We start from the raw sequence: 72,089 nt of genomic DNA on the forward strand, positions 1-72,089 counted from the left end.
ATCTCCCTCTCCCACAGAGTCCATAAGACTGATCTATACATCAGTGTCTCTTTTGGTGTCTCGTACACAGGGTTATTGTTACCATCTTTCTAAATTCCATATATATGTGTTGGTATACTGTATTGGTGTTTTTCTTTCTGGCTTACTTCACTCTGTATAATAGGTTCCAGTTTCATCCACCTCATTAGAACTGATTCAAATGTATTCTTTGTAATGGCTGAGTAATACTCCATTGTGTATATGTACCACAGCTTTCTTATCCATTCATCTGCTGATGGACATCTAGGTTGCTTCCATGTCCTGGCTATTATAAACAGTGCTGCGATGAACATTGGGGTACACGTGTCTCTTTCCCTTCTGGTTTCCTCAGTGTGTGTGCCCAGCAGTGGGATTGCTGGATCATAAGGCAGTTCTATTTCACACTGTTCTCCATAGTGGCTGTACTAGTTTGCATTCCCAACAACAGTGTAAGAGGGTTCCCTTTTCTCCACACCCTCGCCAGCATTTATTGCTTGTAGACTTTTGGATCGCAGCCATTCTGACTGGCGTGAAATGGTACCTCATAGTGGTTTTGATTTGCATTTCTCTGATAAGGAGTGATATTGAGCATCTTTTCATGTGTTTGTTAGCCATCTGTATGTCTTCTTTGGAGAGATGTCTATTTAGTTCTTTCGCCCATTTTTTGATTGGGTCATTTGTTTTTCTGGAGTTGAGCTGTAGGAGTTGCTTGTATATTTTTGAGATTAGTTGCTTGTCAGTTGCTTCATTTGCTATTATTTTCTCCCATTCTGAAGGCTGCCTTTTCACCTTGCTAATAGTTTCCTTTGTTGTGCAGAAGCTTTTAAGTTTAATTAGGTCCCATTTGTTTATTCTGGGAGGTGGGTCATAGAGGATCCTGCTGTGATGTATGTCAGAGAGTGTTTTGCCTATGTTCTTCTCCTCTAGGAGTTTTATAGTTTCTGGTCTTACGTTGAGATCTTTAATCCATTTTGAGTTTATTTTTGTGTATGGTGTTAGAAAGTGTTCTAGTTTCATTCTTTTACAAGTGGTTGACCAGTTTTCCCAGCACCACTTGTTAAAGAGATTGTCTTTAATCCATTGTATATTCTTGCCTACTTTGTCAAAGATAAGGTGTCTATATGTGGTTGGATTTATCTCTGGGCTTTCTATTTTGTTCCATTGATCAATATTTCTGTCTTTGTGCCAGTACCATACTGTCTTGATAACTGTGGCTTTGTAATAGAGCCTGAAGTCAGGTAGATTGATTCCTCCAGTTCCATTCTTCTTTCTCAAGATTGCTTTGGCAATTCGAGGTTTTTTGTATTTCCATACAAATTGTGAAATTATTTGTTCTAGCTCTGTGAAGAATGCTGTTGTTAGCTTGATAGGGATTGCATTGAATCTATAAATTGCTTTGGGTAGTATACTCATTTTCACTATATTGATTCTTCCAATCCATGAACATGGTATATTTCTCCATCTGTTAGTGTCCTCTTTGATTTCTTTCACCAGTGTTTTATAGTTTTCTATATATAGGTCTTTAGTTTCTTTAGGTAGATATATTCCTAAGTATTTTATTCTTTCTGCTGCAATGGTGAATGGGATTGTTTCCTTAATTTCTCTTTCTGTTTTCTCATTATTAGTGTATAGGAATGCAAGGGATTTCTGTGTGTTGATTTTATATCCTGCAACTTTACTATAATCATTGATTAGTTCTAGTAATTTTCTGGTGGAGTCTTTAGGGTTTTCTATGTAGAGGATCATGTCATATGCAAACAGTGAGAGCTTTACTTCTTTTCCAATTTGGATTCCTTTTATTTCCTTTTCTGCTCTGATTGCTGTGGCCAAAACTTCCAAAACTATGTTGAATAGTAATGGTGAAAGTGGGCACCCTTGTCTTGTTCCTGACTTGAGAGGAAATGCTTTCAATTTTTCACCATTGAGGATAATGTTTGCTGTGGGTTTGTCATATATAGCTTTGATTATGTTGAGGTATTTTCCTTCTATTCCTGCTTTCTGGAGAGTTTTTATCATAAACGGATGTTGAATTTTGTCAAAGGCTTTCTCTGCATCTATTGAGATAATCATATGGTTTTTATTTTTCAATTTGTTAATGTGGTGTATTACATTGCTTGATTTGCGGATATTGAAGAATCCTTGAATCCCTGGGATAAAGCCTACTTGGTCATGGTGTATGATCTTTTTAATGTGTTGTTGGATTCTGATTGCTAGAATTTTGTTAAGGATTTTTGCATCTATGTTCATCAGTGATATTGGCCTGTAGTTTTCTTTTTTTGTGGGATCTTTTTCAGGTTTTGGTATTAGGGTGATGGTGGCCTCATAGAATGAGTTTGGAAGTTTACCTTCCTCTGCAATTTTCTGGAAGAGTTTGAGCAGGATAGGTGTTAGCTCTTCTCTAAATTTTTGGTAGAATTCAGCTGTGAAGCCGTCTGGACCTGGGCTTTTGTTTGCTGGAAGATTTTTGATTACAGTTTCAATTTCCGTGCTTGTGGTGGGTCTGTTAAGATTTTCTATTTCTTCCTGGTCCAGTTTTGGAAAGTTGTACTTTTCTAAGAATTTGTCCATTTCTTCCACATTGTCCATTTTATTGGCATATAATTGCTGATAGCAGTCTCTTATGATCCTTTCTATTTCTGTGTTGTCTGTTGTGATCTCTCCATTTTCATTTCTAATTTTATGGATTTAATATTTCTCCCTTTGTTTCTTGATGAGTCTGGCTAATGATTTGTCAATTTTATTTATCCTTTCAAAGAACCAGCTTTTGGCTTTGTTGATTTTTGCTATGGTCTCTTTTGTTTATTTTGCATTTATTTATGCCCTAATTTTTAAGATTTCTTTCCTACTACTAACCCTGGGGTTCTTCATTTCTTCCTTTTCTAGTTGCTTTAGGTGTAGGGTTAGGTTATTTATTTGGCTTTTTTCTTGTTTCTTGAGGTATGCCTGTATTGCTATGATCTTTCCCTTAGGACTGCTTTTAAAGTGTCCCATAGGTTTGGGTTGTTGTGTTTTCATTTTCATTAGTTTCTATGCAAGTTCTGATTTCTTTTTTGATTTCTTCTGTGATTCGTTGGTTATTCAGCAGCGTGTTGTTCAGCCTCCATATGTTGGAATGTTTAATCGTTTTTCCCCTGTAGTTGAGATCTAATCTTACTGCATTGTGGTCAGAAAAGATGCTTGGAATGATTTCTATTTTTTTTGAATTTACCAAGGCTAGATTTATGGCCCAGGATGTGATCTATCCTGGAGAAGATTCCATGTGCGCTTGAGAAAAAGGTGAAATTGATTGTTTTGGGATGCAATGTCCTATAGATATCAATTAGGTCTAACTGGTCTATTGTATCGTTTAAAGTTTGTGTTTCCTTGTTAATTTTCTGTTTAGTTGATCTATCCATAGGTGTGAGTGGGGTATTAAAGTCTCCCACTATTATTGTGCTATTGTTAATTTCTCCTTTCATACTTGTTAGCATTTGTTTACATATTGCAGTGCTCCTGTGTTGGGTGCATATATATTTATAATTGTTATATCTTCTTCTTGGATTGATCCTTTGATCGTTATGTAGTGACCATCTTTGTCTCTTTTCACAGCCTTTGTTTTAAAGTCTATTTTATCTGATATGAGTATTGCTACTCCTGCTTTCTTTTGGTCCCTGTTTGCATGGAAAATCTTTTTCCAGCCCTTCACTTTCAGTCTGTATGTGTCCCCTGTTTTGAGGTGGGTCTCTTGTAGACAGCATATGTAGGGGTCTTGTTTTTGTATCCATTCAGCCAGTCTTTGTCTTTTAGTTGGGGCATTCAACCCATTTATGTTCAAGGTAATTATTGATAAGTATGATCCCGTTGCCATTTACTTTATTGTTTTGGGTTCGAGTTTATACACCCCTTTTGTGTTTCCTATCCAGAGAAGATCCTTTAGTATTTGTTGGAGAGCTGGTTTGGTGGTGCTGAATTCTCTCAGCTTTTGCTTGTCTGTAAAGCTTTTGATTTCTCCTTCATATTTGAATGAAATCCTTGCTGGGTACAATAATCTGGGCTGTAGGTTATTTTCTTTCATCACTTTAAGTATGTCTTGCCATTCCCTCCTGGCTTGAAGAGTTTCTATTGAAAGATCAGCTGTTATTCTTATGGGAATTCCCTTGTGTGTTATTTGTTGTTTTTCCCTTGCTGCTTTTAATATTTGTTCTTTGTGTTTGATCTTTGTTAATTTGATTAATATATGTCTTGGGGTATTTCGCCTTGGGTTTATCCTGTTTGGGACTCTCTGGGTTTCTTGGACTTGGGTGATTATTTCCTTCCCCATTTTAGGGAAGTTTTCAACTATTATCTCTTCAAGTATTTTCTCATGGTCTTTCTTTTTGTCTTTTTCTTCTGGGACCCCTATGATTCGAATGTTGTAGCATTTAATATTGTCCTGGAGGTCTCTGAGATTGGCCTCATTTCTTTTAATTCGTTTTTCTTTTATCCTCTCTGATTCATTTATTTCTGCCATTCTATCTTCTAATTCACTAATCCTATCTTCTGCCTCTGTTATTCTACTATTTGTTGCCTCCAGAATGTTTTTAATTTCATTTATTGCATTATTCATTATATATTGACTCTCTTATTTCTTCTAGGTCCTTGTTAAACCTTTCTTGCATCTTCTCAATCTTTGTCTCCTGGCTATTTATCTGTGATTCCATTTTGATTTCAACATATTGGATCATTTTCACTATCATTATTCGGAATTCTTTATCAGGTAGATTCCCTATCTCTTCCTCTTTGGTTTGGTTTGGTGGGCATTTATCCTGTTCCTTTATCTGCTGGGTATTCCTCTGTCTCTTCATCTTGTTTAAATTGCTGAGTTTGGGGTGTCCTTTCTGTATTCTGGCAGTTTGTGGAGCTCTCTTTATTGTGGCATTTCCTCGCTCTATGTGGGTTTGTACAGGTGGCTTGTCAAGGTTTCTTGGTTAGGGAAGCCTGTGTCAGTGTTCTGGTGGGTGGAGCTGAATTTCTTCTCTCTGGAGTGCAATGAAATGTCCAGTAATGAGTTATGGGATGTCTATGATTTTGGGGTGACTTTGGGCTGCCTGTGTCTTGGAGCTCAGGGCTGTGTTCCTTGTTGCTGGAGAATTTGCTTGGTATGTCTTGCCCTGAAACTTGTTGACCCTTGTGTGGTGCTTGGTTTTAGTGCAGGTATGGAGGCATTTGATGAGCTCCTGTCAATTAATGTTCCTTGGAGTCAGGAGTTCCCTGGAGTCAGGGTTTGGACTTAAGCCTCCTGCTTCCAGTTATCAGTCTTATTGTTACAGTAGTTTCAAAGCTTCTCCTTCTATACAGCACCATTGATAAAACATCTACGTTAAAGATGAAAAGTTTCTGTACCATGATGGTCACCCAGAGAGGTTCACAGCATTACATGGAGAAAAGAAGAGGGAGGAGGGAGTTAGAGGTGACCCGAATGAGATGAGGTGGAATCAATAGTGGAGAGAGTGGGCTATCCAGTAATCTCTTCCTTATGTGCACTCCACAACTGGACCGCTCAGAGTTGTTCATGGAGTTATACAGAGAAGAGAAGAAGGAGGAAGGTGACAGAGGTGGCCAGGAGGATAAAAGGGGGGGATGAAAAGGAGGGAGACAGATCCAGCCAGTAATTAGTTCCCTAAGTGTTCTCCACCGTCTGGAACACGCAGAAATTCACAGAGTTGGGTACAGTAGAGAGGGGTTAGGGAGGAGACACATGCGACCTGGTGGAGAAAAAGGAGAGTCCAAAGGGAGAGAGAACAGTCAAGCCAGTAATCTCACTCCCTAGTGAAAAATGGGCACTGAAGACTGGGTTCTTAAAGGTACAAAATTGGTAACAAATACATAAAAGCAAAAATTAAAAATCTAGAGTAGAGTTTGGAATTTCAAAAATACGATTAAAGTTAAAGAAAAGAAGGAAAAGAAAGAGAAAAAAAATGAACAAACAAGGTCGTGAAAATTATAAAGAAAATATAGGTACAAAATTGATAACTAATACCAAAAAGCAAAAGTTAAAAATCTAGAGTAGAGTTTGGAATTTCAAAAATACAATGTTAAAAAAAGAAAAAGAAAAAGAAAGAGAGGAGAAAAAAAAAAACAAGAACAAAGTCACATAAATTACAAAAAAAAATACAGGTACAAAATTGATAACAAATACCAAAAAGTGTAAATTAAAAATCTAGAGTAGAGTTTGGAATTTCAGATATACAGTGTTATTTAAACGAAGAAGAGAAAGAAACAGAGAAAAAGAAGAAGAAAAAATAAAAAAAGGGTCACAGAAATTATATATATTAAAAAAAAAATCTATAGGTACAAAATTGATAACAAATACCAAAAAGCTAAAATTAAAAATCTAGAGTAGAGTTTGGAATTTCAAAAATACAATGTTAAAGAAAAGAAGGAAAAAAAAACAAGGTCAAAAAAATTATAAAAAAATACATATATGAAGTTTGCTTTTTTTTTTTTTTTTTGCAAAGTAATCGGATATAAAAGTGAAAATTAAAGGAATAATAGAGGACTTAATTTTTTTAATTAAAAAAAAGAAAGAATGATCGTAAAAATAGTAAAAATATATCTAGGACTTCCTCCGGTTTTGTTGTGAGTATTGTGGGTTCAGTTCATTTTTGGCTAGTTCCTTGGTCCGACTTACATTTCTCAAGATCTATAGGCCCCTTCCTATGTAGTTGGTACTAACCACAGGGTTTTAATCTATTGCCTGTAGCTTCCAAGGCGGATCCCTCTGTTATAGCTTCTTATGTTTGCTGGTCTCCAGTGTCTGGTTTCCACCCTGACACAAAGGGGACGGTGGAGGACACTTTTTTTTTTTTTTTTTTTAGGCTCACTTGTTCAGTTGCGCTGTGGGGAGGGAGGGAGGGAGGGATGGATGCTCCAAACAAATAACACTGGCGTGTGCTCGCAGTGCCTCAGCCACACTGGGTCTGCCCCCCGTTCACGGCACGTGTAGCCTCCCTGCTCAGGCTGCAGGTTGCTCCGCCGGGAACCATCTGTGGCCGGGCCTGGGCTGCCTGCACTTCCCAGGTCCAAGCCGCTCAGGTTCAGGCACTCGGGTAGTCCTAAGAGGCGCAGACTTTCGGTTGGGCCTGCATTTTGTCCCCTTCCCAGATCCGAGCAGCTCAGGTGATGAGGTGTTTGGCGAGCGCAATTGCTGCGACTTATCGCCTCCCCGCCACTCATTTATTTAGGTGTGTAACCGGCACACCTTCTCAGGCAGATGTTGACTGTCCAGACCCCCAAGAAGTTTTAGTTAGCAAATAAGCCTGCTTACAGTTTTATAGATAATGTCTCTCTGGGGCTGCTATTGTCCCCTTCCAGCTCTGGCTGCCTATCACCAGAGGGGGATGGTCTGCCGCCGGCTATCTCTGTTCAGTCCTTTGTTCTGTGCGTGGGCCTGGCAGTGTCTTAGGTTAGGGCTGGCTTTTCGAGTGGTAGATATCCCACAGTCTGGTTTGCTAGCCCAAATTATTTCGCTCCGATAGCGCTCGGGGTATTTAGGCCAAATCCTTGTGATGCAGCCCGCGCCGTGCCTCCCTGCCCAGCCCTCGCTTGCTAATGGCGGATGCAGGTGTCTGTGCTGCTTCTCCACTGGGGGAGTTACCGTAGGGCTCACAGTGTGCGGGTTTTAATTGTTTATTTATTTTTCCTCCCTGTTATGTTGCCCTCTGTGCTTCCAAGGCTTGGCACAGATTCGGCAGTGAGAAAGTTTCCTGGTGTTTGGAAACTTCTCTCTTTTTAAGACTCCCTTCCTGGGACGGAACTCCGTCCCTCCCTTTTTTGTCTCTTTTTTTTGTTTTTTATATTTTTTCCTACCTCCTTTCGAATACTTGGGTTGCTTTTCCGGGTGCCTGATGTCCTCTGCCGGCATTCAGAAGTTGTTTTGTGGAATTTACTCAGCTTTTAAATGTTCTTTTGATGAATTTGTGGGGGAGAAAGTGTTCTCCCAGTCCTACTCCTCTGCCATCTTAGCTCCTCCTATCTCCCCTTTCCCACTTTTTTATAGGGTAGTTTGTTTTTTTTAGGTATTGAGTTGTGTGAGCTACTTGTATATTTTGGAAATTAATTATTTATCAGTTGTTTCCCTTGCTATTATTTTCTCCCATTCTGAGGGTTGTCTTTTCACCTTGTTTGTGGTTTCCCTTGTTGTGCAAAAGCTTTTAAGTTTAATTAGGTCCCAATTGTTTATTCTTGTTTTTATTTCCATTACTCTAGGAGGTGGGTCATAGAAGATCTTGCTTTGATTTATGTCATTGAATGTTCTGCCTATGTTCTCCTCTAAGAGTTTAATAGTTTCTGGTCTTACATTTAGGTCTTTAATCCATTTTGAGTTTATCTCTGTGTATGGCATTAGGTAATGATCTAATTTCATTCTTTTGTACATCGCTGTCAAATTTTCCCACCACCACTTATTGAAGAGGCTGTCTTTGCCCCATTGTATAGTCTAAGGTACCCATAGGTGTGTGGGTTTATCTCTGGGTTCTCTATCTTTTTCCATCGGTCTGTTTTTCTGCCAGTACCATACTGTTTTGATTACTGAGCTTTGTATTATAGTCTGAAGTCAGGCAGGTTAACTGCTCCAGCTCCATTCTTCTTTCTCAAAGCTGCTTTGGCTATTTAGGGTCTTTTGTGTTTCCATATGAATTATGAAATTTTTTGTTCTAGTTCTGTGAAAAAAGCCATTGGTAATTTCATAGGGCATTGAGTCTCTAGATTGCATTTGGTAGTATAGTCATTTCACAATATTGATTACTCCCACCCAGGAACATGGAATATCTCTCCATCTGTTTGTGTCATCTTTGATTTCTTTCATCAGTATCTTATAGTTTTCCATATACAGGTATTCTGTTTCCTTAGATAGGTTTATTCCTAGATATTTTATTCTTTTTGTTGCAATGGTGAATGATATTGATTCCTTAATTTGTCTTTCTGATTTGGCATTGTTAGTATATAGGAGTGGGAGTGATTTCTGTGTTTTGACCTTGTATCCTGCAACTTTGCTGAATTTGTTGATTAGCTCTAGTAATTTTCTGATAGTTTCTTTTGAGTTTTCTATGTATTGTATCATGTCATCCGCACCAGTGAGAGTTTTACTTCTTTTCCTATCTGGATTTCTTTTATTTATTTTTCTTCTCTAATTGCTATAACTAGGACTTCCAAAACTATGTTGAATAATAGTGATGAGAGTGGACACCCTTGTCTTGTTCCTTATCTTAGAGGAAAAGCTTTTAGTTTTTCACCATTGAGAATAATGTTTGCTGTGGGCTTTCCATATATGGCCTTTACTATGTTGAGGTAGGTTCCTTCTATGCCCATTTTTTGAAACATTTTTATCATAAATGTATGCTGTGTTTTGTCAAAGGCTTTTTCTGCATCTATTGAGATGACCATATGGTTTTTAATCTTTCAATTTGTTGATATGCTGTATCATGATGATTGATTTGCATATATTTAAGAATCCTCGCATCCCTGGAATATACCTGACTTAATCATGGTGTATGAGTTTTTTAATGTGTTGTTGGATTCTGTTTGCTAGACTTTTGTTTGACGATTTTTGCATCTATGTTCATCAGTAATATTGGCCTGTAATTTTCTTCTTTCCTGTTGTCTTTTCCTGGTTTTGGTATCAGGGTGATTGTGGCCTTGTAGAATGAGTTTGGAAGTGTTCCTTCCTCTGCAATTTTTTTGAAGAGTTTCAGAAAAATAGACATTCGTGCTTCTCTGAATGTTTGATAGAATTCCCCTGTGAAGCCATCTGGCCCTGGGCTTTTGTTTTGGGGGAGTTTTTTTTTTTTTTTATCACTGTTTCAATTTCAGTGTTTGTAATTGGGTTGTTCATAATTTCTATTTCTTCCTGGTTCACTCTTGGGAGGCTGATCTTTTCTAACTATCTGTCCATTTCCTCTAGGTTGTCCATTTTATTAGCATATAGTTGCTCATAATACTCTCTTATGATCCTTTGTATTTCTGCATTGTCTGTTGTAACCTTTCCTTTTTCATTTCTAATTTTATTAATTTGATTTTTCTCCTTTTCTTTTCTTGATGAATCTGGCTAGTGTTTGTCAGTTTTGTTAATCTCAAAGAACTTAGTTTTATCTTTGCTATTGTTTCCTTCATTTCTTTTTCATTTATTTCTTCTCTGTTTTTTATGATCACCTTCCTTCTGCTGACTTTAGAGGTTTTTTGTTCTTCTTTTTCCAGTTTCTTTAGATGTAGAGTTAGGCTGTCTATTTGATGCTTTTCTGCTTCTGAGGTATGATTGTATCACTATAAACCTCCCTCTTAGAAATGCTTTTGCTGAGTCCCATATCTTTTCAATATTTGTGTTTTCATTGTCATTTGTTTCTAGGAATCTTTAGATTTCATTTTTTTTTTAATTTCTTCAATAACCTCTTTGTTATTTAGCAGTGTATTGTTTAATCTCTATGAGTTTGTGTATTTTTGCTGTTTTGTTTTGTTTTTTTTTTTCCTGTAGTTGATATCTAGTCTCATAGCATTGTGGTCAGAGAAGATACTTGATACAATTTCAAATTTCTTAAATTTACTAAGGCTTGATTTGTGTCCCAGGGTGTGGTCTATCCTGGAGAATATTCCATGTGCACTTGAGAAGAAAGTGTATTCTTCTGCATTTGGATGGAGTGTCCTGAAGCTATCAATTAGGTCCATTTAGTCTAATGTTTCATTTAAGGTTTGTGTTTCCTTATTGATTCTGTTTTGATAATTTGTCCATTGATGACAGTGGGGTGTTAAAGTCCCCTACTATTATTGTGTTGCTGTTGATTTCTCCTCTTATGCCTGTTCAGTTCAGTTCAGTCACTCAGTCATGTCCGACTCTTTGCGACCCCGTGAATTGCAGCATGCCAGGCCTCCCTGTCCATCACCAACTCCCGGAGTTCACCCAAACTCATGTCCATCGAGTCAGTGATGCCATCCAGCCATCTCATCCACTGTTGTCCCCTTCTTCTCCTGCCCCCAATCCCTCCCAGCATCAGAGGCTTTTCCAATGAGTCAACTCTTCACATGAGGTGGCCAAAGTACTGGAGTTTCAGCTTTAGCATCATTCCTTCCAAAGAACACCCAGAGCTGATCTCCTTTAGGATGGACTGGTTGGATCTCCTTGCAGTCCAAGGGACTCTCAAGAGTCTTCTCCAACATCACAGTTCAAAAGCATCAATTCTTCAGCTCTCAGCTTTCTTCACAGTCCAACTCTCACATCCATACATGACCACAGGAAAAACCATAGCCTTGACTAGACGAACCTTTGTTGGCAAAGTAATGTCTCTGCTTTTCAATATGCTATCTAGGTTGGTCATAACTTTTCTTCCAAGGAGTAAGCATCTTTTTATTTCATGACTGCAATCACCATCTGCAGTGATTTTGGAGCCCCCCAAAATAAAGTCTGACACTGTTTCCACTGTTTCCCCATCTATTTCCCATGAAGTGATGGGACCAGATGCCATGATCTTAGTTTTCTGAATGTTAAGCTTTAAGCCAACTTTTTCACTCTCCTCTTTCATTTTCATCAAGAAGCTTTTTAGTTCCTCTTCACTTTCTGCCATAAGTGTTTGCCTTATGTATTGAGGTGCTCCTATGTTGGGTGCATAGACATTTACAATTGTTATGTCTTTTTCTTGGATTGATCCCTTGATCATTATGTAGTGTCCTTTGTTTCTTATGATATTCTTTATTTTAAAGTCTATTTTGTCTGAAACAAGGATTGCCACTCCAGCTTTCTTTTGGTTTCCATTCACATGGAATATCTTTTTCCATCCCTTTACTTTCAGTCTTCATGTGTCTCTAGGTCTGAAGTGGGTCTCCTGTAGGCATCATATATATGGGTCTTAGTTTTGTATCCATTCAGTCAGTCTGTATCTTTGGTTGATGCATTTAATCCATTTACATTTAGGTAATTATTGATACATATGTTCCTATTGGTATTTTCTTGGTTGTTTTGGGGTTGTTTTTGTAGGTCTTTCCTTTCTTTTGTGTTTATTGGCTATGTAAGGCCCTTTTGGTATTTGTTGCAAGGCTGGTTTGGTGGTGCTGAATTCTCTTAATTTCTGCTTGTTCATAAAGCTTTTTATTTCTCTGTCAATTTTGAATGAGATCTTTGCTGGGTATAGTAATCATGGTTGTAGATTTTTCTCTTTTAGTACTTTAAATATATCCTGCCATTCCCTTCTGGTCTATGGAGTTTCTGCTGAAAGATCTTCTGTTAATCATATGGGTTTTTCCTTGTATGTTACTTGTTGCTTTTCCCTTGCTGCTTTTAATGCTTCTTCTTTGTGCTTAATCTCTGTTAGCTTTATTAATATGTATCTCAATGTGTTTCTCCTTGGGTTTAACCTGTAGAGGACTTTCTCTGCCTCTTGGACTTGATTGAGTATTTCCTTTCATATGTTGAGAAAGTTTTAAACTATGATTAATTCAAAAATTTTCTCACTGCCTTTCTTTTTTTCTTCTTCCTCTGGGACCCTTATAACTCGAATATTGGTGCATTTAATATTGTCCCAAAGGTCTCTGAGGCTTTCCTCACGTCTTTTCATTCCTTTCCCTTTATTTGGCTCTTCAGCATTTATTTCCACCATTCTGTCCTCCAGCTCACTTATCCATTTTTCTGCCTCAGTTATTCTGCTATTGGTTCTTTTTAGAGTGTTTTTAATTTCAGTAATTGTGTTATTCATCTCTGTTTGCTTATTCTTTATTTCTTCTATGTTCTTGGTGATTGTATTAGATATCGTTCTTGTTATTGTTTTATTATATGGCAAAGGGAAGGAGATTTGCAGATGCAATTAAAGTGCCTAATCAGTTTGAACTTGAGTGAATCAATAAGGAGATTGTCTTTGGTGGGCTTAATTTAATCAGGTAAGCTCTTTCAAAGAAGGCTTAAGCTTTTTCTCAGATTAGAGAGATTCACCCAGGCTTGAGGGAGCAAGCTGTCATGAGGGCTATGGCTATGAGGAAATGAATTCTGCCACAATCACATGAGTTTGGAAGAGGACCCTCAAGCCTCAGACAGGACCACAGTGTTAGTTGACTCCATGTTTGCAGATTTGTGAGATCCAGCTTAGCTGTGCCCTGACTTCTGATATACAAAAACTATGAGATAAATGGATGTTGCTTTAAATCACAAAGTTCATGATAATTTATTACACAACAAAAGGAAAATAAAAGACTTAATAAATGTGTTAAGTGTTAGTTCATAGTGCTTAGAATTGGTTGTAGAATAAGAAAACTTGAACTATAATGAAATCTTGTAGCACATAGTAACTTGATAGAAAATCCCCAAATTGGACTCTAATCCTAAAAATGTTCATGCATTACTAAAACTGTGAATAGTAAAAAAAAAAATATCAGGTATGCTAGGAGTAAAGACCAAATAATCTTTATTTTCTCTAGATAGGAAGTATTAACAAATTTACTGTCATATGAAGAAACAAATTATGGAGCCAAAGAACATAGAAAGAAAAGGTATTATAGAAAATGTCAGGGAAATAACTACTGAAATATTGTATCATTTTCTAGATACATACTGCTTGTGGTATTTGTTTTTGAGATTGTAATTTCCTATAGTTTTACTTCTCATTCTAAAAATTATTTTATATTCAATTTTATTAATAATTTTGTGTTTTTTTAAAAAGCCCAATCTTATAACTTTCAGGGCCTACAAACCATAAATTCTCTTCTCTGCATAATTTTAATGCTTTAAATTCAATCATACAAGGGCAGGAAGGGAGTGAAGAAGGTTCACAAAAATGTGAACTTCTCTTTATTTCTCCATCTGGCTGATAGAGGAGGCTGTTGAATAAATCGGAAATGGCTTTCTGTATAAGATCAGAATAAACTCACAAAAACTTTCTTTCTTTACACTTTAAAGAGATATTCTGACTTTTTTTACACAATGATATGTAAAGCATCTCAGACACTAGAGGCAAGCAGTTCTATTAAGACAGCCTCTCTTCCTAACACTCCATACAATCTCCTTCAGGAGGAGAAATCTAAATTTTCTGTCAAACTTCAACCTCAGAGCAACCTGGGTTCAAGTCAGCCAGTCTTCAGACTTTTGTTTGTGCAGGATCCCCAAGAAAGATTCTCACCACTTCTTCACTGCTCTGCCATGACTGTGGGGTCCACTTTGAGGTGCTTCCATTCCTGACTGACTGGCATTCCATTTTACTCCCTTGTGTGCACATGGAACATGGTTCCAATTTGACTGAATAGAGACTTTTTGCTTTAGCTGAGTTCATTGATTCAGCACTGATGTTTCAGGAGGAGCTAGATCCCAGTCAGTGACCCAGCCCGATGGCCACATCACTGTCTCTGAGGGACCCCGTCTGGAGCTGAGGTGCAACTACTCATCTTCTGTTCAAACAAATCTCTTCTGGTACATGCAGTACCCTAACCAAGGACTCCAGTTTCTCCTGAAGTATACATCTAAAGACAGCCTTGTTTCAGACATCAACTGTTTTGAAGTTGAATTTAACAGGAGTGAGAACTCCTTCCACTGGAGGAAAACATCAGTCCATTGGAAAGACTCAGCCTAGCACTTCTGTGCTCTGAGTGACTTCAAGGGAAGGTGAACACAAACCTCCTGAGATCTGGTAGCTTAAAATATGCAGGGTCTCAGACAGTGTTATTTTTAGGAAGTTGGCATGTTCTTTGAAGATAAACAGAATCCTGGAAGAGTTTGATTCTCAAAGACATCTTAGATTATTTTTCTTTTCTTTTCTTTTTCTTTGTTGTTGTTTGTTTTACAAAAGAAAAAAATATTGTTTTCTTAAGTTCAGTGTTCTCCATGGAACTGATGATGGTAAGTGGTGCTTCCTGTCAGTGTCACCTGAGCAGGGTTTGTGGGCTGAGCTGATTGGTTGCAGGAGCAGGAACATTTCCAGTCAAGTCATGACCCTCACCACACAGGGTTTACTATGTATCTTAAGGTGAAAATTTCCCAGCAACAAAGCAAAGTGTCATGAAGAGGCAAGTGGACACTGTGCTGGGGCTTCTGGTTGCCCAGGTTTGCTGGGAGTTGGGGCTGCCCCACAGGGGAATCTGAAGGATTGAGTAGTGGTAGTGCTGTGGGAGGGAGAAGCAGGAGCTCACAAGTTCTACAGACTTTCTATCCTCATCATTCCTGAGGGCACTTTCAGGGTTTTGCAGGAGCTCTGTGGCTCAGCTGGTAAAAAATTGCCTGCAATGCGGGAGACGTGGGTTAGATCCCTGGTTTGGGAAGATCCCCTGGAGAAGGGAAAGGCTACCCACTCCAGTAGTCTGGCCTGGAGAATTCCATGGACTGTATATAGTCCATGGGGTCGCAAAGAGTGGGACACGACTGAGCGACTTACACTACATTACTGTGACCCTCACCTGTGACTCTTTCGCTCTTTCTCATCAGGTGTGAGAGGGGTGGATGTGGAGCAGAGTCCCCCAGCCCTGAGTCTACAGGAGGGAGCCAACTCTACCCTGTGGTGTAATTTCTCCACCCTCACAGACAATGTGTAGTGGTTCCATCAGAACCCTGGGGGCCTCCTCATCCGTCTGTTTTTATATTCCTTCAGGGACAAAGCAGGATGGAAGATTAAACACCATGACAGTACCTACAGAACGCCACAGCTCACTGCATGTTTCCTCTTCGCAGAACACAGACTCAGGCACTTACTTCTGTGCTGTGCAGCATAGTGCTCCCCAAGCACCTGCAGCCTGTACTCAAACCCTCCGCGGGGCTCAGCCCCTCCTCCAGCCACAGTCACACCATGACGCCGTCACCAGGTATTTGCCCTGTTTAGTATTTCTTACCTACACTAGTACAGCTTTAACCACAAACACTTTTGGGCCCAACGAATTTGGGATTTGGTCTTTTCCCTTCTGAATATCTCCTATATTTCCCTCTGCACTAGAACCTCTGACTTGTAGCTAGGAGAGTATCTAGATAAGACTACAGATTTAAAGTAAATATTTAAACAGAATATGCTGGACACCAAAATGATAAAAAGTGAAAGCATCTAAAAGGAGAGAAAATGACTCCAATAAAGATGTTATCCGGTTTAGTTGGGTGTCTCAAGAATATTCAAATCTGCCTTACCATAATTGCAAATACAAATAACTTGCAGTTACTCACGTTTGCAAATTGCAAATACTCACATCTCATCCTATGACTGGGGCAAAGCAAACAGAAAATATTTGTTCAGTATTCATATATGAATTGATCACTTGAAACAAATTTATCCTCTTTCAGTTCTGGATGCAAGAAGTCTAAAATCAGTTTCACTGGCTACAGTCAAGTTCTTGGCAGGGTTGATTCTTTCCCTTCACTGCACATTACCTAGTTTTAATTTATTTATTTTGTAAGTGGAAGTTTCTACCTCTTAATCCCCTTCACCTATTTCACCCCTACACCCACCCCTTTCCCCTTAGTAACCAATAGTTTGTGCCCTATATGTCAGAGTCTGTTTCTGTTTTGTTATATTTGTTAATTTGTTTTGCTTTTAGACTTCATATAAAAGTGAAAGCACACAGCATTTGTCTCTCTCTATCTGACACTTCACTAAGTGCGATATCCTCCAGGTCTATCATGCTGTCCCAGCTGGCAAAATTTTATTCTTTTTTATGGCTAGTAATATTCTATTGTACACACACACACACACACACACACACACACACACACACACTCACACATATATATCTTCTAGATCCATTCATATGAGTGAAAACTGAGGTTATTTCTATATATCTTCACTATTGGAAATAATGTTGCAGTGAACATTTGGGTGCATACATATTTTTGAATTAGTGTTTTTGTTTTCTTCTGATAGATACCCAGGAATGGAATTGCTGAATCATATAATGCATGTGCATGCTAAGTCATTGCAGTCATGTTCGACTCTTTGCAACCTTATGGAAACAGATCGCTAGGCTCCTCTGTCTCTGGAAATTTTCCCAGCAAGAATACTGGAGTGGGCTGCCATTTCCTACTCCAGGGGATCTTCCTGACCCAGGGATCAAAATTGTGTCTGCTGCATTGAAGGTGGATTCTTTATTGCTGAGCCACCTGGGAAGGCCCGAATCATAGAGTAGTTATATTTATTATATATAAACTACTACTATTATATATATATATATATAACTACTAGTTATATTTTTATTGGTTTGGGGAATCTTTTGAATAGAGGCTACACCAGCTTACTTTCCCTGCAAGAATACACAAGTTTTCTCTTTTCTCCACATCCTTGACAATACTCAATTATTTTTCATTTTTGTCATGATAGTATTCTGGTAGGGGTGAGGTGATATCTCACTGTGGTTTTGATTTGCATTTACCTGATGATTAGAGATGTTGAACATCTTTTCATGTGTCTGTTTGCCATTTGTATATTTCTTTGGAAAAATGCCTGTTTCATGTCCTCTGCCTGTGGTTTTGATATTGTGTGCATAAGTTTTTTTATATAGTCTAGACATTAACCCCTTATTGACCAATCACTTCCAAATATCTTCTCCCATTTGATAGGTTGCCTTTTTTGTGTGTTAATGGTTTCTTTCACTGTGCAAAGTATTTTAATTTAATTAGATCATATTTACTGTGTTGTTTCTTTTTTGTCCTTGCCTGAGGAAATAGAGACAAAAATATGGCAAAGATGAATCTCATAAAGCATATTGCCTATACTTTCTTTAAAAATTTATGAGTTCAGGTCTTATATTTAAGTCTCTAATCCATTTTGAGTTTATTTTAGTATATGCTGTGAGAAAATATTCTAATTTCATTCTTTAACATGTAGCTGTCTAGTTGTCTAACACCACTTATAGAAGAAGCAGTCTTTCCCCCAGTTGCTTATTCTTGCCTCCTTTGTTATAGATTGATTGACCATGTATACAAGGGGTAAAATCTGGACTCCCTATTCTGTTCCATTGACTGAATCTCTGTTTTTGGGCCAGCAATGTATATTTTAGATTATAACACCTTTGAAGCATATTTTGATGTCAGGGACTGTGATACCTTCAACTCTGTTCTTTTTTTTTTTCAAAATTGCTTTGACGATTTGTGGTCTTTTGTGGTTCTATAGAAATTTTAGGATTATTTGCTCTAGTTGCGTGAAAAATATGATTATTTTGAGAGGGGTTGCATTAAATCTATAGATTGCTCTGGTTCAGAGGACATTTTCACATTGTTTATTCTTAAAACCCATGAACGAAATATTTTTATATTTACTTGCTTTACTTATCTTCAATTTTCTTCATCAATATCTTATAGCTTTCAGAGTGACATCAATACAATTCTAGGGGACATGATCTAATAAGTACAATTCTCCTCATAAAGGCAACAAGACTGAATATCCTGATCCTCCTAAAAGTCTAATAAATAAGATTCAATGTCGGATTTCAAAAGAATAATATCTTATTCCTGTTTTGGTTTCGTAAAAACACATACAAATGAACAGATTTTGAAAGTCAGAAGAACTGATGTTTCTTCATTTCATGTTAAAGTAATTTTATTTACTAAAAAATCTAAACATAGCCCTAAAACCCAGTTAATGAAAAAAAAGATAAGTTAATTATTTTGGATAAGATAGCTTTTCACCAAGGAAGCTGAAAAGCTGTCGGTTTTAAAAAAGTCATTGTTTCCGAATGGAGGAAAGGTAAGTATAGGTTAAATGAATGACCATTAAGTTACAAAAAGAGTTCATATCCTATGCTAAATTCTATCTTAAATGAGCTGGTAAAATTATTTTACAAATGATTATCAATTTTTGTCAACTTATTTAAAATTCAGTTCCCCTCAGCTCATACCTTTAATACTAATTTTTTGTCCATACTCCTTTTCAGGATCTGCCTAACTCAATTACCAGGAAAAGACAAGTAGACAAAATAAAGTTTGTGGTGAGCCAGACTTTTTTCCCATATGTGCACAGACCACGTGGTTTATGAACATGACACCCCCACTTCCTGTTGGGGGGAGTCACACAGGTACCAGGTAGTATGTATATGTGCTGCCAGGCACTCAAAGACACTGAACTCTCAGCTTGAGGCAGAAACTAAGCACATTTGTGCAGGGGAATCCACGCCTCATGCTGCTCTCCAGTCTGCTCTGTGTGTTCCTGGCCCTCACCTTCTCTGGTAGGGATGCTTCCAAACATGGGTGCGAGTGTTCAGGGTGAAAGGACTGCACACAGGCGCGTGGTGTGCACATAGGGACTTGGGAGGAAAGGAGGGTTGCAGAAAAGCATACTTATTATGATTTCAATTTGGGTTTTCTTTGGGTTCCAAATTAGTCTAATTCTTACATTATTTTGTTCATTACTTCAGCTGTGTTTCCTGATTTTTTCCCCACAGGATGTGGTGTGGCACAGAAAGTTATTCAAGACCAGCCAGACACATCCAGTCAACTGGGACAATCAGTCACCATGACCTGTCGGTATGAAACAACCTGGAGCTATTACTACATGTTTTGGTACAAGCTGCTTCCCAGTGGAGAGATGATTTACCTTATTGGTCAGGTTTCTTCCGGCCAGAATGCAAGGAATGGCCGCTACTCTGTAACTTTTCAGAAAATTCGTAAGTCTATCAGCCTCACCATATCAGACTTACAGCTAGAAGATTCTGCCAAGTATTTCTGTGCTCTCTGGGAGCTCACAGTGCTTAAAGTAATGGGAAAAGCTAAACAAAAACCCTAGAGTTTAATAAAAGAGAGCTTCCCTGCTGCAGAACTCCAGCTGAAATATGCACCTGCAGATCCCAGACCAGAAATGGTAGTTGTGTGGTTGCTTAATCTGTGGTCTGGAAGTTCCTTTTAAGTCACTTAGGAACAGATGTCCAAACTAACTTTCTAGTAATATGTTCTCAGTCTTGATTTTTTTAATTTTATATCAATCATACAGAACATGTGCAAAGTTGTCTAAATTTGAAAACTTGCCCTGTAATAATTTAATGTGGCGACTGCACTTAAAAAACCTCAAATCATAAATCTGGGTTTAATTTTCAGAAATTGTCATGAATATAATTTCCTTAATCTTTTCTTCTTAGGTTTTGTGTCCATTAGGGTACAATCAGAAAAGTAGAACCACAGTGATACAGAATAAGAGACTCATTTTAAGGAATAGAACTCTCAGGCAATTGCTAGAGTTGGTGGAGGAGTTTATACAAAGTTGTTATCTTTGCATCTTGACTGAGCCTGAATTTACTTTAAATCAACTAGAGTGTCATTTGGAAAGGGAAATTGGATATGAACAAAAACATGGGGAAAACTGACATTTAAGGACATACTAGAACCCATGAGGATGATTGGAACCCACAAAGACACACTAAAAACTTGTCTGTCTCTCACCTCCTTCAGTCTCACGGTAGTGGGTGACCTTCAGGAGAAGTGGATATTTATCACCATGCTACATGCACATTGGCCCAAGACAGAGAGATGATGAGGAGGAGATCTGGTTGGAGGTTAAGGAGCTGTAAGTCAATAAGATGAGCTAGCAGCTCAGCAGCAACACGTGTGAGTTGTACAGTGACTGGAGCCCTGCACCAACCAGCAGGGCATAAAAAAATGGCTACTTGATGACAACTACCTTCTAAACCTTGCACAATCTTTTTTATGGCCAACCCTAACCCAGAACAATACAGAGAAACAAATTCTGAGTCATAGATTTCCAGCTAGTAGAGACACTACAAAGCTATTCCTGACCTTCTATGTCAACTGGTCATCCATCTATACTTCTTTTAACAACACACTTTCAAATAAAGAAAATGGCAACACTATGCCTCTTGTTAATATGATGCAATTATTCCCCATTCTACCATAATCAACGTGACCTTCTCCTTAAGAGTATACCAGGTTTGTGCATGCTTACTAAGTTGCTTCAGCCACATCTGACTCTTCATGACCCTATGTACTGTAGCCCACCAGGCTCCTCTGTCCATGGGATTCTCCAGGCAAGAATACTGGAGTGGGTTGCCACACCCTCTTCAAGGAATATCAAGTTCACTTATCCATATTTGAGTGTTGTCCCACTCAATGGGACACCCACATTGTCCCATTGGTTCCTGCATCTTAACTACGGAGATACAATCAGATACAAGATTAACTTGTATTTTGCACATCATATGTTTCCATAGGCAGGCAAGTAGGGGAGAGATTTAAAAATGGTTACTCTATGCATAAATATATTCATATCAAACAGAAAAAGAGATTGTCATAACTACTGTCAACTTTAAAAATATTCACAACCAGAAGTTGAGAGTTATGTTTATCTGGTGGGAATTTTTAGGACTTCAAGCCTGGGAGATAGCATCTCAAGTAAACCTGAAAGAACTGCTCCAATGAAGTGGGCAGAGGAGCCAGGTTGTATAGAAGTTTTGCAACAAAGTGCGGGTAGTCGGAACATCAAAAGATTATTGTTAATTAAAGAAAAAAGGATATCTCAAGTTAAGGATGGACTTCCCTGGTGGCTCAGACAGTCAAGAATCCGCTTGCAATGCAGGAGACCTGGGCTTGATCCCTGGGTTGGGAAGATCCCCTGGAGGAGGGCATGGCAATCCATTCCAGTGTTCTTGCCTGGAGAATCCCCATGGACAGAGGAGCCTGGCAGTCTACAGTCCACGGGGTTGCAAAGAGTTGGACACGACTGAGGGACTAAGCACAAGTTAAGGAGTCTAGCACACTTCTATGCATGGGGAGATGTAAGAGTCCGGGCTCACTGAAGCCATTCTTTTACTATTCACCTCAGCTATCTTGGGGCCAGTATCTGTATTTCTTATATCCTGAGCTCCTTTAGTCTCATGGTAGGGAGTGACTGCAGTTCTGATGGTTGTTAGATCACAGATATTCTTCTCCTTCCTGAGTGCCCTTAGGCTCAGGAGCTCACATTGGGCTGCAGGTGCTGATGACTGTGACGTCCTTGTTTACTGATATGGCAGGAAATACTCCATTTCTGACTGTTACAGTTTTTGTTACTGCAAATGACCACATGATTGTTGGTAGTATTTATAACTACCTTTTCCATTACCCATTCCATAACATTTTTGCTCATAACAAGCACCTTCACTCACTGCCATACTTGACTTCCTATAAAACAAGCTCCTTACACAGGAGCAATGCTATGTGGAAAGTCATCAAGGTGAATAAGACATTCTGCAAGCCCACCACTCTGGTTTTGACAGAAGTTCAAAGGATATTGAAGGCAAATCCTAGGGTCTATTTAAGTGGAAATAATCTTGCCAATAAATAGGGAAAATTGATATACTGTATTCTGGGAAATATCATTAAGAATGATGCTTGATTTCATATCAGATGCAATAGAAGTCACCAAGGGAAAGCATTTTTTAAGTGTTAAAAGGAAGCAAACAAGTAATACTTTCAAACTAGCTTCTTATGAACATGAAAATGAATCCTTTATCTAAATCTTTCTATTTTTTTCCACTGAGAATCAGGCTGTAACACACGGCATGAATCAAGAGTGAAAGCTGAAGCTCTGCCAGCTGGTGTCCTGCTCAAATATCTTATGATGATTACACTGGCCTCTCTGCTCCCCTCCAGTGATCATGGGTTAAACTGCGAGGAAGCCTGTTGCAGTGAAAAGGTAAAAAGAGAAATGAGGTTTTTTTCTTTCCCTTTCCTGGGACCAAAGAAGATAAAAAGAACAGTGAGCAGGCCTGAACATTCCTGAAGTGAAGTGAAAGTTGCTCAGTCATGTCCAACTCTTTGCAATCCTATGGACTATAGTCCATAGAATTTTCCAGGGCAGAATACTGGAGTGGGTAGCCTATCCTGTCTCCAGTGGATCTTCCCAACCCAGGAGGTGAACCGGGGTCTCCTGCATTGCAGGTGGATTCTTTACCAACTGAGCTACCAGGGAAGCCCTGATAGAGATTCCCTGAAGTCTCAATAGGGAAAGGTGTGAACATTCCTAGTTGTTTTTGTTTTGTTTTTCCTTAACTGCTCCTAACTCTGCATATCTGTAAGTTTGCTTTACTGCTCCCTAACTCTGCAGGAGCTGCAATTCACACTGTCTCCTTTGTCTCTATGCTAAATACATCTCCTATCTAGTGTTTTCCCTTACAACACCCTTCCCTTTGTAGTTACACATCAGAAAGAAGGCCACAGAGCCACCTCACTGCCAGAGTCAATTGCTGGGTTACAGATGCCAGGCTATGACTATCTATGAAACAATGCAAGAGGAAGAAATCAAGATCCTATCATCACCTTGACTCCTGACTGTGAGCCCTTGCCTATGGCTCAGATGGTAAAGAATCCACAGGTTTGATCCTTGCATCAGGAAGATCCCCTGGAAAAGGGAATGGCAACCTACTTCAGTATTCTTAAAGCCACCTTTCTATTTCCTCCAAATTCTGTCTCTGTCCTTTTTATTTGGCTTTGGTGGTCAGAGAAAACCAACAATTTGGCCAGCAAAAGCGTAATCACAATGGGAGCTCTCACTGCTGAACCAGTCAGTAAACTTCCCTATACAGAAATGGGGAGAAAGAGGTTTCAAAAAAACTGGCTGTTTTCTTTCCTTTTTTTTTTTTTTTTTCTTCTTCTTTTGCCTGCCAGATGTGAAAGTGATTGACTTCAAATGATAAATACAGCACATGGCCTGATTATGGCTGCACAGTAAGAGGCTACCTTGAAAAGAAAGCTTGGAATTGTTGCACAAGATGGGAGTTTCTTCTCTGGCAAGTAAAATTGTATTTACTGCTCTGTCTTTTCTTGTAGTATAGACATATCTAGCAAAGTGGGAGCAAGAGTCAATAATGGGAAAACATAATTGCAGAAAACACTGCTTGGTATACTCATTTCAGTTTATATTATGGTACCCAATATCATAAAATAACACCCTAATGAATTAATTTCTCATTAATAGTAATAAGAACATGATAGACCATGGATATTTATGATAAGACATGAAATCTGCCAAGTAACCTACTACATATATGTCAGAAAGGGCTCCCATGGTGGCTGAGCTGGTAAAGAACCAATCTGGGAGTGCAGGAGTCTCAAAAGATGCCAGTTTGATCCTTGGGTATGGAAGATCCCTTGGAGTTCAGTTCAGTTCAGTTCAGTCACTCAGTCATGTCCGACTCTTTGTGACCACATGAACTGCAGCACGCCAGGCCTCCCTGTCCATCACCAACTCCCGGAGTTCACCCAAACCCATGTCCACCGAGTCGGTGATGCCATCCAACAATCTCATCATCTGTCGGACACTTCTCCTTCTGCCCTCGATCTTTCCCAGCATTAGGGTCTTTTCAAATGAGTCAGCTCTTCGCGTCAGGTGGCCAAAGTATTGGAGTTTCAGCTTCAACATCAGTCCTTCCAATGAACACCCAGGACTGATCTCCTTTCAGATGGACTGGTTGGATCTCTTTGCAGTCCAAGGGACTCTCAAGAGTCTTCTCAAACACCACAGTTCAAAAGCATCAATTCTTCAGCACTCAGCTTTCTTTATAGTCCAACTCTCACATCCATACATGACCACTGGAAAAACCATAGCCTTGACTAGACAGACCTTTATTGGCAAAGTAATGTCTCTGTTTTTAATATGCTATCTAGGTTGGTCATAACTTTCCTTCCAAGGAGTAAGCGTCTTTTAATTTCATGGCTGCAATCACCATCTGCAGTAATTTTGGAGCCCAGAAAAATAAAGTCAGCCACTGTTTCCACAGTTTCCCCATCTATTTGCCATGAAATGATGGGATTGGATGCCATGATCTTCATTTTCTGAATGTTGAGCTTTAAGCCAACTTTTTCACTCTCCTCTTTCACTTTCATCAAGAGGCTTTTTGGTTCCTCTTCACTTTCTGCCATAAGGGTGGTGTCATCTGCATATCTGAGGTTATTGGTATTTCTCCCAGCAATCTTGATTCCAACTTGTGCTTCCTCCAGCCCAGCATTTCTCATGATGTACTCTGCATATAAATTAAATAAGCAGGGTGACAATGTACCCTGGAGTAAGAAATAGCAACCTGCTGCAGTATCCTTGCTGGAAAATCCCATGAACAGAAGAGCCTGGCAGGCCATATTTCATAGGTTGCAAAGAGTCGGTCATGAATGAGCACACATGCACTCATACATATCTCAGAAAAATATTGAACTTTATCTCATGGATAGATTATTCTGCAATTTCAGATTCTGTCTCCCAACCCCACCCCCAAGATTTTGCACATTGCTACAGCTGATTGAATATTTAAGTTAGGGAAGATGTTATGTTGGGTGATTTGAATGTTTGTTCCTACTTAATTCTTATTGGAACACTTCAAGGTTGGATCAATTCACCTTTAGGGAGACAATGTTACAAGGTGCTTGAGACCAAAGACTTGGTTTGTATTTGTAGATCTACCACTCATTAGTTGAGTATCTTGGGAAAATGACTTAATGATTTTTTGCTTTAGTTTTCTTGCATCTACAATGTTAGATATTGATAGAATATCAATATTGATAGGATATTGATAGAATCTACCATGCAGAGTTCTCATGAGAAGTGAATGAGATAATAAGTGCCAGTGCTGAGTCCAGTGCCCAGCAGAAAGATATTGACTACTTACAAGAAAGGAAATTGAACTTGAAGGGGGTTCAATATTTTGCCTGGTGTTGCATGGTAAGTATCAGAGTGGAGCCTCCCCTCCATATCCTACTTAGAGCAGATGCCCTTCCTCACCCCAAGAGTAACTCTGTCTTAATACAGTATTGTATTGTGTTTATAGTACTTATTACTCTTTAAAATAATTTTTTCTAAAAAAAAAATTCATTTAATTTTTCTCTCTTCCTACTGAACTGTAGGCACTTAATATCTCTTTACTACTGCATCCTCCAGACCTGAACCATGCTTGGCACACAAGAGACCAAACACACACACACACACACACACACACACACACACATAATATGATACCCAGCAGGATTCTATAGGGTCTTTCTGAAACAGACTCCCAATACCCACCCTCTGTTGCTTCTTGTGCATAGAAAACCAATAGCCTCTTGGGGCTTTCCCTGAATTTCAAAGAATAAACTTAATCAGAAAAATTGCAGAAGGAGAGGAAAACAGTCAAGCAAGACAAAATAATAATAGTTTCGCCATTAAGCAAAGCTAAGAAGGACTTTTTGTTTCTTTCCATTTGAAAGTTTTAAACTTTTTAATTGAAATTTTATATAAAAAATTTCTAACCTAAGTGCTTTTCCTCCCATGGGTGCCATCCCAATCTCTCTCAAGTTGAATAGCAGCAGTCCACAACAAGGGAACTGATTTCTGAAAGTTCTCAGAAATTTTCAGTTTCTCTTTGCTGAAAGAGTGGGGTCAGTTCTCTTTGCATGTGACTTTATAGGGGGATGCCTGATCAAGCTTCTTCTTTGGCTAAAGTTTTTCCACAGACAGGGGCAGGCTGAGGACACGGGAGGCAAAGACCATAGAGCCCAGCTCCATTTCAGTATATTTAAATGAATCTTCAACTTTCTGGATCTCATAAAACACTCTGCTTTTACACTTGTAATTCACCTTCCCTCCCATAATAATAAAACAGGTATCTCTTTTATTTTTAAATAGTACCTCTTTGCCTAAACACTTCACCGACACCATTCTTTCTGGTTTCTATGGCACCTTAGGCCACTGATCATCCAAATTCTATGGTCTGATTTTTTAGGACTCATTGAAAATATTCAAGCTTTCTCATCTTAGAAAAAATATTTCATATTCCTCCAAACCCCATACATGCCTCTCCTGCAGCCAACCTATCTTTTACTCCCTGGCTATTGTTTAAAAGCCCTGATCATATAACTGCTTACACTCTGTCACCTCTTTTTCACTCTGTACACTTCTGTTTTTTCTCCCAATATTTTCTAAAATCTGTTTTCTTAAAAATCACCAGTGATCTCTTTATTGTTAAATCTAAAAGACATTTTTAACCTCCTTCATCTAGACAAGTATTTTTCAAATTTTAATGTGCACAGGAATATTATTAAAATGCAGATTCTGACTTAGGAATTTTGGGTTAGGCCTGAGATTCTGAAGTCAGAGTAGCTCCCTGGTGACGCGAATGCTACCTACCTACGGACCACATTCGAGCACCAACTCTCTGCAGTGCTTGCCACTCTTTCTGGGGACCTTTGTGTTCCTGGCACACAGTACCCCAAACTTAAACTTTAACTTCTGGGACATCCTTTGCAAGATCTCCTATTCTTCTTTACCCATCCCACATCAAGAGCATTCCTACTGCTTAGGCCCTCTTTTCCTCTCAATCTGTATACTATTCTTTGAAAATTTAATCTGTTCATATTGCTTCAATTATCATTCAAACAGTCTTAGTAGAGTGCACATAAGACTGGTCTCTGGAGTTAGATCTAGATTTTAATGATTACCCTGTCACTTAAAAATACTGCAATCCTGTGTAATTTAAATTCTTTGAAGCTAGGTTTACCATCTGTAAAAAGGAGGGTAAAAATGAGTAACCCAAGATGTTGTTGTACTAAATAAGATATTTCTTATAAAGCTCAGACAGTAAAGAATCTGCTACAGTGTGGGAGACCTGGGTTCAATCCCTGCGTCAGGAACATACCTTGGAGAAGGGAATGGTAACCCACTCCAGTATTCTTGCTTGAAGAATCCCATGGACAGAGAAGCCTGGCAGGCTACAGGTCATGGGGTCACAAAGAGTCAAACACCACTGAGCAACTAACACTTTCAGTATTTCATTTTAAAATAAAGCTTAAACTTCGGTGCCCCTTACTTAAACATGTCATTTCCAAGAATCATAGGGCCCTAGCCATATTTTATAAATGTTCCAAAAAATAAGGTATCTTAACGAGTTAAGATCCTTGCCAGTTAAACCCCAACTTCCCCTCTACTATAATTCTAGTCTGTCAGGAGGTGATGGAGTGAGCCGCAGGCTTATTTAGCATCTGCAAGAGTGAATTTGAATTAAGAATGCATATAATTTGGCCTAGTGGAATTTATTTATGCAGCTCACAGTCACTTCAGTATATAAGTGCTTGTCATCAAGATCTCACAGGCTAAGCATCAGAGACAGATTTCAAACAAAAATCTGTTTGACCCTAATACTAATTACCTTACATTACACTGTACTGCTGTTCCTTTGGTAATGATTCATTAACAAGTCTTTGTTTCCAAAAGGCATGAGAGTCTATTGCCAGAACTTTTAGTGTTTTAAAAGGATGTAACACCTCCCTAACTGGTTCCAATATGTTTTTATAGTTTCCTTGCACACTGTTGCATTCCACTCTATCCATTGGAAGACGAGTTTGCTTATGTTCTTCCTTTGGTATGAAAATGGCCTCGTCTGATCATATTTATTATTGTTCATATTAACTTCTTACTGACTGGTCACAATGTTTTACATTTATGAGAATAAAGTGAAACTCATAGTATGCCAGTCCAATGAGGGCATTAACAACTATGGTAGGTAGATGATACCATGGTTCCCCAGGTAGTGTGGTGGTGAAGAATCTGTCTGCTGATGCAAGAGATGTGGGTTTGATCCCAGGATTGGGAAGATCCTTTGGAGGAGGAAATGGCAACCCACTCCAGTATTCTTGCCTGGAAAATTCCATGGACAGAGAAACTTGGTGGGCTATAGTCCATGGGGTTGCCAAGAGTCTGAGGGGCTGAGCACACACACACACACACACACACACACACACAATAAATTTGCAGGTGTAATTAAAGTCTCTAATCAGTATGACCTTGAATGAATCAAAAGGAGATTGTCCTAGGTGGGCCTAATCTAATCAAGTGAGCTCTTTAAAAAAGAGCTTAAACTTTTCCTGCGATCAAAGACATCCTCCTTGTCTTGAGGAAACAAGTTGCCATGAGTGCTACAGCTACAAGGAAATGAATTCTACCAGCAACCACTGAATCTGGAAGAGGACCTCATGCCCTAGACAGTCTTAGTTGCCTCCTTGACTGCAACCTTGTGAGTTCAGCTTAACTTTGTGCTGATTTCTGACTTACAGAACCTGTGATATAAACAGATGTTGTTCCATCACAAAAGTTCTTGATAATTTGTCACTCATCAATAGGAAACTAACATAGGAAATAAACTCGTTAATTGGTGTGATCAGTTGATAGTATTTAGGATTTGTTATGACATAAGAAAATTTGGAATGTAATGAAATCTTGTAGCACATAGTACTGTGATAGACAGTTTCCAAATTTTGACCATAATCCTGTAAATTTTCATCCATTTTCAAAATGCACTTTGAATTTTTTAAGAAAGTAAATTTCAATCAATGATTATCTTTCTTTTCTCTGTATTAAAGTTTTTACAAATTTATTGTCATAAGAAGAAAAGCGTAAAAAGTATGAAGACAAAAAGTATAGAAACAAAAAGTATTATAGCAGTGTGTCATGGAAATAAGTACTAAAATATGACTCAATTTTCTATATTTATGCTGTCTGTGGAATTTGCTTTCTAAAATTTATAATTCACTATGATTTTATTTCTCATTCTAAACATTATTTTGTATTTAATTTTTATCCATAATTTTGTGCTGCTATAGAAAGTGCAATTTTGTAAGTTTCAGAGCCTACAAAACATAAATTCTGCTCTGTACATAATTATAATGCTTTAGAATTCAACCCTACAAAGCCAGCAAGGGGGTGAACAAAAATTGTGAATCTCTCTTTATTTCTCTATTTGACCCCTGGAGGGCACTGTTGTGAAAATTGGGAAAGATCAGAATAAGCTCAAAAAAATGTTTCTTTCTTACAATTTGAAGAGATATCCTCACACCATTTTTTACACAATGACATGTAAAGCATCTCAGACACTAGAGACAGCCTCTCTTCCTAGCTCCCTCTACAGTCTCCATCAGAAGAAGAAATCGATATCACCTGTCATTCCTCCTCAACCGCAGAGCAACTTGGATTCAAGTCCCCCAGTCATGAGACTTCTGTCTGGGGGGAATCACCCAGAAAGCAGCTCACTGCCTCTTCACTGCTCCACCATGACCTTGGTGTTCACCTTGATGCTTGAGGCACTCCTGCTGCTGAGTGAGTACTGTTCGATTTTACTCTCTTGTCCACACACGGAACATTGTTCTGATTTGACTTTGAATAGAGACTTTGGTTTAGCTGAGTTCACTGATTCAGTATTAATGTTTCAGGAGCCCAGTCAGTGACCAGCCCAATGGCCACATCACTGTCTCTGAACGAGTCTCTCTGGAGCTGAGGTGCAACTACTCATTTTCTCTTCAACCTAATCTCTACTGGTATGTGCAGTACCCCAACCAAGGACTCCAGCTTCTCCTGAAGTACATGTCTGGAAACAATCTTGTTTCAGGCATCAAAGGTTTTGCATCTGAATTTAGGAAGATGGAAACTTCCTTTCACCTGTGGAAAAAGCCCACTGAAGTAACTTGAGCAAGTACTTCTATGCTCTGAGTGACATGGTGACTAGGACTGTAGGGGGAGCTATCTGCAAACCCCTGAGATCTGGTAGCTTAAACAGTTTCAGCCTGTGTTATTTTCAGGAAGTTGGCATGTTCTGTGAAGGCAAATAGTACAGAGAATATAGAGTATTGCAAATGTTTCATTCTTATGGGCATCTTAGATTTTTTCTTTTCTTTTTAAATTTGCAAAGACAGGATTTGTTTTCTCAAGTTCAGTGTTCTCAGTGGAGTTGACTGTTAGGTGGGGCTTCCTGTCACAGAGTGTCACCTGAGCAGGGTTTGTTGGGGGAGCTGATTGGTTGCAGGAGCAGGAACATTTCCAGACAAGAAGTGACACACCACTTATGGGTTTAGCTGTGTATTTTAAGGTGAAAATTTCTTAGCAGCAAGTCAAGGCATCATGAAGAGGCTAGTGGGCACTGTGCTGGGGCTTTTGTTTGCCCGGGTTTGCTGTGAGTTGGGGCTGCCCTGCAGGGGAATCCGAAGAAATGAGCAGCTGCTGTACTGTTGAGGGAGGGAGTAGAAAGAGTTGACAAGTCCTGCACACTTCCTATCCTTCTCAACATCGATGGGAGCTGGAGGGACACGTTCAGGGTTTTTTCAGAGTTACAGTGGGCCTCACCTGTGACTGTCTGTCTCTTTCTCATCAGGTGTGAGAGGGGTGGATGTGGAGCAGAGTCCCCCAGCCCTGACTCCTCAGGAGGAAGCCAGCTCTACACTGTGGTGTAATTTCTCCACCTCGGCAAACAGTGTGCGGTGGTATCTTCAGAAGCCCGGGGGCCGCCTCATCCACCTCATTTACGTTCCTTCAGGAACAAGGCAGGAAGGAAGATTAAATGCCACGACAGTCCCTAAAGAACGCCGCAGCTCACTGCACATTTCCTCTTTGCGGACCACAGACTCAGGCACTTACTTCTGTGCTGTGCAGCACTGTGCTCCCCGGGCACCTGCAGCCTGTACTCAAACCCTCCGCGGGGCTCAGCCCCTCCTCCAGCCACAGTCACACTGTGAGGCCACCACAGGGCATTTGCAGTGCTTCTTATTGGCCTTACAGATTTGAGACTTTGGTCTTTATCTTCCCCTCAATCTGTATCTTCTTCTGCGCTAGAGTCTCAAACTTGTAGCTAGGAAAGGTCTATTAATAGATAAGAAAGTGAACGTGGAAGGTGTTCAGTCAGGTCCGACTCTGCGACCCCATGGACTATACAGCCCATGGAGTTCTCCAGGCCAGAATACTGAGGTGGGTAGCCTTTCCCTTCTCCAGGGGATCTTTTTAACCAGCTGAACCACAAGGGAAGCCCAAGAATACTGGAGTGGGTAGCCTATCCCTTCTCCAGCGGATCTTCCCGACCCACGAATGGAACCGGGGTCTCCTGCATTACAGGCGGATTGTTTACCAACTGTCCTATGAGGGAAGCCCTATCACAATAAATATTTAGCTACAATATGCTCTACTTCAAAATGGGAAGAAATGAAAGGAACTAAAAGAAGAGAAAAGTGACTCCAAGAAGATGTTATTCAGCTAAGTTGGCTGTCCCGAGAATGTCCATCCAAACCTGCCTCACCATGATGCGTCCCAGCAGACAATTGCAGATACATCTCATCCTACTCCTGCAGCAGCGCAAACAAAAAACACACATATGCTCAATGGTTAATATGAACTTGGTCGTTTAATTAAAACAAATTTATCCTCTTTCAATTCTGGATGCAAGAAGTCTGAAATCAGTTTCACTGGGTACAGTTAAGGCATTGGCAGGGTCGATTCCTTTCCTTACTGCGCATTACATAATTTTTTTTCTTTTTTTTTTATGCTCGAAATGGGAGCACTTTTGCATTACATAATTTTATTTATTTTATAAGTATGGAAAAATACACACAATTTTTGTACCTCTTAATCCACTTCACCTATTTCACTCCTACACCCACCCCTTTCCCCTCTAGTAACCGGTAGTTTATTCCCTATATCTATGAGTCTGTTTCTGTTCTGTTAGTTTTGCATTTTAGAATCCATATATAAGTGAAAACATACAGTATTTGTCTTTCTCTGTCTGACTTATTTTGCTAAGTATAATACCCTCCAGGTTCTCCACGTTGTCTCATATGACTAGATTTTATCCTTTTTATGATTAAGTAATATTTCATTGTGTGTATATATATATGTGTGTACACATATTCTCTATCTATTCATATGAATGAACACTGATTGCTTCCATATCTTGATGATTAGAAATAATGCTTCTGTGAATATTAGGGTGCATATATATTTTCAAATTAGTGTTTTTGTTTTCTTCTGATAGATATCCAGGAATGGAATTGCTGGATGATGTAGTATTTATATTTTTAATTTTTGAAGAACTTTTATGCTGTTTTAAATAGTGGCTGCACCAGTTTATTTTCCCAGCAAGGGTGCCCAAAGGGTCCCTTTTCTTCACATCCTCAGCAACACTCATTACTTCTTGGCTTTTTGATGATAGTCTTCTGATTGGGGTGAGGTGAGATCTCACTGGGTTTTGACTTGCATTTACCTAATGATTACAGATGTTGAATGTCTTTTCATGTGTCTGTTGCCCATCTGTATGTTTCTTTGGAAAAATGTCTATTTAGGTCCTCTGCCTTTTAAAAAATCAGAGTATTTATAGTTTTCATATTGCATATAAATTTATTTATATATTTTGGACACTAACCCCTTATTGACTAATTATTTGCAAGTATCTTCTTCTGTTTGATAGGCTGTCTTTTTGCATTTTAATAGTTTTATTCCAATTTGGATGCCTTCTATTTCTTTTTCCTATGTGACTGCTGTGACAAGGACTTCAAGTACTATGTTAAATGGAAATGGTGAGAGTAGGCATCCTTGTCTTGTTCCTCATCTTGGAGAAAAGCTTTCAGTTTTTACCATCAAATATGATATTAATTGTGTGTTTGTTGTAAATGGCCTGTATTATTTTGAGATGTGTTCCCATTATACCAAGTTTATTAAGAGTTTTAAACATGAATGGATGCTGAATTTTGTCAAATACTTTTTATTTGTCTGTTGAGATAATTATATAAGTTTTTATCCTTCATGCTATTAATGTATATCATGTTGATTGATTTGCAAATACTGAACCATCCTTGTTCACCTAGACGATATCCCACTTGGCCATGATATATGATTCTTTCGTAAATTGTTGAATTAAGTTTCCTAACTTAATTCAGTTCTAAAGGAAGTTAGTCTTGAATATTCATTGGAAGGACTAATGCTGAAGCTGAAACTTGGGCCACCTGATGCAAAGAACTGATTCATTGATAAAGACCCTGATGCTGGGAAAGATTGAGGGCAGGAAAAGAAGGGGACAACAGAGGATGAGATTGTTGGATGGTATCACTGACTTTATGGACATGAGTTTGAGCAAGTTCTAGAAGCTGGTGATGGACAGGGAAGCCTGGTGTGCTTCAGTCCATGGGGTCACAAAGAGTTGGGCATGACTGAGCAGCTGAACTGACTGAATTGAAGTTTGCTAATATTTTGTTTGAGGATTTTTTTTATCGATGTTCTTTCAAGAAACTGACTTTTTTTTGGTAGTTTTATTGTCTGGTTTTGGCATCAGGGTAATGAAGGCTTCATTGAATGAGTTTGGTAATATTTCACCACCTTCAATTTTAAGGAAAATTTGAGAAGGATGGGACCTAACTAGTCTTTAAATGTTTGGAGAATTACACTGTGAAGCCATGGAGTCCTTTATATCAGGAATCAACAAAATATGGCCCATGGACCGGTCCATTCAGCCATTTACTTTGTAAATAAATTTTGTTGGAACATAAGAAAGCTTATTTATTTATGTATTATCAATAACTTATTTCATGAAACAATGGCAGAGTTCAGTAGTTGCAACAGAATGAATGGCCTACAAAGACAAAAATATTTACTATTCTACCCTTTATTGAAGAAGTTTGTAATCCCCTCTTCTACATCATTAGTCATCATGGAAATGCAAGTTAATGCCACAATGAGATCTCTATACACCCATTAATGGCAACCCACTCCAGTATTTTTGCCTAGAGAATCCCATGGACAGAGAAGCCTAGTAGGCTGCTGTCCATGGGGTTGCACAGAGTCAAACACAACTGAAGTGACTAGCATGTATGGCATTGGAGAAGGAAATGGCAACCCACTCCAGTATTCTTGCCTGGAGAATCCCAGGGACAGGGGAGCCTGGTGGGCTGCCGTCTATGGGGTCACACAGAGTTGGACAGGACTGAAGCAACTTAGCAGCAGCAGCAGCATACACCCATTATTTTGGCTAAAAATAAAAAGACAACTATATCAAGTATTGTTAATGATACAGAATAATTGTCAGATTTAGAATCTATTTAGAGACATATTCTCTTCAGTGTGCAGCAATCTCCTTGATCTAATGTTGATCTTATGGGAGGAGAGACAGCCCCATGCAGTGACTCGGCTTGAGGGCCAGTTTCTGCCTTTGAAGGGATCCCAGGACAGGTGAGGCCCTATCATGAGTATTTCAAGAGCCCTGCTTCCTCCTGGTGTGTCCAGCACCCAGACCAAAGCTTCCTCCTCATGAGACATGCCTCCATATGGAACAGAGAAGGTTTCACAGGGGACCTCAACAAGGGCAGAGATTTACTATCTGAAGAAATCCTTGACACAAGAAAAAGACTTGGCCGCATATTTCAATGTTCTGATAGATGCTCTAAAATATATATATTATCAAAAATAGTTAAAGAAGAAATAGAAAAGCTAAATAAGTATATAATCATTAAAGTAATTTGACAATTATAAATATAAATTTATAGAGAATTCCTAATAGATGGGAAGTTTTTAACCTGCAAGCATGCCCCACTACATAATTAAAAATCGAATGCATAGTAAGATGTATAGGAAACCATGTAATCAAGAAAATACTAGAAATTTAGTTTACATAGGGGGCTTCTACAAATAAATAAGAAAAACATTCAAAATGAAAAGAGATAATAAAATAATTTACATAAAGGCAATTTAAAGAAGAGGAAATAGACATGTGAACATATAAAACATCAACTTCTGCAGTAATCAGAGGAAATTAAATTAAAGCAAATTACTATCTCATTTCTGTCAGATAACCAGAAATGTGAAAATCTGATAGCATTAAGTTTTGACCCAAATACAGGGAGAAGACTATCAAATTTCTCCAGATGGAGAAAAGCAACCACATAGAGAATATTTATTTAACAACTTCAGAGAAAAGTTGCCTGAACTATTTAATAAAGAAGAAAATGTATATATTTAAAAGTCAAGCAATTCCAATTCCTGTTATCTATATTCAAGTACTTCCAACATTTGAACAAGGAGACATTTACAAGGATAGTCACACCAACCCTGTAAGCAGAAGTATAACCATTCAAGTACAGAATGAATGAATAATGAATTACATATGAAGTCAAAATACATGAACTATTACAAGCAAAGAAACAGTTCTTTATATTATTTTCTTAGATAAATCTTACAAAAATAAAATGCTGAGTATAAAAAGCATCAGAATGATATATGCTGCGTGACACTACTTATGAGAAATTTCAGAATATAATCACAATATAATATATTGTTTTGTGATACATAGCTATAACATTAAAATTGAAAAGACATACATGGACTCTTCCCAACAGTAGTTATTACTTTAAAAATAGGAATAGTACTAGAAGTTACTCTTTAGTTTTGTCTGTAACGTTTGGAGAGAGCTATTGAAAATATAGCAAAATTAAATATCTGTTTACCATCATTGCCAGGGGAAAATGTGTCTGCACATAATTTTGTGTACTGTTCCATGTAAGAATTATTTAGTATTTTTTTTTTTAATTTAAAAATTGGATGGTAGCAACCACAGCTTTTACTAGTCCAATCAATTCATAGAAGGAATAAGATAACTCCTGATACCTATAACTTTGACAGATATACTTTTAATAGGCCATAAAATGCCAATAAAATGCCAGAGAAAAAACTTTTAACTTGTTTAAGCACTAGAAATTATTCATCCAAAAATAAACAGCACAGAGACTTCCTACCACAGTTAAAATATACACTTTTTGAGTACACAAAAAGAGAAAGTGAAAAGAAAATCAGATCATCTGGCTTAGCAGTGGGAGACATGCCCCCAAGATGTTAGTCTATGTTGTTACTAATACACAAATTCAGCAAAGTTGCAGGATACAAAATTAATCTGCATTCCAATAATGAACTATCTGGAAGAGATATTAAGAAAACAATTCTTTTTCCATCACATCAGAAAGAAAATACCTAAGAATAACTTTAAGCAAATAAGTATAGACTTGTATATTGAAATCTGTAAGACATTGATTATAGAAATTGAAGACAAAAATTAATGGGAAGATATTTTGTTCTTACAGACTGAAAGGAGATCAAACCAGTCCATTCTGAAGGAGATCAGCTCTGGGATTTCTTTGGAAGGAATGATGCTAAAGCTGAAACTCCAGTACTTTGGCCACCTCATGTGAAGAGTTGACTCATTGGAAAAGACTCTGATGCTGGGAGGGATTGAGGGCAGGAGGAGAAGGGGACGACAGAGGATGAGATGGCTGGATGGCATCACTGAATCGATGGATGTGAGTCTGGGTGAAATCCAGGAGTTGGTGATGGACAGGGAGGCCTGGCGTGCTGCGATTCATGGGGTCGCAAAGAGTCCGACATGACTGAGCAACTGAACTGAATTGAACTGAACTGAACATATTACAGATTAAAATAATACCTTATCTGTAACAATTACAATTTTCTTTTATGTACTGCCTACCATGATCTCTTGCATCAATCAAACTTTATGAAATACTGATTCAGTCCATGCCCTTCATTTAATACGTTAAAGAATTAAGATTTACGGGATTTGAATGACCACTTAAAGCATGACTTATAGCAAAATGGAAGCTGTGAACAGAGCTCAGACACTCTGACCTTTTGTCAATTGTTTCTTCCACTAAAGATAAAAAATGGATCCAGAGTTTGAAGGAAGGAGTGTAGTATTTTAAATTTAAATTAAGCTAAAATTTTATTACTTAATTATATATATTAATTTTAAACAAATTAGAAGATATAAACACATTTAAAAAGAGGACACTCCCATAATTTCATGACATAAAGTTTATGACTTTCACCAGTTTTCAGAAATTTTGATGCATGTATTATACAGCTATATTTTTCTTTGAGAGGGGACTATAATATACCTGGAATTTATTAACATATTTGTTTTTCTCAACATTGTAGATATTTCCATGTCAGAAAACATATGTTAAAGGCATAATTTTATTTATTTATTTATTTTTAATGTTATTTTATATTTAAACTTTACAATATTGTATTGGTTTTGCCAAATATCAAAATGAATCTGCCACAGGTATACATGTGTTCCCCATCCTGAACCTTCCTCCCTCCTCCCTCCCCATACCATCCCTCCGGGTTGTTCCAGTGCACCAGCCCCGAGCATCCAGTATTGTGCAACGGACCTGGACTGGTGACTCGTTTCATATATGATATTATATGCATTTCAATGCCATTCTCCCAAATCATCCCACCCTCTCCCTCTCCCACAGAGTCCAAAGGACTGTTCTATACATCAGTGTCTCTTTTGCTGTCTCGTATACAGGGTTATTGTTACCATCTTTCTAAATTCCATATATATTCATTAGTATACTGTATTGGTGTTTTTCTTTCTGGCTTACTTCACTCTGTATAATAGGCTCCAGTTTCATCCACCTCATTAGAACTGATTCAAATGTATTCTTTTTAATGGCTGAGTAATACTCCATTGTGTATATGTGCCTCAGCTTTCTTATCCATGCGTCTGCTGATGGACATCTAGGTTGCTTCCATGTCCTGGCTATTAAAAACAGTGCTGCAATGGACATTGGGGTACATGTGTCTCTTTCAATTCTGGATTCCTCAGTATGTATGCCCAGCAGTGGGATTGCTGGATCATAAGGCAGTTCTATTTCCAGGTTTTTAAGGAATCTCCACACTGTTCTCCATAATGGCTGTACTAGTTTGCCTTCCCACCAACAGTGTAAGAGGGTTCCCTTTTCTCTACAACCTCTCCAGCATTTATTGCTTGTAGACTTTTGGATCGCAGCCATTCTGACTGGCGTGAAATGGTACCTCATAGTGGTTTTGATTTGCATTTCTCTGACAATGAGTGATGTTGAGCATCTTTTCATGTGTTTGTTAGCCATCTGTATGTCTTCTTTGGAGAAATGTCTAGCTCTTTGGCCCATTTTTTGATTGGGTCATTTGTTTTTCTGGAATTGAGCTGTAGGAGTTACTTGTATATTTTTGACACTGGGTTGCTTGTCAGTTGCTTCATTTGCTATTATTTTCTCCCATTCTGAAGGCTGTCTTTTCACCTTGCTTATAGTTTCCTTTGTTGTACAGAAGCTTTTAAGGTTAATTAGGTCCCATTTGTTTATTTTTGCTTTTATTTCCAATATTCTGGGAGGTGGGTCATAGAGGATCCTGCTGTGATGTATGTCAGAGAGTGCTTTGCCTGTTCGCCTCTAAGAGTTTTATAGTTTCTGGTCTTACATTTAGATCTTTAATCCATTTTGAGTTTATTTTTGTGTATGGTGTTAGAAAGTGCTCTAGTTTCATTCTTTTTCAAGTGGTTGACCAGTTTTCCCAGCACCACTTGTTGAAGAGATTGTCTTTAATCCATTGTATATTCTTGCCTCCTTTGTCAAAGATAAGGTGTCCTTATGTGCATGGATTTATCTCTGGGCTTTCTATTTTGTTCCATTGATCTCTATTTCTGTCTTTATGCCAGTACCATATTGTCTTGATGACTGTCACTTTGTAGTAGAACCTGAAGTCAGTTAGGTTGATTCCTCCAGTTCCATTCTTCTTTCTCAAGATAGCTTTGGCTATTCGAGGTTTTTTGTATTTCCATACAAATTGTGAAATTATTTGTTCTAGCTCTGTGAAAAATACCGTTGGTAGCTTGATAGGGATTGCATTGAATCTATAAATTGCTTTGGGTAGTATACTCATTTTCACTATATTGATTCTTCCAATCCATGAACATGGTATATTTCTCCATCTATTAGTGTCCTCTTTGATTTCTTTCACCAGTGTTTTATAGTTTTCTATATATAGGTCTTTAGTTTCTTTAGGTAGATATATTCCTAAGTATTTTATTCTTTCCGTTGCAATGGTGAATGGAATTGTTTCCTTAATTTCTCTTTCTGTTTTCTCATTATTAGTGTATAGGAATGCAAGGGATTTCTGTGTGTTGATTTTATATCCTGCAACTTCACTATAATCATTGATTAGTTCTAGTAATTTTCTGGTGGAGTCTTTAGGGTTTTCTACGTAGAGGATCATGTCATCTGCAGAGAGTGAGAGTTTTACTCCACTTTTCCAATTTGGATTCCTTTTATTTCTTTTTCTGTTCTGATTGCTGTGGCCAAAACTTCCAAAACTATGTTGAATAGTAATGGTGAAAGTGGGCACCCTTGTTTTGTTCCTGACTTTAGAGCAAATGCTTTCAATTTTTCACCATTGAGGATAATGTTTGCTGTGGGTTTGTCATATATAGCTTTTATTATGTTGAGGTATGTTCCTTCTATTCCTGCTTTCTGGAGTGTTTTGATCATAAATGGATGTTGAATTTTGTCAAAGGCTTTCTCTGCATCTATTGAGATAATCATATGGTTTTTATTTTTCAATTTGTTAATGTGGTGTATTACATTGATTGATTTGCGGATATTGAAGAATCCTTGCATCCCTGGGATAAAGCCCACTTGGTCATGGTGTATGATCTTTTTGATGTGTTGTTGGATTCTGAATGCTAGAATTTTGTTAGGGATTTTTGCATCTATGTTCATCAGTGATATTGGCCTGTAGTTTTCTTTTTTGTGGGATCTTTGTCAGGTTTTGGTATTAGGGTGATGGTGGCCTCAAAAAATGAGTTTGGAAGTTTACCTTCCTCTGCAATTTTCTGGAAGAGTTTGAGCAGGAAAGGTGTTAGCTCTTCTCTAAATTTTTGGTAGAATTCAGCTGTGAAGCCGTCTGGACCTGGGCTTTTGTTTGCTGGAAGATTTTTGATTATAGTTTCAATTTCCAAGCTTGTGGTGGGTCTGTTAAGATTTTCTATTTCTTCCTGGCCCAGTTTTGGAAAGTTGTACTTTTCTAAGAATTTGTCCATTTCTTCCACATTGTCCACTTTATTGGCATATAATTGTTGATAGTAGTCTCTTATGATCCTTTGTATTTCTGTGTTGTCTGTTGTGATCTCTACATTTTCATTTCTAATTTTACTGATTTGATTTTTCTCCCTTTTTTCTTGATGAGTCTGGCTAATGGTTTGTAAATTTTATTTATCCTTTCAAAGAACCAGCTTTTGGCTTTGTTGATTTTTGCTATGGTCTCTTTTGTTTGTTTTGCATTTATTACTGCCCTAATTTTTAAGTTTTCTTTCCTTCTACTAACCCTGGGGTTCTTCATTTCTTCCTTTTCTAGTTGCTTTACGTGTAGAATTAGGTTATTTATTTGACTTTTTTCTTTTTTCTTGAGGTATGCCTGTATTACTATGAACTTTCCCCTTAGGACTGCTTTTAAAGTGTCCCACAGGTTTTGGGTTACTGTGTTTTAATTTTCATTAATTTTTATGCAAATTTTTATTTCTTTTTTGATTTCTTCTCTGATTTGTTGGTTATTCAGCAGTGTGTTGTTCAGCCTCCATATGTTGGAATTTTTAATAGTTTTTCTCCTGTAATTGAGATCTAATCTTACTGCATTGTGGTCAGAGAAGATGCTTGGAATGATTTCAAATTTTTTGAATTTACCAATGCTAGATTTATGGCCTAGGATGTGATCTATCCTGGAGAAGGTTCCATGTGCACTTGAGAAAAAGGTGAAATTCATTTTTGGGGGATGAAATGTCCTATAGATATCAATTAGGTCTAACTGGTCTATTGTATCGTTTAAAGTTTGTGTTTCCTTGTTAATTTTCTGTTTAGTTGATCTATCCATAGGTGTGAGTGGGGTATTAAAGTCTCCCACTATTATTGTGCTATTGTTAATTTCTCCTTTCATACTTGTTAGCATTTGTTTACATATTGCAGCACTCCCGTGTTGGGTGCATATATATTTATAATTGTTATATCTTCTTCTTGGATTGATCCTTTGATCGTTATGTAGTGACCATCTTTGTCTCTTTTCACAGCCTTTGTTTTAAAGTCTATTTTATCTGATATGAGTATTGCTACTCCTGCTTTCTTTTGGTCCCTATTTGCATGGAAAATCTTTTTCCAGCCCTTCACTTTCAGTCTGTATGTGTCCCCTGTTTTGAGGTGGGTCTCTTGTAGACAGCATATGTAGGGGTCTTGTTTTTGTATCCATTCAGCCAGTCTTTGTCTTTTGGTTGGGGCATTCAACCCATTTATGTTCAAGGTAATTATTGATAAGTATGATCCCGTTGCCATTTACTTTATTGTTTTGGGTTTGAGTTTATACACCCCTTTTGTGTTTCCTATCCAGAGAAGATCCTTTAGTATTTGTTGGAGAGCTGGTTTGGTGGTGCTGAATTCTCTCAGCTTTTGCTTGTCTGTAAAGCTTTTGATTTCTCCTTCTTATTGGAATGAGATCCTTGCTGGATACAGTAATCTGGGCTGTAGGTTATTTTCTTTCATCACTTTAAGTATGTCTTGCCATTCCCTCCTGGCTTGAAGAGTTTCTATTGAAAGATCAGCTGTTATCCTTATGGGAATTCCCTTGTGTGTTATTTGTTGTTTTCCCCTTGCTGTTTTTAGTATTTGTTCTTTGTGTTTGATCTTTGTTAATTTGATTAATATGTGTCTTGGGGTGTTTCGCCTTGGGTTTATCCTGTTTGGGACTCTCTGGGTTTCTTGGATTTGAGTGATTATTTCCTTCCCCATTTCAGGGAAGTTTTCAACTATTATCTCCTCGAGTATTTTCTCATGGTCTTTCTTTTTGTCTTCTTCTTCTGGGACCCCTATGATTCGAATGTTGTAGCGTTTAATATTGTCCTGGAGGTCTCTGAGATTGTCCTCATTTCTTTTAATGCATTTTTCTTTTTTCCTCTCTGATTCATTTATTTCTGCCATTCTATCTTCTAATTCACTAATCCTATCTTCTACTTCTGTTATTCAACTATTTGTTGGCCCCAGTTGTTTTTTATTTCATTTATTGCATTATTCATTATATATTGACTCTTTTTTATTTCTTCTAGGTCCTTGTTAAACCTTTCTTGCATCTTCTCAATCCTTGTCTCCAGGCTATTTATCTGTGATTTCATTTTGATTCTAAGATTTTGGATCAATTTCGCTATCATTATTTGGAATTCTTTATCAGGTAGATTCCCTATCTCTTCCTCTTTTGTTTGGTTTGGTGGGCATATATCCTGTTCTTTTATCTGCTGGGCATTCCTCTGTCTATTCATCTTGTTTAAATTGCTGAGTTTTGTGTGTCTTTTCTGTATTCTGGCAGTTTGTGGAGTTCTCTTTATTGTGACGTTTCCTCGCTGTGTGTGGGTTTGTACAGGTGGCTTGTCAAGGTTTCTTGGTTAGGGAAGCTTGTATCGGTGTTCTGGTGGGTGGAGCTGGATTTCTTCTCTCTGGAGTGCAATGAAATGTCCAGTAATGAGTTATGAGATGTCTATGGTTTTGGGGTGACTTTGGGCAGCCTGTATATTGGAGCTCAGGGCTGTGTTCCTTGTTGCTGGAGAATTTGCTTGGTATGTCTTGCCCTGGAACTTGTTGGCCCTTGTGTGGTGCTTGGTTTCAGTGTGGGTATGGAGGCATTTGATGAGCTCCTGTCAATTAATGTTCCTTGGAGTCAGGCGTTCCCTGGAGTCAGGGTTTGACCTTAAGCCTCCTGCTTCCAGTTATCAGTCTTATTTTTACAGTAGTTTCAAAACTTCTCCTTCTATACAGCTCCATTGATAAAACATCTATGTTAAGGAAGAAAAGTTTCTCCACCGTGAGGGTCACCCAGAGAGGTTCACAGCGTTACATGGAGAAGAGAAGAGGGAGGAGGGAGTTAGAGGTGACCCGAATGAGATGAGATTGAATCAATAGAGGAGAGAGTGGGCTAGCCAGTAATCACTTCCTTATGTGCACTCCACAACTGGACTGCTCAGAGATGTTCACGCAGTTATACATAGAAAAGAAGAAGGAGGAAGGAGACAGAGGTGGCCAGAAAGATAAAAGGGGGGAATGAAAAGGAGGGAGGCAGATCCAGCCAGTAATCAGTTCCCTAAGTGTTCTCCACCCTCTGGAACACACAGAAATTCATAGAGTTGGGTAGAGTAGAGAGTGGTTAGGGAGGAGACACAGGCGACCTGGTGGAGAAAAAGGAGAGTCGAAAGGGAGAGAGAGCAGTCAAGCCAGTAATCTCGCTCCCTAGTGGAAAATGGGTCCTGAAGATCGGGTTCTTAAAGGTACAAAATTGGTAACAAATACATAAAAGCAAAAATTAAAAATCTAGAGTAGAGTTTGGAATTTCAAAAATACAATATTAAAGAAAAGAAGAAGGAAAAGAAAGAGAGAAAAAAAAAAGTTGCAAAACTTATAAAGAAAATATAGGTACAAAATTGATAACAAATACCAAAAAGCATAAATTAAAAATCTAGAGTAGAATTTGGAATTTCAGATATACAATGTTATATAAAAGAAGAAGAGAAATAAAGAGAGGGGAAAAAAGTCACAAAAATTATAATAAAAAAAATAGGGTCAAAATTGATAACAAATACCAAAAAGCTAAAATTAAAAATCTAGAGTAGTGTTTGGAATTTCAAAAACACAATATTAAAGAAAAGAAGAATAAGAAAAAAAAAAACAAGGTCACAAAAATTATAAAAACTATATATATGAAGTTTGCTTTAAAAAAATAGGGTCTTTTTTTTTTTGCAAATTAATAGTAGGTTATAAAAGTGAAAATTAAAGGAATAATAGAGGACTTAATTTTTTTTAAAAAATTAAAAAAAAAGAAAGAAAGAATGATCGTAAAAATAGTAAAAATATATCTAGGACTTTCTCTGGTTTTGTTGTTGGTATTGTGGGGTCAGTTCATTTTCAGCTAGTTCCTTGGTCCGACTTATATTTCTCAAGATCTATAGGCCCCTTCCTATGTAGTCGGTACTAACCACAGGGTTTTAATCTATTGCCTGTAGCTTCCAAGGCGGTTCCCTCTGTTATAGCTTCTTCTGTTTGCTGGTCTCTTCAGTGTCTGGTTTCTGCCCTGACACAAAGGGGACAGTGGTAGACACTTTTTTTTTTTTTTAGGCTCACTTGTTCAGTCGCGCTGTGGGGAGGGAGGGACGCTGCAAACAAATAACACTGGCGTGTACTTGCAGTGCCTCAGCCACATTGGGTCTGCCCCCGCTTATGGCGCGTGTGCCCTCCCTGTCCACACTGCTCAGGCTCTAGGTTGCTCCGCTGGGAGCCATCCGAGGCCAGCCCTGGGCTGCTTGCACCTCCCAGGTCCAAGCCGCTCAGGTTCAGGCACTCAGGTAGTCCCCAGAGGCGCAGACTAGGTTGGGCCTGCGTTTTGTGTCCTTCCCAGGTCTGAGCAGCTCAGGTGATGAGGTGTTTGGCGAGCGTGGTCGCTGCGACTTATTGCCTCCCCGCCGCTTGGTTATCTAGGTGTACAACCGATACACCTTCTCAGGTGGATGTTGACTGTCCAGACCCCCAAGAAGTTTTAGTTAGCAAAGAAGCCTGCTTACAGTTTTATAGATAATGTCTCTCTGGGGCTGTGATTGCCCCCTACTGGCTCTGGCTGCCTGTCACCAGAGGGGGATGGTCTGCAGCTGGCTATCTCTGTTCAGTCCTTTGTACCGTGCGTGGGCCTGGCGGTGTCTTAGGTTATGGCTGGCTTTTCGCGTGGTAGATATCCCACAGTCTGGTTTGCTAGTCTGAATTATTTCACTCAGATAGCGCTCAGGGTATTCAGGCCAGATCCTTACTCTAAGCGATGCATCCCGTGCCACAGCTCCCTTCCCAGCCCCTGCTTGCTAGTGGCGTGTGCAGGCGTCTGCGCTGCTTCTCTGCTGGGGGAGTTACTGTAGGGCTCGTAATCTGCAGGTTTTAATTGTTTATTTATTTTTCCTCCCTGTTATGTTGCCCTCTGTGCTTCCAAGGCTTGGCACAGATTCACCAGTGAGAGTGTTTCCTGGTGTTTGGAAACTTCTCTCTTTTTAAGACTCCCTTCCCAGGATGGAACTCTGTCCCTCCCTCTTTTGTCTTTTTTTTTGTCTTTTATATTTTTTCCTACCTCCTTTAGAAGACTTGGGTTGCTTTTCTGGGTGCCTGATGTCCTCTGCCGGCATTCAGAAGTTGTTCTTTGGAATTTACTCGGCATTTAAATGTTCTTTTGATGAATTTGTGGGGGAGAAAGTGTTCTCCCCGTCCTACTCCTCTGCCATCTTAACTCCTCCCCTAAAGGCATAATTCTAAATGATTGGCTAATTTCCATTATTTAGATGTATTTTAAAAACTAATCACTATTTGGTATTCTTCCAATTATACAGTATTATAGACAATATTTTTATGAACAAACATCATTAAAGTTGTAGTGAAATTGCTTGGATAAGGGAAAAAACATGACATTAAATGTTTGGTTTCCATGAAGAAATTTTTCACCAAGCTATGGCTTCAACAGCAACCCATGAAGCTGCTGACTTTCCAATACTATACCAAGTCAGGATATTACTACTTTAAATTAGTTTTCATTTTACTAAGTGAAAAATTTCAGTTTTAATTTCCTTTTATTTTAATCAGTAAGGTTTTTGTCATTACACATTTTGTAATAAAAAATAAGATTAGAAAACATCAGAGTACCTCACAGAGAATAAGAACTAATATATTTTCATAAAAGTGAAAAAAGCTGGCTTAAAACCCAACATTCAAAAAATTAAGATCATGGCATCTGATCTTCATGGCAGATGGGAAATAGATGAGGAAACAGTGGAAACGGTGATAGATTTTACCTTCTTGGGCTCCAAAAGCACTGCAGATGCTGACTGCAGCCATGAAATTAAAAGATGCTTCAAAGCTATCACAAACCTAGACAGCATATTTAAAAGCAGAGACATTACTTTACTGAGAAAGTTCCATCTAGTCAAAAGTATGGTTCTTCCAGTAGTCATGTATGGATGTGAGAGTTGAACTATAAAGAAAGCTAAGTGCTGAAGAATTGATGTTTTTGAACTGTGGTGTTAGAGAAGACTCTTGAGAGTCCCTTGGACAGCAAGGATATCAAACCAGTCAATCCTGAAGGAAATCAGTCCTGAATATGCATTGGAAGGTTGATGTTGAAATTGAAGCTCCAATACTTTGGCCACCTGATGTGAAGAACTGACTCATTGGAAAAGATCCTGATGCTGAAAAAACTGAAGGCAAGAGGAGAAGGGGATGATGACAGAGGATGAGATGATTGGATGGCATCACTGACTCTATAGACATGAGTTTGAGTAAGTTTTGGAAGTTGGTGATGGACAGGGAAGCCTGGCGTGCTGCAGTCCATGGAGTTGCAAAGAGTTGGACACGACTGAGTGACTGAATTGAAATGTTCTTTTCATAAAATAAGATGTATTAAACAAAATTTGGAAAGCACTGTTCTGATCTAGGTTACCTTATAACTTGTCTCTTTTCTCTCTATTACCCAGAGTTTTTATATTCAAAATATAGACCAGCAATATTAGAACTTGTGCAGAATCCCAGGATCGACTCCAAATCTACTGAATTTGAATCTTCATTTTAACAAATCCCCAGGTGATTCTACCACTTTCAAATTTGAGAAGCACTAATCTAACTGGTAGCAACAGTGATTTTTTTATTTTAAATCAAAGTTGTTGCCACCTGCCTAAATGCTTCAGTAGATTTCTATTGCCTCTAGAATAAAATACAAACACTTGGCTATGGTATACAAGATTCTGCACAATGTGAATCCCACCTGGCCCTTCAATCTTCATTCATAACTCTCTTCCCTGACTCTCTGTGCAGTCACCATGCTGATCTTTCAGTTTTCTAAACTTGTCACCTCTTGTCCCACGTTGGGTCTTATTCTTTCATTTGTCTGCAATTCCTGCCCCCCGCCCCCGCCCCCAATCTTGGTGAGCCTGACCGATTTTCATCCTCCAGGCCTCAGGAGGAGAAGGGGATATCAAATATCACTTGTTTATGTTTGGTCACTAATTGGTGTCCAACTCTTTTGTGACCCCAGGGACTGTAGTTCGCCAGGCTTCTCTGTCCATGGGATTTTCCAGGCAAGAATACTAGAGTGGGTTTCTATTTTCTTCTCCAAATATCACTACTGTAGAGAAAACCTTCTGACATTTGCTGAACTTCCTGACTAGTGTAGCCATCCACAAACCCTTTCTTAACTCTGTATCAAACACCCTGGTCATTTCCCAATGGTAATAACCATAATGAGCAGGCATATTTTTGATTGACATGTCAATATATTCATTGCTAGTAACTCCAGTTAGATTATAAGTTCTGTGAGGTCAGTATTGTTGTGTGTTCTGCTCATGGGCTCTACTCTTAGTGTCTAGAACAGTGACTGGCCCATAGTAGTCAGTTGATAAATATCTACTAAATAAATGTTGCATGGACCTTCTCCCTCTTTGCTTTCCTTTTCCCTTCTTGTCATTTCCACCCTTGAAGCTCTTAACTACATGTATGTTCTCATTGGTTCTTATGTGGTATAATTCAGTTATCTCTGCTCTTACTTGAAGACTCAGGTTCCAGCCTTCCTTTGCTCAGTAGGCTCTGTTAAATAATTAGATCCACACAGGGTCTCAGTCTGTCCTCAGTCAACTGACTTCACTTTATCAGGTGTAATCTCAATGAATCGGGTCGACATGAAAGCTAGAAACCCTGCAGTGAAATATGTAAAAGAGAAAAAAAAAAAAAAAAAGACATGTCCCAAAGACTTTGGAAAATATAAAAGGAATTTCAAGTCAAAAATTATGAGCACATGTCAAAATTTGATTTCAAATTACTGCAAGAGAAAGTCTCAGGAAACATATCCAAATAATTAGCCTTGGTAGAAACATTTTGTAGGAGATAAGTTTTTTTTTTTAAAGCTTTGATTAGAGATCATAATTATGGTCAGAGGGCTGGTTCATTTTTATTCTACTTTTGATTGTGTACTGGTATTAGGTTCATCACATGATTAATAGTCATTTGAGGGTGTAACACTAATTTCCCAGGAGTCTTTATTTCATTACAGTCTGTAAGAGAATTCCTAAAGCATTTCATTAGAAATAATAGTTAAGGCCCATGTGAGGCTATAAAGAATATCCTTCAGAAAAGATTCATTTTAGACCAGTTTGGGGAAACATTTTTCTCAAAAGTAATTCAAGTATTTATTATAGTATCTCTAAAGGTGGCAGAGAGGGTTTTGTCAGGTCTTGATCTTACTTTGAAGAAGGCAATGGCAACCCACTCCAGTACTCTCGCCTGGAAAATCCCATGGGTGGAGGAGCCTGGTAGGCTGCAGTCCATGGGGTCTCGAAGAATCGGACACGACTGAGCGACTTAATTTCACTTTTCACTTGCATGCATTGGAGAAGGAAATGGCAACCCACTCCAGTGTTCTTGCCTGGAGAATCCCAGGGATGGCGGAGCCTGGTGGGCTGCCATCTATGGGGTCGCACAGAGTCGGACACGACTGATGCAACTTAGCAGCAGCAGCAGCAGATCTTACTCTCTTACAGGATAATAGCTTGTTGTTTCTTTGGTGCTATCAGTAAAGTCACAAATCCTGTGTCAGAGATGAAGGATACTACTACTTAGGACACAGCAAGCAGCATGAACACTAGCATATTTGCTTCAGTTGCCTTTGTCCATAAGTCTCTCATGGTGATTTAAGGGGTGTAAATGGATGCTATGCATGTGATGGGATTGTGTCACAGCTGATAAATAGCGAGCTTGGGGAATTCATTGCTATTTTCACCAAGCAGTAAGCAAGCTCACTCTTTGTCTCAGAGAAGACATTACCCCACGCATTAAGGTTACATGCTGCAAGCACAACTCTGAGAAATGGTTCAGGTTGAGTGGTAATGACCTTACGTTGTTGGTAAACTCAGAACATCATGTAGAAGTATAAGAGACTCACAGTGAACTTCTTTCAACAACATTCACTTCATGGTTCCAAATTGTATTCGTTTCTAGAAAATTTTCTTGAGAGTTTGCCACTCCATCCACTGTTCTTATTTCTCTGAATGACAAAGACTGAGATTAAATCTATTTGATTTTTCTGTAACAACATTTGATTAAATCCACTATTAGCAGGGCTTCCCTTGTGGCTCAGTGGTAAAGAATCTGCCTGCAACCCAGAAGATGCAGGAAACAATGATTTGATCCCTGGGTTGGGAAGATACCCTGCAGCAGAAAATGGCGACCCATTCCAGTATTCTCACCTGGAAAATCTCATGGACAGAGGAGCCTAGCAGGCTACAGTCCAAAAGAGCTGAACACAGCTTAGTGAATAAATAGCAACTGTGAGCAGAAATTTGTACAGCAGGATGAGACCTGTCTGCATGATTAAGCTCAATCGTGTCTCCTAGGATCCCAGATTCAGTCAACTGTGAGTAAGTTCCAGGATATAAACAGCTTGGACGTAGTATAATATTCATTATGACCCATGCAAGGGAATTGGACACACTGGTCTTTGGTTTAATTTCTAAAAAGGGACCAAAGATCAACCATCCTTCCCAATGGAGAGATGTTCTTTCTTCCCAAAAACAAACATATAACTCCAAGGGAGACAGATTGGTCCAGTTTTAAATTTATTGTTAAACTTGATTAGAATCATTACATCACTTAGTAAGTTATATGAGCAGTGTCATTCATGAGGCATAATTCAAGATGGGCAGACACAAAAGCATATGCATTTGAATCCGCCATATTCAAATAAAGTTGTGTTCATTTATAGGTTTGTACACATAGGGGATTGGGAATCCATGTTGAACAGCTTCCGTTGATGACATCAGGCACAGAAGAACAGTCCAGGACAAGCCATATTCATACCAATTTTTCTGTTTTCACAGACCATATGGTTGTTCTGCTTAGGCTGCAGTACTGGGTCTAGGATACAAAGAGAGCATGAACAATCTTCCCTTCCAACAAATACAACTTTCCAGGGTCTAAGGTGTTCCCTTCTCTAGTACCAGGGTTGTTGCTCCTTTTCCACTAACACAAAATTGGCATGATCATTCTAGTAGCTATAACTTTGCCATGTTTCCTAGTCATTTCCTAATCACACTCAAAACTTTTATATAGAATGATAAGGAGCAAGAGGAATAGGGCATTTACACACCGTTTACAGAGATCACTTATATTCACCACCTTGGGCCTACTGGGCCATTTAAAGGAATTCTTAGAGCAGTGTATTCAAGTAAACCACAGTTATCTTCACAATCTAGGACCGTATTTATTCAACAGGAGAATCTAGGTGGCTGAACAAAAATTAAATAATTTTAACACCATTTTGACTTGCCTACTGCCAAGAAGGTGGACTAGCCAAGCTGGTCAGAGGTTCACTCTTCAGGGAAAGAAGGAAGCATCATGCTTTCTTTCGACTTCTGACAAGCTGTAGTAGGTGTATTTTTTTTTTTTTTTCTACTCAACCTGTTAAGGACAATTAGAAACCCTGGACCACATGTAAAAGAAAAACATAAGAATTTGGAGAGAAGAAGCCAGACTAGCTTAGAAGCTTGGGGCTTCAGGAATGATAGAGCAGTGAGTTCCCTGAGCTTCCTTTTGCCTCATGTAACCCAAGTGAGTCCTGGAGAAGCCAGGAACCTGGAAATGCCAACAGATGTTGACAAAAAACGCCATGAAAAGTCTCCTCTCTGCAGCCAAATGTCCAGGAAGAGGACAGCTTAGAAAGACAGGAAACTTTAGCACATTTACCTGTATATAGAGGCAAACACCACAGAGAGCTGTGCAGCAGCCGAGCAAACACATAAGTAGAAGGAAACGGATGCCTGGCAGTAAAGCCCTGTGGTGTTTTCACTCACCCTTGCTTCATCTTTCCATCACTGGATCCATGACAGTTTTTAGATAGCTGCCTGCATCCCCAGTGTGGGTTCTGGTGGTGGAGGGGGAAGAGCTCTTTGTCATGAAAGAGCAGAGCCTCACTGCTTTAACCTGTCTCATGGCTCCCTCAAGGACTAAAGCAAAGGGCTTGTCTATGTCACATAACTCAGCACTCTCTCACAGCAGAGAAATTGTTACACAGAGAACATTTTCTAAGAAAAATTCAACAGTAGGTTTGGATAGGCAGGAGAAAAACTTGAAGATAGGCTAATTGAAATTGTCCAGTCAGAGAGCAGAAAGGAAAAAGAATGAAGAAAAATGAACTGAGACTAAAGGACCTGGGGGACATTGTCAAATTTTCTGACATAAGTATAATAGGATTCCCAGAAGGGGAGGAGAGTGAGAAATAGCTGTGCGAGTTTTGTCAAAAGCAATGTTCTCTTAAAGAAAAGGATCTCACCGTTAGCATCTTTTCCCTCATCCTACTTCCTACATAGTCATCGGTGGGAATAGGGAGGACCTGACCAGTCCATCTTTGATGGATACTGTTTACCTAGTTCTTGAGCAGAAAGGGACCTGCTGCATTGCTGGTCTCTAGCCACTAGCTTCTTCAAGGGCGTGAGGCAGGAGGCGAAGTGAGAAGGAACAGTACTTGTCTGTGCTTCTTTTTCCGTTAGACTCAGTTAAGCTTATTGCATAGTAGCCCTCTGATAAACCTGGTTTGCTGGTTAGGGTACAGTAGAAAGGCAGAGAGTGATTGTTGCTTTTCTTGTGTAGTTGCTAAGTCATGTCTGACTCTTTTGCAACCCCATGGACTATAGCCTTGCCAGGATCCTCTCTCCACGGGATTTTCCAGGGAAGAATACTGGAGTGGCTTGCCATTTCCTTCTCCTGGGGAATCTTCTCGACCCAGGGATTGAACTTGCATGTTTTGCATTGGCAGGCAGATACTTTACCACTGAGCCACCAGGGAAGCTTGTTAGAGAGACTGATACCAGACCCATAACTTTGGAGATTAATCCTGAGATGCCAGGGCTGTGTATAAGAAGAGGGGTTAGACTCATGAACACGTCCTTCGGGTTCTATTTACACTCTAGGTACTGAAGGCTGGTCCATCTACTACTACCATCAGCGCAAGTAAGCGATGATTCCTCACAGATATGCACTGGTACAAAATGGAATTAAGAATTAAGTCCTTGACTTTGTTAAAAATGTGCCCAAGTTGTGAGCTGGAAACATGTTTGTTCAGTTAGATTTTGGGTCATTGTGTCTTAAGAGGATTCTTTTGAGTTAGATTAGATTTCTTTAAAAATAGAATTGGGAAAATAACATAGGAAGTGTTGGCCTGATATGAAGGAAAGCTACACAGATCCCCTGAATCATGAGAGCCTCGCCCAGATTTCTATCACTAGAATATCTTAGGACTGGTTTTTCAGTGTGAGACAGTGGCCATTTGATAAAACTGCTTCTAATCAGACAAGCGTTGCCATTTGATGTAAAACACACATGTAGACATCACTCTATCCCCACACACATTGACTTGGGCTATATGCTTCTCATATTTTTAATTTAACTAAAGTGGCAAATTTTTATTTTCATCAGTTCCCATAGTAAGGATCTATGCTTCAAATATTTCTTTGATCAGAGTCTTGAGTCCACAAGATGGCAGTGTCTTCTCAGGAACCCTGCTAATGTATTCCTTCCTCTGTGTGTGTGTGTAAGAGAAAGAGAGAGTGAGAGAGAGAGAGAGAGAGAGAGAGAGAGAGAGAGAGAGAGAGCGGGGCAAAGTGGGAGGAGAGAGGAGGAGCTCGGTGGTGTGTTGCATGGGTAATGAAAAAAGTCTCTTTTGTCTTTGATAGAACAGGCTCTTTTTATGATTTCTAAAGCAGAAGAATTGAAATGTCTGAGCTCAACTCTTTTTTTTTTTTTTTTTTTTTTTTTTTAGGGCTTAAAATTTGAATCCTCAGTGAATCAGAGGAGGAAAGAATGATGAAATCCTCAAGAGTTTTATTAGTGATCCTGTGGCTTCAGTTGATCTGTAAGTTTGGGGCATTTCTATGGGACCATAAAATACACTAGTTGGAGTCACTGTCCCTTCTAGGCTCATGGAGAAACATGAACACTATTTCCCTTAAATAAGGGATGGTAGAGGTGGGAGGCCTGTGAAAAGATAACTTGAATTCTGGAGAGGAAGCATCACTACCTAACCCACCTTCTCTGACTGACCGTTCACTGTCTCTTTGCACAGCGGTGAGCAGCCAGCAGAACACAGTAGAGCAGAGTCCTGCGTCTCTGCCCGTCCCAGAGGGAGACACCGCCTCTCTCGGCTGCACTTATTCTGACAGCAATTCTCAGTACTTCGCATGGTACAGACAGTACCCTGGGAAAGGCCCTGAGTTTCTGCTGTACGTGTATGTCAACAAAGACAAAGAGGAAGGAAAATTTACAGCGCAGTCCAATGAAACCAACAAGCATGCCTCCCTGCGTATCAGAGACTCCGAGCCCAGCGACTCAGCCACCTACCTCTGTGCAGTTGAGCACACAGTGCTCCCCAGGCACCTGCAGCCTGTGCCCAAACCTGCTGGGGCCCCGGCAGTGCCTCTTGGAGAGCTGAGGCTGCAGGGCACAGACATTCTGTTACCTCTCTAGCTGTAGATGAGGATTAAAAGTAACAGTGTAGAAGGTTTGATTGATTAGGGAAGTCTTTTCATAATTCTGAAAACAGTTGATTCTGAAGGGAAATTAAAGACAAGTTTGGTCTGAATGACTGAAATATTTTTCAATCTTCTCATTGTATTCTAGTTTTGTACCATAACTTTACTCACTGGAATTGGCATTATGATGCTTTTGTATATGACAATATTTTAATATGATAACTGAGATACTCCATCATAGTTCCTAGTACATTTTGCTCTTTCCCCATGTAGTTATTCAAGGTGTTTGATATTCATTGTTTTAGAAAATAATGGAAAAACATAAATGCAGAAGTCTTTTTTTTAAGTTTTTTTTTTTTTTTTTTTGATGTGGACCATTTTTAAAGCCTTTATTGAATTTGTTACAATATTGTTTCTATTTTATGTTTTTTGCTTTTTGGCTGTGAAGCATGTGGGATCTTAGTCCCCAGACCAAGGATTGGAAGGCACACAAGTGGAAAGAGAATTGGAAAGTCCCCCTGCATTGGAAGGCCAAGTGTTAACCACTGGACCTCCAGGGAAGTCCCAGAAGGGAGTCTTAAGCAACTATTTTGAAAAAGTTGTAAGTCATGAATTATTTTAGTTATAAATCTGCCACCTCATCGTCACCCATCTTCAACTGCAACCCTATTGGTGGATTAGATAAGGATACATTTGATGGGTAGATGGAAGGACTAGCATCAGAAGGTGAGAACTGGTTGAAACAAAAAGGCTAGACAGTTGCAGGAATTCAGATCAGAGGTTTATGTTACCATTTTTGAGTAAAGGCTGAGTAGAACTCAAAGTTCCAGATGTGAGCCTTGTGGGAGAGTGCATTGATTCCTATGTTCTTGAGTGTGGCTGGGGATTGTAGAGAGAATTAGCTACAGCCATAGAATGTCCCACACCCACAGCAGGGTGTAGGGGTACAGATTTCCTGAGAAGGATCTCTGAGTAACCGATGTTATGGTGATGAAAGACCTACATGGATCAGTTATCAAAGACCATATGGTATTGAGGATGTTTTAGAAAATGTTGGTGAGAGAGCTGGGAATACCAACAAGGTTATGAATATCTGCCCTCTCCTGACTCACTCGCACTGTGGAATTGTCCTATAACTTATGCCAAAGTCCAGGGAAAATGTTTGTGATCTGATGGAAATCAATTGATGCTTTTGAACTGTGGTGTTGAAGACTCTTGAGAGTCCCTTGGACTGCAAGGAGATTAAACCATTCAATCCTAAAGGAAATTAACCCTGACTATTCATTGGAAGGACTGATGCTAAAGCTTTAACACTTTGATCACCTGATGCAAAGAGTTGACTCATTGGAAGACCCTGATGCTAGGAAAGATTGAAAGCAGGGGAGAAAGGGATGACAGAAGACAAGACGGTTGGATGGCATCACGACTCAATAGACATGAGTTTGTGCAAGATCCAGGAGATGGTGAAGGACAGGGAAGCCTGGCATGCTACAGTCCATGGGGTCGCAAAGAGTCAGATATGACTGAGTCACTGAACAACAACAAATAGACCCAGGGAAAAAAATTAGAAGTCACAGTCGTCGTAAAGCTGAAGTAGTGGTTTGTTAGACATGACATTGTTTATTTAGTCCAAAGAGCGGGAAAAGCTGGAAATGACTAAGATTTTTACTCAGTTTTATTCACATAGTCACTGACTCAAAGGATGTAAAAGTATAAAAGGCTACAGTCCACAGGGTCGCACAGAATCAGACACAACTGAAGCAACCTAGCATGCAAAGAAGGATGTAATCTAATCAGAATGTGCTTCAAATTCTCAGTCTGGAAACTTATGACTCAGAAATATTTCCAAATCATAGGAAAAGCACTTGAAAGGCAATGAGAAAGAGCATGAAATGTATTGAGCTCAAGATACTCGAATTCTCTTTCAACTTGTGTGTCTTCTGGTGCCACTGGAAAGAACCTGGTTTGTGGTGCTGGTCTGATTATCTGTTGTTGCTAATGAGTGACTTGATTTCAGGCTATACTCATATATATTGCAGGATAGGTTTAGGATTAAGTGAGGTAGCATATTGTCTTACGTTGACTTTTTTAACAAAGCCAAAGTTGGGATTTCTGTCACCCATCTTATTTTGAGAAAAGCAAGTTAAGTGGGGAGGGGAAGTGGGTAAAAATGAATGTGGCTGAGCTGAACTCTTGATCCAGCCTGATTTCATGGGGGTCTCTGGAGCATGAAATGCCCCACAGAATTGATCCCTCCCACCTTGAGTCAAGGGGCCATACAGCTGATCTTAGAATAAGGCATTCATTGGAGCATGGGTATACTTTACTGGAGAATGGTGATGTTTATTGGTGTAGATAAGTTTTCTGGGAAAGAGGGTAGCTATCAGCCAAGAATAGCCAACATTTGCAGCAGCTGGGAATTGGGTCCACTGGCCTGGAAAAGGGGGTCTAGGTTGAGCACCAGCAGTGTCCACTACTAGCATGGAACTCTCGTCATGTGAGTGCATTCAATAAACGGTAGACTTGAAAATTATTGTATTTAAAAAGTTAATTTCTTTCTCTATTTCTTGAAAGTGAAAGTGAGTCACTCAATCATGTCCAACTCTTTGTGACCTCATGGACTATACAGTCCATGAAATTCTCCAGGCCAGAATCTTCTTGTTAATTGGGAAAAGCTAAAAGTCAAAGTGTTAGCTGCTCAGTTGTGTCCGACTCTTTGCGACCCCATGAACTGTAGCCTGCCAGGCTCCTCTGTCCATGGAATTCTCCAGGGCAGAGTACTGGAGTGGGTAACCATTCCCATTCTCCAGGGGATCTCCCCAAGTTCTCCTAAATTGCAGGGATTGAACCCAAGTCTCCCAAATTGCAGGTGGGTTCTTTACCATCTGAGCCACCAGGAAGCCCTTTCTATTTCTTACCAATCTGGAAAAATTAAAATAATGTATGATAAAGAACTTAAGAGAGAAAAATTTTAAAAAATATAAAGAATTATTAAAGACTCCAGATTTCTTGAGAGTAGTAACCAAGGAACCATTATATTATTCTCTTAGATCTTTTGGTCATTCTTCAAATATGCATTTCCATATGAGACCATAAAGCATGACATTCTGCCACAACTTTGGTTCCAGGTATAATGACTCTCATATTCACAGTTGATGACTTGGTGCTTCAAGGTATGGAAAGAGATACCATCTCTACTTATTAATGACTAGTGTTACTTTGTTCTTGGTTTATACTTAAGAATGAAGAACTGGGTAGTGGGATGGACTTCTTATGTCATTGTGTCCCTGTTCTCCACAAAGTTTCTTCCTGAATGGGAGTCTTGGCCAGTAGTCTGGCCATGTGGACTTACCATGTTACTTGGCAGGCTTCTTTTTAGGATGAATGAGCAGGGAACTGCTTATTAACTTGTTTATTCCTCTCCTTTCCACCTAATATCAGTTTGAAGGTGGCTTAGCTCTGTTACTTCCCTTGTAGCTCAGATGGTAAAGCGTCTGTCTACAATGTGGGAGACCTGGGTTCGATCCCTGGGTCGGGAAGATCCCCTGGAGAAGGGAATGGCAATCCACTCCAGTACTATTGCCTGGAAAATCCCATGGACAGAGGAGCCTGGTAGGCTACAGTCCATGGAGTCTCAAAGAGTTGGACATGACTGAGCGACTGCACTTCACTTAGCTCTGTTAAGTACTCACAGGAAAAAACAGCACTCCAGGTGTTTTATTTCAACCTTAGTGAACATCAGGTGCCCACATACAGGCTAGCCTGCTATGCTTCTCACATGTAAGTCCAGGGAGACTAGTATAACTATTCCACATAGTGACCTTCAGTTCGTCCCCATGTGCTGTCCCTCCTGCCTTCCATCACACTTATCCTTTCTCAGTCCAGAATCTCTACAGGTTTCTAAGGAGTAAGTTTCCTTCACTTGCATGTCCAATAAAATCTCATAGTTCATTCTGGGCTGTGCTTTCTCCCTCTCTGTCTCACCCATCAGAATGCTCGTATCTACTTTTTGTCTTATGGGAACTGTTGATATATTTCATCTTTTTATTTTTTTCACATTATGGATTTAGTATCATCCTGTTTATACTTGTAAATTTTATCCCAGTGGGAAGTTTGGTGAGAAAGGAGGAGAGTACATATGTTTGATCAGATATTTTGAATCATATAAAATTTCTTTTAATATAAATTTATTTATTTTAATTGGAGGTTAATTAAAATATTGTATTGGTTTTGTCATACATTGACATGAATCTGCCATGGGTATACACGTGTTCCCCATCCTGAACGCCCCTCCCACATCCCTCCCCATCTCATCCCTCTAGGTCACCCCAGTGCACCAGCCCCAAGCACTCTGTATCATGCATCGAACCTGGACTGGTGATTCATTTCATGTATGATAATATACATGTTTAAATGCCATTCTCCCAAATCATCCCACCCTTGCCCTCTCCCACAGAGTCCAAAAGACTGTTCTATACATCCGTGTCTCTTTTGCTGTCTCGCATATAGGGTTATTGTTATCATCTTTTTAAATTCCATATATATGCATTAGTATACTGTATTGGTGTTTTTCTTTCTGGCTTACTTCACTCTGTATAATAGGCTCCAGTTTCATCCAAACCATTAGAACTGAATCAGATGTATTCTTTTTAATGGCTGAGTAATATTCCATGTGTATATGTACCACAGCTTTTTATCCATTTGTCTGCTGATGGACATCTAGGTTGCTTCCATGTCCTGGCTATTGTAAACAGTGCTGCAATGAACACTGGGGTACATGTGTCTCTTTCAATTCTGGTTTCCTCGATGTGTATGCCCAGCAGTTGGATTGCTGGGTCATATGGCAGTTCTATTTCCAGTTGTTTAAGGAATCTCCACACTGTTCTCCATAATGGCTGTACTAGTTTGCATTCCCACCAACAGTATAAGAGGGTTCCCCTTTCTCCACACCCTCTCCAGCATTTATTGTTTTTAGACTTTTGGATAGCAGCCATTCTGACTGGCGTGAAATGGTACCTCATTGTGGTTTTGATTTGCATTTCTCTGATAATGAGTGATGTTGAGCATCTTTTCATGTGTTGTCTTCTTTGGAAAAATGTCTGTTTAGTTCTTTGGCCCATTTTTTGATTGGGTCATTTATTTTTCTGGAATTGAACTGCAGGAGTTGCTTGTATATTTTTGAGATTAGTTCTTTGTCAGTTGCTTCATTTGCTGTTATTCTCTCCCATTATGAAGGCTGTCTTTCCACCTTGCTTATAGTTTCCTTTGTTGTGCAAAAGCTTTTAATTAGGTCCGATTTTTAAATTTTCATATAAACTTTCAAACTGATCATATGATTTGGTCTTACATGTGAAAGAAAATCTATAAACAGGATCAAGAAGTAAATAGAAACACAAGGGAGAACTGATTTCAAACTGGTACAAGTCAACGGAGTGCTCAGAAAGAAGGAAGTTGTTTTAGCCTTGTCAAAAGGACCCCAGCTGACCAGACTTTCATTTCAGCAGAGATTTCTCTGCTTAATTTTTTCAACATTAGGTTTCAGTGTTCTCTATGCTGAAATAAGTTGGGTAGGGAATTCTTTGCCCTTTAGAGTTGCATCTTATTATTAGACCACAAAAGGAGTGCTCCTTGAAAGCAGACCCTCTTTCCTACCTGCATGGGATGCTGATTGCTTTGCTGTGTTGAGTGTCTGTGGCAATTTACCGCTGTGTCCTCTGTGCCTACAGAAGTTCTTCTCTTTCCTGCTCTCCTGGCTTCACTCCTTCCCTCCTTATTGAGTTTATTTAAGTGTGCTCTTATTTTTCTCTCAATTCTTTCCAGAATCATTTATATGTGTGCTATATTTTCTTTACTGTTAGAATGTAGCTCAGGTTTCTCTGCAGATACTCCTCTGTTGACATTCTCCTTAGTGTGAGGTCCCCTTAATTTGGCACCGTATACCTGTCTGTTCTGACCATTGACATTGGAATGGGACTTTCCCTTTCTGCACATAAACATGTGGTGCCCAAGTCATTTTTTTTTTTATGGCTTTAACAAATATCAAAGTTGTTCACCTGAGACCGAGTCATATTTAGACTTTCTGACTGACAAATAAAATTGTTGTTTTTTTATTAATTTGCATTGATTAAATAATTAACATTACATGTTCCATTCTGATGTTAAATAAAAGTCCCTGATCTAGTTTACTCTTTCCCCTTTAGCACCAAAGGAATAATCTCTCCCCATCCCATATCTGCTATGACACTCATATCCATCCTTCCTTTTTTGAATGTGATGCTTGTTGACCACCTGAGTCCAGCAGGGAGCCCAATCACAGACTTTTAACATTTCTGTCATTTCTTTGCATTATTTTTATGTCTCCTACACAAAATTTTAATATTATTCAGATTGTCTCTGTATCTTAATAGGAAAATTTGCCTATTTATATTTGTGTTTACATGCATTTATTGTTCCAGCTAGTATTTTTAACTACTTGAAGCAGTGTCTTTGTTTGGACCAAAGTACAATAGACCAGGTGGATTATAAACAGCATGGATTTATTTGTTTCTCACCATTCTGGAGGCTGGAAGTCTGAGGTCAGGGTGCCAGCATGGTGAGTTTCTGTTGAGATCCCTTCTCTGGTTTACAGACTGCTCACTTCTCATTGTAGCTTTACATGGAGAGTAGAGAGCGAAGAAGCCTGTCTTGCGTCTCTTATAAAGGCACAAATCCCACAGCGAGGGCTCCACCCTAATTGCCTCTCAAAGACCCCACCTTCAAATGCAATGACATTGGGGGATTAGAGTTTCAACATATGAATTTCATAGCAAATAATGATGACATTTGAGATTACAGAATGCTCCCTTCTTGAAATTCTTTATTTAGATTTAGAGACCGAGCACTTTCTTGGTTCTCTTCCTGTTATCAGTTGCTCCTTCTCAGTCTTCTTTGAGGGTTTTTCTTTTATCCCCCTGATCTCTAAACATTGGAATGCCTCAAGAATTTAGTCTTAGAACTCTTTACTTTCTACCAACAATTTATTTCCAGCTAATTGCATCAAGTCTCTTGGCTTTAAAAACTATTTAAATATCAGCATTTATATCTGAAACCTACCTGGCTCCTCTGATTTCTGAACTTGTATATTAAATGATCTATCTGACATCCCCATTGGGGCATCTTCTTGGTATATCTCTAGGTGATCTCCGGATTTCCACCACTCCAGCTACTTCACCCTCCATACTTCCCAGCTGCTTTTTGTGAATTCATCCTCATTTAGGCAAAAGGCAGCTCTGTCTACGAAATTCTCTAATCACCTGGTCAGAGACCTTGAAGTTGCCCTTATCTCCTCAATTTTTCTCATATCCCCATTTGATCTGTTAGGAAAGTCAATTAGCTCTTTCTTCAAAGCAGGCCCAGAATTGATCACCTTTCACTTCCAACTCTGCTCTTACCTGATCCAAGCCACTCTCATCTCTTGCCTGGGGGTGGCAATAATAACCCTACGTGATCTCTCTTCTTTCCTTCTTGCCCCTCTTCAGTCTGGTCTCCACCCAGTGGAGTGGGCTTTTGAGAACATAATTCAGATCATGTGGCTTCCGTGCTCACAACTCTCCAGTGGTTTTTCATCTCACTGAGATGAAAAGAAGATTCTTACTACAATCTGTAAGACTACTCCATCTGGTTCCCTGCCCCTTCCTGACATGAGTCACTGTCTCCTCTTTACTCTCTCCACCTTCACCACATTTGATGTTGCTCTGACATGGCGATTGCTCTCCTGCCCTGGGGTCTCTGCAGCTCTTCTTCCTGTTCCTGAGTGCTTTTCTTCCAGGTAGCCACCTAGCTTATTCTTTAACTTCATTCTGGCCTCTGCTCAGGAGACAAGCTTGAAATATTTATTGCGGCACTTGAGGGTGGTAATAGTTGGGAAAAAGAAATACAAAGTGTTTCTCAGAAAATGAATTCAAAAGCTGTATTGCAAATCTATTCTACATTAAGCCCCTACATACAAATGAGTTCCATTCTGAGAGTGTGTGCACAACTCCAATTTGTTTTTAAGTCCAACAAAGCTAGCTTTGTCCAACTAAGCAATCGATTATATAGTAGTGTACTGTAATAGGTTTACAATACTTTTCACACAAATAATACATAAAAGACAAATACAAAAATAAAGAAAGCAAAATAAAATTATAGTACCTTGAAAATTACACCAGAAATGTGGACTGACTTAAGTGACTGGACATGAGAATGCATGTTTGCATCTTTGAAAGTTTGAAACTTGAAGGTTCGTATAAAGGGGACTTAATTATTATGAAGCAGTGTGTTAGCATCAATAGGTCATCAGGATGTATAACTGAGTTCCATAACTCAAGTTTCAAACTGTATACTATTACATATAGAGAGGAGAGATAGGTTAATAATATATTTATATGTCCTTTAAAATTTTGAAATGCGTAATAGAATAGAACACTTTATCTCATATCTCCCAAATTACTTCCACCTGTCTGTCCACCTCCTACTCTTATTTTCATCTAGAAAGTGTCTCTAATCTTTAGTCTACTCCCAACCCAATATCTCTACGTAACCTCTGATAACATTCCTTTCCATCATTTCCAGGAAAAAGACAAAGCGATTTTGTTCTCATTAATTTTTTGTCTGACTGTTCTCTGTTATAAGAAATGTCTCCTTATTTATGGATTCATTTTGTACTATCTCATGTGCCACTTTGTATATGAATACACACACATACACATATGTCCTTGTCTTTCCTATTATACTGCAACATCTTGTATGTAGACAAAGCTGAATTCAATTTTTAAGTTTTAAAGACTTAGAAAAAGATCTCACTCATAGAAAAACTTGGAAAATTTGTTGTGGACTTATTTTGAAATAGATTGGAAAAATCTCATTCAACTTTGAAGATGCTATTTGACAAAATAGTTTAAGATAGTAGTTTCCATTAACTGACTTTTTGAAGAAGGAATAAGTTTACTTAAAAAATCCCCACCCAAGCTGACAGGTCTTTTGTTCCTGATAATTTGTAGATTATCCCCAGGAGAGAATGGAGGGCTGCTGCTGCTGCTGCTAAGTCGCTTCAGTCGTGTCTGACTCTGTGCGACCCCTGAGATGGCAGCACACAAGGCTCCCCTGTCCCTGGGATCCTCCAGGCAAGAACACTGGAGTGGGTTGCCATTTCCTTCTCCAATGCATGCAAGTGAAAAGTGAAAGTGAAGTCGCTCAGTCATGTCCGACTCCCAGCGACCCCACGGACTGCAGCCTATCAGGCTCCTCCATCCATGGGATTCTGCAGGCAAGACTACTGGAGTGGGGTGCCATTGCCTTCTCCAAGGGGCACTCTAAGCTACTCCAAATGACAAATTTTTTTCTCAGCATTTGACAAGAATCTTGGTGAACATTTAAATTAGGGTTTCTGGCAGTTAGGAAAACATCTGAACTAGTCAGATGGGGAACTGGGGCATCTCCATATACTCATCTGTGAGGAATATCTGTTGCTTTGAGTGGTGTAAAGAGATGATTCCCCAGCAGAACTGAGCATCAGATTAGGGCCATGGTATAACTAAAAGTTCAAGAAGAAATCACATGCATTACCTATCTAGTTTTGATACTCATGACTAAAGATTCTAAAATATGAGCCTTACTGTCATTTCACAATCATTCCAATGATTTCTACCTTCTATTACACCTCCATTTCTCTCAGAGACAAAAAAAGAAAAAAGGAGATGAGAAGATGAAACAGAAGAGAAGTAGTGCACAGAAAAGAGAGAAAAGAAAAGAGAGACTGGGGAGAAAGAAACAGGAGACAGCTACTTGAATTGTGGCCCCTACTTCATAGTTACAGAGCAGAATCAGCGTGATGTACTTGCAAGGTGAGTGGGGAAAGTGCTGGAGAAGAGCAGAAGGGAGGTGGAATTGAAGTCAGGTGGCCATCATGTACATGTCCTGCTTCTCTTCCATCAGTCAAAGTCTTGTTGGAGACACTGTATTTTCTCATGATAATTATGTCTGAGGTTTACATAATTCTCCTAATTTTATTTAATTATATTTGTTCCCTCAAGAGGATTCAATACATAAGCAATGCATTCAGTGAGATATTCCTTCTTTGTGAAAGCTTCCTTGTAAATGAATTCTCAATCATTGAAAACTTTGTGTACTGATTCTTGGCTAGGGAAATTGGGTCACTGACCCTGATCATTTCTTCAGACTTTATTTTCCCCAGATGAAGCCCTTATTTTTCTCTGAAGTATCCTTTCCCTTTCTTTACTCCTTTCTGACATGTCTGATTGCTGGGGCACTTTAAGTGGAGGCAATGCTGTGAGAGTGAAAAGCCTAGTTATTTCTATACCTGTGATCAGCAATGTCTTAGGCAGTAGGGCACTGGTCTCAGCAGCAGTGCCAGTACCTTGCTGAAAAACTAGCAAAACATGTCTTTGCTCTCCGATCTCATTGTACTCCTCTCCATTTAGGACAGATGGTACTCAACCTGCTACTTTCTTCTCGGCTATTTGGGGGCTGGAGAAAAGACTTTCTCAAAAGAACTAGCTTCCTTAGAGGTCCACTGATCTCTGCATGCAAAGCTTTCTTCACAACCTATAGATTTCCGCTCTTTATCCTGGAGTTCCTTGCTATTGACCCTAGATTTATTATGAGCCCCAATGGAATAACTCACTTGAGCTCTGTTGGCACAGCATTGGCTGGCTTCAACAGAAAGCTCCTTGGCTAAACACAGGGGATCAGGAACATTTTAAATCTACCATCTTTCTAGAATTGCCTTCTTTTTAGTTCAAATGATTGTTACTTTGTTAATAAACCATTTATAAAAAAAGACTGTAGATCTAAAATTCTGAAGGCCCATTCCTGGTGTGAGGAAGGTCAGAATCAATGATGATGAGTGGAAAATAACTCGGTATGCTAATGTTTAAGCATTTCGTTAACAAACGTATACAGAAGCTTAAATTTCTATGAAGCCTGATCTGCTAATATTTTCCTATACTCTTTCTAACTTTCATGCTTAGAAAATTCATGACCATCCTAAATTTATCAAAAAATAGCTATTACTTAAAATTATTAATTATCTATATTTAGAATTTATTTCAGAGAAGGCAATGGCAACCCACTCCAGTACTCTTGCCTGAAAAATCCCATGAATGGAGGAGCCTGGTAGGCTGTAGTCCATGGGGTCACTAGGAGTCCGACACGACTGAGCGACTTCACTTTCATGAATTGGAGAGGGAAATGGCAACCCACTCCAGTGTTCTTGCCTGGAGAATCCCAGGGACAGGGGAGCCTGGTTGGTTGCCGTCTATGGGGTCGCACAGAGTCGGACACGACTCAAGTGACGCAGCAGCAGCAGCAGCAGCAGAATTTATTTAATAACAGATGCTAAGGTAGACGTCCAAATTTATTTGTTAATCTCTAGACAACTCTCCATTTTTGAGGGCATGTTTTATTGAATATACCATCTTTTTCCTATTTTTTAATAACTAAATTTTAACAAGTAGCTTGTATGTTTGGACTTTCTATTATGTTCCATCGACGTCTGGATATTTCTGGTTACAAGCTTCTTTACTTAACATAGCATTACACTTTGTCTTACTAACTGGGGGAAATTCCTCTCCATTCTGTTTCAGAATTGGTCTTCCTGAAGCCTGAGATTACCTGCAGTATCAAATTTGGCCTCTAGAGGGAGATGCTACACAACTTGAACTCGATAGAAAGCCAGAAAGCCACCAGCCCTTTGAGGAAGAGCTTTTACTTTGCATGCCCTGTAAACCCACTCACTGCTCTGTCAGGGTGTCCGTGTGGCTGAATTGTTTCCAGGAAAAACCTGCAGAAAGGAGCCTCCTGCTTCCTCAGAGCTCAGACATGAAGCGTGCCCTCATCTCAGTGCTTGTGGTGATATTCACACTTGGTGAGTAAAGTCTCTTTTTATTTTATCTTACTATGGTCTTCTGATTCAGAATTGGCTTAACAAAATATTTTGCTCTGTTTGCAAGTCAATCCCTGACCCAGAATTTGTGTTACAGGAGGAACAAGAGCCCAGACAGTGACTCAGCCTGAGAGCCACATCTCTGTGTCTAAAGGGGCCCCCCCTGCAGGTGAAGTGCAACTATTCGTATTCCGGGAGTCCTTTGCTCTTCTGGTATGTCCAGTACCCCCAGAGAGCGCCTCCAGTTACTCCTGAAACAGACCTCAAAAGAGAACATCCAGGGTTTCACCGCTGAGCTCAACCGGGCTGAGGCATCCTTCCATCTGAAAAAACCCTCGGCTCAGGAGGAAGACTCAGCTGTGTATTACTGTGCTCTGGATAACACAGTAGCTGGCTTCACAAGAAAAGCAGCGCAAAAACCCCTTACAGAAAGCATTTCCATGTTCCCTATTTGACCACCGTGGGGCATTGTCTCTCTAGAGACGGACACTGAATTTACCTCTCAGATACAGAGTTGTCATCAGTTGTCAACTAGCTGTTGAAATTTTTTAAAAGGGAATTCTCATTAGCTACTCTGTATAAGTTAATTTTTAAATAGTAAGTGTATTTATTTTAGATATTAGTACCTGGAAAAATACTTCTGAAATAAAACTATGTAACAGCACGAAAATTCTCTTCTTGGCCCAAATGGGCTCCCCAGGTTTAAGGGATACAGTCCCATTTCTCCGACTCTGCTGCCACCTCATCCACACCCACGTGTATCATCACCACATGCTGAAATTCCTTAAAAGTAGAATGGTGCTTCCTGACATGTGATTGCTGATCTTTCTGCAGCTAATGCCTTTCTTCTCATACACTTGATGGACTCATACTATCCAATAGGTGCCATCAGGAGAAAAATCGCGGTAAGTTGAAAAAGGAAAGTTTAATATAAAGAATTATTAACAAATATCAGAGCTTTATGTACTAATGAACTCGAAAGAACTCTAGAAAAACTCTAAAGAATGTAAGAATAGCATCTGTAGGGAGACACTGTTATCTTTAGGACTATGTCAGAGTTTCACAGAAAGTGACACATTATAATATGCACTCTCTTCTCCTATCACAGTGATGACTCAGGCTTCACTGGGGAGTGTGTGACTGTAGCCTGCTGGATGGAGAAGTTTGCCGAGGTGCCAGAGAACAAGACTAACAAGCAGAAGAAGAGCTCCCAGGGTTCTAGCACAGTTTGTAGGAAGGTGGCAAAGGAGCACTGCTGAACTTGTTCGGGTGCCTGTGAAACTTGCCAAGAAAGTACCCGGGGACTGTCACTAAACGTTGCTGGACGTGAGCATCACAGGTGTTTCACAGGATGGCCAAGCACCCAAGAACAAGAAGTGCGGAGCACATACCGGGACCCGGAAGAGAAGCTACCTCTTCCTGCCGGGTCCCTTCCATCCTCTCTGCAGACAAAGCTTAACATCGTGCCAGCTGGCAACGAGAAATGTTTACAAGGCCGGTGTCCAGAATTACCCTCTGAATCTATGAAGGGGGAATTTGTAGTTCAAAGGCAATAAGTTAATAACTGGCACATCTTTCATACACACTCCTCCACACACAGCTGAACTTTCAAGCAAGGGTGAAATGACTCTGTTTCCACCTCACAAGCTAAGTCTGTCCTTTGAACAAGTGAAGAAGTTCTCATCCTTTTTCCCAAATGAGGAGACCTGTGGTCCCAACAGTCACTACGGATCACTGGCTGTATTAATTACTTCTAATATTCAGAGGAAATTCCACAGAAAATTCTGTTATACGCAGACTAAATTCTAAAGTTAATCTCTCTCAAGTTGTATATAGAATAAGTACAGTGAGGAGAAGGAAGAAGGAAATGGAAGTGTACACAAAGGAACACATGAAAGTAAAGAGCAAGAAGAAAATGTAGAAAACTACTACCTTCTTTGATTCCCGATTTGGTGGTGATGCTGCAATTGATATAGATGACTTTTTTTCTTATTACACATTTTATATTTTCCCTGCTCACGGCCATAACCTCCATGAATTGGGTTACTTACCTAGTGGTGTGACCCAATTCTTCATTCTCAAAGGATCTGAGTACTCAAAGATCTTGTCTTTTTATTGGTTGTTGTAATTTAACATTAACCTTTAGTATTGGGCATGAAAGTGCCAAGAGGCTCCCCTAGGAAATCTCCTGGGTTCCAGACATAGTCCTTTTTATATTTGATATGTAGCAACAACCCCATTCCTCCTTGGTAATTGGTATCAACCACTCTAGTCAGTCGAGTAACCTCATTTTCTATCCATTGGTTGTGAGATGTATATAGCCCAAACAGCCACATGGAAGTCTTATCTTCCAGTTCAGTGAAACCATGGCTGTGTTCCCTGGTGAAAGCATTATTTATTTTAGAGAATAATAACTAATACAACTCAAAGTTACAAATATTACATGCAAAAATCTTGCTAGTGAGTTACTGAAAATAATAGTGAAGGATCCACCCCCAGTGCCACCTCCTTGATTTCTGGAATCATGGATTCTGGCTATGGGGGAGACAACACCATTACTTATCTCTGCTATAAAGCATACATTGTATCTGAAGAGACAGAATGCCATCTTTTCAGAGTTGTTTTTCAACTGGTGCTATTATAGAATCAATGTGTGTGTGTGAATGCTCAGTCATTCAGTCCCCTTTGTGACCCCATAAACTATAGTCCACCAGGCTCCTCTGCCCCTGGAATTTTTCACGCAAGAAAACTGGAGTGAGTTGCCATTACCACCTATCTCAGGGGATCTTACTGACCCAGGGCTCAAACCTGTGTTTCTTGCATCTCTTGTATTGGCAAGTGGATCCTTTACCACTGTGCCACCTGGGAAGCCCATAGAATCAATAAGCCATTCTAAATTTAATCAGCTCAGCCATTTCTGGATGATAGGATATGTGGTAAGATAAATAATTCTGTGGGTGTGTGCCCATGGCTATAATCTTTTGCTGTGAAAATAGTTTCTTCCTCAGAAGAAATGCTGTGGAGAATATCTTGCTGACATTAGGCATTCTGTGAGTTTATGAGGATGAGGCTGGCAGAGTACAATAAGCAAAGAAGACAATTACAAATGCAGGTATAAGTGTCTATTTCAGTGAGAACAAATCTCAGCCATCTCCATCATAGGAGATATCTAGTTATGATGGTGTGATCACTCACCTAGAGCCAGACATCCTGGAATGTGAAATCAAGTAGGCCTTAGAAAACATCACTACGAACAAAGCTAGTGGAGGTGATGGAAGTCCAGTTGAGCTACTTCAAATCCTGAAAGACGATGCTATGAAAATGCTGCACTCAATATGCCAGCAAATTTGGAAAACTTTGTCAGTTTTTATTCCAATCCCAAAGAAAGGCAATCCCAAAGAATGCTCTAACTACCACACAATTGCACTCATCTCACACCCTAGTAAAGTAATGCTCAAGATTCTCCAAGCCAGGCTTCAACAGTACGTGAACCGTGAACTTCCAGATGTTCAAGCTGGATTTAGGAAAGGCAGAGGAACCAGAGATCAAATTGCCAACATCCGCTGGATCATCAAAAAAGCAAGAGAGTTCCAGAAAAAAACATCTATTTCTGCTTTATTGACTATGCCAAAGCCTTTGACTGTGTGGATCACAAGAAACTGTGCAAAATTCTTCAAGAGATGGGAATACCAGACCACCTGACCTGCCTCTTGAGAAACCTATATGCAGGTCAGGAAGCAACAGTTAGAACTGGACATGGAAAAACACACTGTTCCAAATAGGAAAAGGAGTACGTCAAGTCTGTATATTGTCACCCTGCTTATTTAACTTCTATGCAGAGTACATCATGAGAAACGCTGGGCTGGAAGAAGCACAAGCTGGAATCAAGATTGCCAGGAGAAATATCAATAACCTCAGATATGTAGATGATACCACCCTTATAGCAGAAAGTGAAGAGGAACTAAAAAGTCTCTTGATTAAAGTGAAAAAAGAGAGTGAAAAAGTTGGCTTAAATCTCAACAATCAGAAAACGAAGATCATGGCATCTGGTCCCATCACTTCATGGGACATAGATGGGGAAACAGTGTCAGACTTTTTTTTTTTTTTGGCTCCAAAATCACTGCAGATGGTGACTGCAGCCATGAAATTGAAAGATGCTTAGTCTTTGGAAGGAAAGTTATGACCAACCTAGACAGAATATTGAAAAGCAGAGACATTACTTTGCCAACAATGGCCCATCTAGTCAAGGCTATGGTTTTTCCAGTAGTCATGTATGGATGTGAGAGTTGGACTGTGAAGAAAGCTGAGTGCTGAAGAATTGATGCTTTTGAACTGTGGTGTTGGAGAAGACTCTTGAGAGTCCCTTGGACTGCAAGGAGATCCAACCAGTCCATCCTGGAGATCAGTCCTGGGTGTTCTTTGGAAAGACTGATGCTAAAGCTGAAACTCCAGTACTTTGGCCACCTCATGTGAAGAGTTGACTCATTGGAAAAGACCCTGATGCTGGGAGGGATTGGGGGCAGGAAGAGAAGGGGACAACAGAGGATGAGATGGATGGATGGTATCACCAACTCTATGGACAGGAGTTTGAGTGAACTCTGGGAGTTGGTGATGGACAAGGACGCCTGGCATGCTGGGATTCATGGAATTGCAAAGAGTCGACACGAGTGAGCAACTGAACTGAACTGAATGTAATCCAGTTGTCATCAGGCATCCAGGAAGCCTCTCTGGGGAATGACACCGTATGAGGGACTCAGTATTAGTCTGTGTCATTGACATATTAGGCACTGAGCAATAGCATCAGCGAGGTCAAACTTGGTAAGGGGAAGGCAGTGTTTTTGAGCTCATGGATAACTTTCAGCACTGCTAGCAAGGCTGGATCACGAGATCATGAGGCCAAAGTGATGAAGCAGGTTGCACTGAGATGTTCTTTCCTCTGCAATCTCTGCAACTTCTGAGAGTAGTTTGAGAAGTATCAATGTTAACTCTTCCTTAAATGTTTGGTAGACTGACTGTATAGCTTTGGAGTCCAGTTCTCTGACCATATTGGAGATTCTGAGGCAAACCCAATATTAATTAACTTATTCCATTTCTATTTAATTCAGCCAGAGTCAGTGTCTGTTACTCGTAAGTAAGAACCCTGACTCATATACAATCTCATGTCAGTATGAGGCAAATTAGGAAAAACCAAGAAGGACAGGGTATCAGAAGTGACTGAAGACGTCTAACCGTGCTCCTCAGAGGTATTCTGTAAATACTGGGCATCAGTGTTCTTTCTTCATTGAGTTTTTAGTGCATAAAATTGTATCTGTATCTGTTCTCACTCTAGGCTGGAACTGGAGTTCAATAAAGGCAGAGAATAGAACAGCTTTGCAATCTCCTCTGAACCAGCCCTAACACACTTCATCTTCCTCAGGTGGTTCTCTCAGCAGGATGATGTTGCCCCCACAAGAGGGCAGTGCCTCTCTCCTCAGACTCACTTTGCTTGAAATCAACATGTTTGTATTGAAAGCAAAAAGATTAAGCGTCCTTTGATTGGCTGGGTAAGAAACCTGAGACTCTCTCTGGGTCTCAGAGGGACTGGATGAGTATACTCAAAAAAGAGAGCTAGACTGAGGAACCTGGTTTTATTTCAGGGTGAGAGCTGCGTCTTCCATAATCCCACTGAAGAAGAAGAAGAATGGAGAACCTTCTGGCCCTGTCTTTGGTGATTCTATGGCTTCAGCTGGCCAGTGAGTTGGTGCTTTTGGTGATGGGAAGAGGGTGACCAAAGTTCAGAGCTCAGAAGACTGAGGGGGAAAAATCTTCTCTTTATTTGGGAAAAGTGAAAGTATTAGTCACTCAGTCCTGTCTAACTCTTTGCGACCTAATGGACTGTAGCCCGCCAGGCTCCTCAGTGCCTGGAATTTTCCAGGCAAGAATCCTGGAATGAGTTGCCATTCCCTTTTCCAGGAGATCTGCCTGACGCAGGGATCAAAGCCACATCTCCTGCATTGCATGCAGATTCTTTACCACTGTGCCACCAGGAAAGCCTGTTAATTGGGAAATGCACCCTCAAATT

General features: G+C 39.3%; 1 pseudogene and 4 gene segments (V, D, J or C); all 5 read left to right on the forward strand.

The window, feature by feature from the left end:
- The first annotated feature begins 18,993 nt into the window (after nucleotides 1-18,993).
- Nucleotides 18,994-19,691, forward strand: LOC102392636. The segment is given in 2 exon segments: nucleotides 18,994-19,134; nucleotides 19,351-19,691. Coding segments are annotated over 2 exon segments (390 nt in total).
- An 11,073-nt stretch (nucleotides 19,692-30,764) lies between these two features.
- On the forward strand, nucleotides 30,765-31,496 carry LOC112587973. The segment is given in 2 exon segments: nucleotides 30,765-30,858; nucleotides 31,057-31,496. Coding segments are annotated over 2 exon segments (462 nt in total).
- Nucleotides 31,497-53,190: 21,694 nt separating this feature from the next.
- On the forward strand, nucleotides 53,191-54,100 carry LOC123328146. The segment is given in 3 exon segments: nucleotides 53,191-53,278; nucleotides 53,397-53,489; nucleotides 53,700-54,100. Coding segments are annotated over 2 exon segments (453 nt in total).
- An 11,633-nt stretch (nucleotides 54,101-65,733) lies between these two features.
- On the forward strand, nucleotides 65,734-66,483 carry LOC102396918 (annotated as a pseudogene).
- Nucleotides 66,484-71,640: 5,157 nt separating this feature from the next.
- LOC112587892 overlaps nucleotides 71,641-72,089 on the forward strand; it is a 1,029-nt gene continuing 580 nt past the window's right edge. Inside the window, 1 exon segment of the V gene segment in view lies at nucleotides 71,641-71,760. Coding sequence covers nucleotides 71,709-71,760 — 52 coding nt within the window.

The sequence above is a fragment of the Bubalus bubalis genome, chromosome 11, assembly GCF_019923935.1.
Source record: "Bubalus bubalis isolate 160015118507 breed Murrah chromosome 11, NDDB_SH_1, whole genome shotgun sequence".
In the NCBI taxonomy this organism is placed as follows: domain Eukaryota; kingdom Metazoa; phylum Chordata; class Mammalia; order Artiodactyla; family Bovidae; genus Bubalus; species Bubalus bubalis.